The 72,089-nt window shown below is 38.3% G+C and overlaps 3 protein-coding genes across 3 annotated transcripts in view; 1 reads left to right on the top strand and 2 right to left on the bottom strand.

Moving 5' to 3' along the window:
• Nucleotides 1-15,752: 15,752 nt before the first annotated feature.
• UBE2W (ubiquitin conjugating enzyme E2 W) lies at nt 15,753-43,928 on the bottom strand (the record flags this gene model as incomplete). Its single annotated transcript, XM_081996416.1, has 5 exons — nt 15,753-16,936; nt 18,043-18,198; nt 20,709-20,811; nt 23,979-24,070; nt 43,737-43,928. The coding sequence occupies 5 exons, from the start codon at nt 43,926-43,928 to the stop codon at nt 16,802-16,804; spliced, it is 678 nt and encodes a 225-aa protein (XP_081852542.1). The 3' UTR covers nt 15,753-16,801.
• A 10,743-nt stretch (nt 43,929-54,671) lies between these two features.
• On the bottom strand, nt 54,672-58,043 carry ELOC (elongin C). The gene is made up of 2 exons (XM_082014883.1): nt 57,645-58,043; nt 54,672-55,070 (listed from the first exon to the last, which is right to left on the bottom strand). The coding sequence occupies exons 1-2, from the start codon at nt 57,922-57,924 to the stop codon at nt 54,880-54,882; spliced, it is 471 nt and encodes a 156-aa protein (XP_081871009.1). The 5' UTR covers nt 57,925-58,043; the 3' UTR covers nt 54,672-54,879.
• A 10,815-nt stretch (nt 58,044-68,858) lies between these two features.
• Nucleotides 68,859-72,089, top strand: part of TMEM70 (transmembrane protein 70) — a gene marked incomplete at both ends in the record, with an annotated part of 3,347 nt that continues 116 nt past the window's right edge. The window contains 3 exons of the mRNA XM_082015428.1: nt 68,859-69,005; nt 69,526-69,637; nt 71,757-72,089. The exon at nt 71,757-72,089 is cut by the window's right edge and continues 116 nt beyond it. Coding sequence (XP_081871554.1) covers nt 68,859-69,005; nt 69,526-69,637; nt 71,757-72,089 — 592 coding nt within the window. The remainder of the gene's footprint in view (nt 69,006-69,525; nt 69,638-71,756) is intronic.

Raw genomic sequence — 72,089 nt, 5'->3', positions numbered from 1 at the left:
TAGAAACACAAAAGACAGGAGTTTGGGATTATATTTGAGTAAAATCCAGCATCATTAATAAACCTAAGTCTAATCAGACTGCTGCTCTCCCCACTTACAGGTGCAGAACTGTGACTATGAAAGTAGATTTTTTGACTACAATCCATGTCATACAAGTGACTAAAACAATTTATCACCTTATGTAGTACACAGAACAAGAGACAGAAACAAACCAAGATACAACAAACTTACATGTAAATACTATACAGAGTTTTCTCAGGAAATGGAAACCATTTATTCTTCATGCTTCAGTGAAGACTCACATGCACTGAACTTTAACAACTCAACACATTATCTTTCATGATTCACATCTGAAATGTGAGTTCCCTAAATTAGTTGAATCACACAATCACTTCAAGAATCTAAATGAACTAGAACTTGCGCTTGTCAGCATATATTCAACTTTTTTTGTCACTTTGAATTACTTTTAGTATAAGAATATTTTACAACCTCTAGGTCCTCTTCTCTTTCAGCAAGTATCATTTTTTAGAACACACCAAAGTGAATCCAACCAAAATGGTGTGCTGATTTTGCAACTACCAGCTTACATTTAGGTCTCTTGTCATCAGGGTGTCAGAGACAGCTCTTCATTTGTTGACCCACTGACCCAAATTCAGATTGCTTTGCAGGTAAATTGTATTTCCCTGTAATTATTTGCTCCTATTGCTCTTATACATCAGTACTGGAAATAGTAGAGCCTTCTCTAAATAAAAGCTTTACTCTTTTAATAATGCTAGTGACATTTAAAAATTATACTGGTAAATTCTTTTATAGTACATAGTAGAAGTTGTACTACACATTCAGAAAAATTCACACTACTCGTTATCCTTGTTCATGTATTCAAAACTGCACGAAAGCTAGCCCTATGCCTCTAGTTTTAAATTTGCACATTTAATTTGGTTTGGGTTATAACATGACTGGTTTTGTGTCAGCTATTTCCACCATTCTCCATTTATTTTCAACAAAAGGAATTGTCAGAGCTTTCTGTACGGTCATCTGCCTCCTTACAACTACAGAAAATGTGTTTATGCATATTTATGCCTATCTAGTTAGTATGCATAGTAACTGTATAAACTTCTGTGTCTATATGCACAGTTAGCTAATACACGCAAGTTCATCATCTGTTGAATGCCAGGAACTTCTGATTTCCTATGTGTTTTCCAGATTTGGAAAAAAACTAGGTTTGGATTACTACTGTAAAACACAGATCACAGAATTTTAGAAGAAAACCCAACCTGAATTCAGGTCAGTCAGGGTTTCAAATCTCAAGACTACAGGCAATGAAGAAAAACTTAACTGCAGTTAATGAATTAACCAGAATAATACCAGTTATGGTATTTTCATTGACAGCGTTGTACAAGAGCGTCGTCTTGAAGTACTTTGGATTCTTATTAGTGCATCTCACTGCAGGCACAGATTACAGCAGCATACTTCAAACACAACCAAAGCTACACCGGTAACAGCACCCTCCTGTACATCAGTGTTGATACGAGGTGCATTTATTGGCACAGTTGTGCTAGTGAGAGATTGTAGCTAATCATACCTATTGAACACTTTGCAAGTAGCAGACTGTAATGGTCACAGAGGAAGCTGGAATCAGACCTTTTGAACCTTGAAGTTAAGTAAAAGCCAGTGTTGGATGTGAAAATTAAGTATTTCACTCATTGCCAAACACATTCTTGTACTGCCATTAGATTTACCTGATATAGTTAAATAAATGTAAAAGGACACAACTAGTCTGGGGAGAATTAAATCAGGAGAGAAGTGCTTCCCATTCTGCATAGTTCATTTGCTTTTCCACCCAGTTATAAGTTATACTGCTACAAAATGTGTTGCGTATTTCACTAACAATTTTATGTTCCATACCACACTGGGATAATTACAGCAAGCAAAGCCTAACCCTCCTAAAATACTCCTTTTATTTCAGGACAGTTGAAAAAGTCTGCAAACAAGTTGAAAAGGACTTGAATTTCTACCATTTTGTAGGAGTAAAAACATTACTTAAGACAACTGGGCAAGATTATAAAATCATACAGTAAGGTAAACATATATTAAAAAGGTAAGTTTTTAAATTATTATTCTCTTGGAACAAGGACTTAGTCATGCATGGAGTCAAACAGTAAGCAGAAAAGAGACAGAAATTCTCTGTACACAGCATTATGCAGACTCTTCATACAGGAAAAGGCTTCCTCCCCCGCCCCGAAAAAAAAACAAGCTTCAGAAGTTACTAGTATTGTAAACATGAATTGGTAATGACATAAAGGGTTTATCATAGTCAATGGGAACAACACTAAAGCATTGCCTACGTGTGCTCATAAGCATAGAATCTCATGAATGGAAACGCTAAAAGCAAGGACAACTGGCAGCATATTGTCACTCAAATAAGGTTTGTTTTTAGAGGATTCCCGATGCCTTCAATTTTCCATTAACGCCATTTCCTGCCAGCATACGCTGGCTTCAGTCTCCGTTTGCCCCATTTTTTAAGTGACAGGTCTCAGAACTAGACACGTACTACTTTTAGGGATGGCAGCAACATACAGCTTCAAAACATGTGAAGTGTTACTGAGTAAACAGTAGGTATTCTATCAGTTGAAAATATAGAATCTATGCATCTACACCTACATCAAGGGCAGTTTAACTACTCAGTTTCACCTATAAAGTAGCCATTTCCAGGTGAGCTTACAATGCAAGAAGTTTGCTGGATATTATGTGTGTTATAGCCACTAGCATTGTAACTTTTCCACAGGACAACAGTGAATTAATAGTGTAACAATGTATTTTGAAAGAGACATGAACCATATTTATGTTAGATTAAGTTGATTAGAGTTGTTTCGCTTTACAGTATTTGACAATCCATCAAAATTAAGTCTCCAACCCTTAGTAAAACTTTCTGAGAGACTGCTAATAAAATTATACATTACCGGCAGTAATGAAGCACAAATTGTTATGTACGGAATCTGACAAAAACAACTGGACTAAATTCTATTGCTATATAAAGGAATAATACAATTGACAGTAAAACAGTAAATTTTTGCGGCAGTTCAAACTTTATAATTCTTTTTTTAAATGAGCAGTCAGCGTAATATTCTCCTACTAATAATAATTAAAAAAAAAATCCTGTATTGTCACCAAATCACCAGTTTGCAATTATATGCTAGCTGTGCCAGGGCAATGGGAGTTTGGCGGTTATAGGACTTCTAGAATATTTTGAGTTGATACAAATGCATTAACTGTATATTTCTGTATAGCATTTAATTGAGCTGTATAGCATTTAATAAATTGCTGTATAGCATTTAATTGAGCCAGACCTTTCCCATCCATCCAGTATTTTACCAAAAGCATCAGTTCTATGATGATCGAACGTTGCTGAATTTGACAATTTAAGCAAGAGAAAACGCCCACATAATTTGAAAAGTTCAGTGTTCATTTAACAATAGTACCAGTCTACTACTTGAACAGCGACTAAAAATGCTTAAGTTTTGCACCAGTTCAAACTTTATATTTTTTTTTTAAATGAGAAGTCAGCAAAATATTCTCCCATTAATAATAATTTAAATAAAAGACATCCTGCATTGTCACCAAATCATCAGTTTGCAATTATGTGCTAGCTTTACCAGGGCAACGGGAGTTTGCGAATGTCTGGAAGTTCCTTCATTCCCTAAAAAGGGAATGTCTATGACAGATATTTTTCAATTTCTTTCAATTTCAATACATTTTTCAATTTCTCTGAAAGTCTAAAAAAGTGCAGTGCCCACATGCCTTCACAGAATTTAGCGAAACACCCCCATGTCTGTTTTGATCCTTCAAAGGATCAGCCTTCAATAGCAAGACAAAACATAAGCGGTCTACAAGGCACTGCATCTTTACAGAGAGATGAAAACCACCCCAAGATTTTCAAATTAGTTTCCTTACTACACCTACAGTTCACTATGGAACTCAGTACATTCTTGTTTTATATATACATTTGATAAGAAAAAACCCTCAGATAATAAAATAAAAATTTGGAGGGAGGTAGCGTGTTAGTTTCTATTTCAAGACACACGCTAGCAAATTCTCACTTCCTTTTCTCCAGATTATTTTTAATGCATTATCTTTACTTTTAAGAAAACAAAGAATGAAAATGTAGAAGTTGATGGAAACCTGCACTTTTAAATGAAAAGCTGTAAATAATAAGGTCCTTGATATTGTATCAAAGAAAGCAAAATAACATACATATCAAGATGGATGTACACTAAAATCAACCCAGGTTAACACATGGCCTAAGCAAGATTTATTAACAGTCTTTACTATGTACCTACCCGTAAGTACTGTGGAGACCAAAACCCAGAAATAAAACTCTGTGACAGAAAGAATCATAGACTCACAGAATAGTTTGGGTTGGAAGGGACCTTTAAAGATCATCTAGTCCAACTCCCCTGCAATGAGCAGGGACATCTTCAACTAGATCAGGTTGCTCAGAGCCCCGTCCAATGTGACCTTGAAAGTTTCCAGGGATGGGGCATCTACCACCTCTGAGGGCAATCTGTTTCCAGCATTCTGGTGCAGACCATGCAGCAGGATTCCTTTCCAGAGGCCAAATCCTCAATAATACTTGGCAAATATAAGAAAAAAGATTTAAAGTAAACGCTTTATCTTGTGGCAAACTCCTAACAGTGACAGGACCCTTTACTCAAAAATCAAACAAGGTGCATAATAGCTGCCTTGAAATTCATAGAAAGCCATCTTGCCACAAAACTGTATGGAATCAGCTTATGCAAAGTTTACCACAAATTTTACAATTAGATCTTTGGTTGACTCCAAAGAAAACTCCGAGACATTAAACGTTAGGTGCTGGGCTGGCTGGCACAAGACAACTCTCATCATACTTACCCAGATACATCCAATACCAGATTAAAAGTTTAGATGGATTTACATGTCAGAAATCATTTAGGAAGACCTAAGCTTTACTATATTGCATGCTACAGTCACTAACGTAAGGAAACTTGCCTTCCAGATGAAATGACAATCCATATCAACATCCAAATGGTAAACATTTCTAATGTTCACTTTCAAAATGTGTTGCACAGAAATTAGTTTGAAAAAAACCCCAACATTACAAAGTAGCTGATGGGGAAAGTATAGAAGTAGATGACATATTTAGATGAGCATAAGAACTATTCAGAGAAGTTTTTATGGGAAAGAATCACAACCTTTTCTCTATAGCATTCCCTCCCAAGTAGTACCTGAGATACCAGGAAGACATGAGTAATGTCCAGATATGATTTAGTCTATTCCTACAGACTAAAGGAAGGAAGCTGACACAAGGAACTTTCAGAAATGTAAGAATTCACATGGCAAAGTCACATGGCAGAGTGCCATACCAGGTCTATTTTTCACCTGCAAAACTTCAGCATCTCTTGTCAGGCACAGCATGAAGTCTACTCAGCTCAGAGTTTATTAGGATTTCTGGAAAAATTGTTGCAAAGGCAAAAAGAAACCTACTACCTCAGTTCATGGAGGGGGCTATTCATCCTCCAAGTTGTAAAGTTTGATTGGACCAGTGTTTTTAGTATAGCATATCCCAACAAACTCTAGTACTGGTTTTCACACAGGACCTTGATCCTTCAGTTGCATCATGACCATAGTTGAATTGCATTTGCCCTCCTCCACTTTTGAAGAGCTTCATAACATAAGAATTACAGCTTGGTGCAATTACTGATGTCCTCTTTAAAGACAAAACAAAACACTGCACCACCAGCCACTGATTCTCTGAGAATCTTCAGAAACCTATCAAACTTAACCTTCAAAAACTGGTTGTTCCACCTCTCATTTCTCCCTCCACATAGCATCCTCATTGTGTTAGTCAGAAGAATTTGCAGGAGCATTTTGGAAGATCATTCTCAACACAAGACTGTCTGGACTATTGCTTGTTTAAGGAAGCTGAAGTCACCTGTTACTCCAGCGTGATGTTGGAGACAGAAATTACTGCTTGGGGCACAGATACATAAGAGATTAAAAAAGAGTTATAGTCCAAAACTCAGTGAGATACAAAACACTGGTGCAATGTGACGCTCCCAATTTTTTTTTCCCTGTAAACTCAAATCCTTATGCAAAGCAAGACTTCAGGCTCAATATACTCTAAATCATCTTGAGATTGTGTGTTTTATCAGTCTTTGTGACTTCTTTACTCAGTGATGCATACTTCCTATACTGCTACTTTCAGAGTACTAATCTTCAATAAATTGTCTACACCCAGTAAATGAAGGCGTACTTTATTTTGTGCATGTGAAAGACAGCCACCCATGTTTTCTGTGGACATATGGACAGTTTAGAGAATAAGAGAGAGATAGCCAAGAGCTATTCACCTTTTGTCACCAGTCAGAATGACAGCTGTCACACACTCTTTATTAACCCAGTACAAGTAATAAATTGAGATCAAAAGCATCAGGATTTCAACTGTCTTTTGAACAAGACCTTCAGAGGAAGGGATGAGATGAGGAACAGTGTGGTTTTGTCTTGAAAACATCTAACTACAGTGCAAAAGTCCTGTTCTTTAAGCATACAATGGGCAAATGAGATCTGTATCAGGCTGCTGTCTCAAGTGTTTTCTGTATTAGAAGATGACTGTACATTTGTCTTTCTATCTAAGTTCAAGAATATTTGATTTGTAACATAATGATTGCCTTCCTTTTGGAAAAATGACTGGGCATTTTCTGAGCAGCTTCACTGAATCTGTAACTCTGTATTTGATTAAGGTTTGACAATGCTGGTCTAATAAAAACTTAACCAAAAACATCCACACAGAGCAACGCTAGCAGTCTTGCTCTAGCTGCTCGAAAAAACAAAACCCAAAACAACCACCAAAAAAATCCTGGGCACAGAAACTCAAGGCATCTACATTGAGAGGGTAATAGATCACTTGAAGGTTTTGGAACAACTTCAGAATTGTAGTTAGAGTTGTAACAGAGTTACAATAGATATGAGAATCCCCTGCCATAGACTGTCATAGGCAGTCCAGATCTCCAGCTCTCAGGCTTCTCATAGCATCTAACTCAGCTTCTGCATAAAACAAGGTTTCTAGTTCTTTACGTTATGCAGGCAAGTCTGAAGAGATGAATCAGGTTTCAGTCATCACATCCCAAACCCCAGCTGCATAATCCTTTCCATTTCTTGCAGTAGCTCTGAAACTCTTGATTATGCAGCAAGCTGATTCAATGTGCTGAGAAGAAAGATTTTAACTTTTTCTTCTCAAGTCAGTTTCCTACCAGTTTAACATGCTAAATCATCTCATTGCAGACAACAAAGCTACATGCAAGGTAGGAATGTGAATCATGAGGCTGGAAAGGAAGGAGGAGGAGTACAAATTCCTCCTTTCCAGTGGCAGTAAACTAAGACAACACTGAATAGCAGGGACACTGCTTGATTTTATCTCTTAGGATAAAATGCCCTGGAGAACTGCATTAGCACCATCCAGATAATATTGTACTCCTGGAAAGAGAAAGGGCCCAGAATGTTCATCTGAACAGATTTAATCCTGACCTACTTGGCAGAAAACACTCTAAAGGGCTCCAAGAGAATAGGTTCCCACCTGCTGAAGACAAGACAGAATTTTTAAGGTCTTATCATGGAGATTTTAAATATCAGAAGACAGACCAGCATGAGGGAAGCAACCGTGGTCAGTGTTACAGGATTTCAGATTGTAACATCTTTCTTTGAGGCTATCGTTATGGTTTTGAGTTAATTCAAAAAGGATTCAAAAAGGAATTCTTCACTGAATTCCTATTCCAGAAAAGTAGAGTGTCTTGTAAGCAGTTGTTTCACCAGCAGAAGTCGAGAGAAAAATGACACTTCAAAAGACAAAGCTACACTTGCAGATAGCATGTAAACTGATGGGGGTTAAATACAAGCTAACCTACTATTGTTGACACACATTTTAAGAGCTCCCATGGAGTATTACGCTAATAAGACTGTGGACAGAGGCTTATAACACTGATTTCTACACTGATATCATACACTGCATGATCAATTGATTTTGCATTTAAGTTTTGTTTTTTAAATACAAAATAATTATCTGAATGAAACCCACACATGTTTCAAAGGAAGCCACTTCACAACAGCAATTACTCTGGAACTACAAAGTTACTGAAAATGCTCTTGCTTTTCAATTTAAAACACCCTCACTTTGAGTAGCTCCGGAGAGAATTTCTTAAGTTGAATCAACTGCTCAAAACCCCTCAAACACTACTTTAAAAAAATACTTAAAATCTGGAGGGAAAAAAAATATAGCAAGGAAACAGAACATCCTACACTGCTATTATCAGTAAAATTATGTTAAAGTATTTCAGGATTATATTTTAATATAGTAAAAGAAGTCTCATGATGTTTCTACTCTTCCAAATTTACTACAGTATTTTAAAGTCCGATGGTTTGGAAAGTTATTATTAAGTCCTGGAAACAACAGGCCAACAAGTACCTGCACACAAACCAATCCCAAGTCTCTCTTCCCACCTTGCTGTGTAGCTGCAGCTGAAGGTAGAATATCACTAATGCAGCTTAAGTCCCCTGAGTTTCCCCTTATCCAGTTCAACACTCAACTGTTCATATTTGCTCTCATAAGCATACCTGGATTGAGTGATTTGGATTAAAAGAAACTGGGTTTAAAAGCAAGTTCGTTCAAACCTGGTTTTTAGAATGATCGGGACTCGTGCAAGCACATCAAAATGCCAAAGTGCTTTACCAGAGGAAGCAAAAACTATACTGGCGTCCCCCCAGCAAAGCTAGAAATTATATAGTTGCATTATCGCAAAGCTTTAAATATCAACAGGACATCTTTTAAGAAACATGAGTGTCACAGGTATTTTTTCCCCTCTGTTTTTAAAATATCATTTTAATAAATATTTACATATACAAAAAAAATCACTGAGAACAAGACTGGAAAGGCTTATGACCTTAAAATGTCCCTTCCAACTCAAAGACTCTATGATTATCAATTATATTTAAAACTTTCCTGACAGACATTTGTTTAATCTGTTCTTTAAAATTTAATTACTGACATGGGAATTTTATGGTCTCCTTAGTTTTTCCAATACAGAAGCCATCATCGCTTGAATAAAAAAATTGTACAAAACAAAGCAGTTATTGATATGAGACAGCAGAATTTTCATTTAACAGTCCTGACATTTGCTAACAAAGTAATAGAAACTCTCATCCCACAAATGTAAGCAAAGAAAAATCCTGGATCTGAAACTCCTCATTCAATATTTGAAGTGTTTGTCAAACGGCAAAGAACCATGATAAGAAATTATTTGATCATCTATGAGAAATGAAAGTACTACATCTTAGTGATTATTTTTTTAAAAGAAACTATTTCCTTCAGCTGTTACGACAGATACCCTCTGCAGAAAAGAGGAAACACCTCACTATTATCCAAATTCCTCCCTTGATATCCATCACAGCATTTTGGAATTACCAACAGCTTTGTCTCAAGAGTAGCTGAATGTAAGGAACAGTGCTTCTGCACTCCACCATGAAAGGGTCCACACGTATTTCCATTCAAGGGTAGTAATCTATTTTAAAACAAGAATTTATTGTGTTATAGTATAAAGACACTAAACACAAAACAAAAAGTGTTTAACAACATGAACATTGACACAAAGTAAAAGCAAGATCATTTCAAGCCAATTCTGTAACCATTTCATGTGAGAAATTCCAAGTGAAAGAAAGTTACATACACAGGGTCACCCTACGAAAAGGATGGCACCACCTTCATCTAATTCAAGCCCTATTTCAGGACATCATAGCATTGTCAGAATAGTTGCATTATTTTGAGGGCTTGAGTGGTATATAGGCTTTTGCCCTGGCCCTCTGTATAGAGGCAAACTTACCCACAGATCTACAAGAGAACCAATGGAGGCATTTCTACTGTAAACTAAAAGACCTGAGGTACATTCTCTTCTAATCTACCTTGCATTTTTTTTTAATCTAAATATGTTGGGGCGGATATTAAAGAGCAGCATAAATTTGGTTATTTAACTTCATTGTAGTCCATGTGATAGCATAGGTCAGTAATACATATAATGCTTTGTACTACAATGCACAACTTCAACAAAATACATACAGTATGTCATAAAGCTTCTCTGAAACCAGGTATTGCAGTATGGCGAGCCACCATATGAAAAGATACATGTATCTGAGAAGATGTACTTGAACCACTTCTTCAGAGACATTACCTTCTGTCACAGTAAAGTCTCTTTTCTGCGGACTATTTGATAGGTTCCATTATGTGAACCATTCATACATGAATTTCTCAAAGATGCATCAATCCTTTCAATCAACAGAGCAGTTAACATGGATATACAGAATAAGTATCAGATTACTGCTCTTTCATATGAACCATTTCCAAAAATAACCACTTTGATTAACTCACAATAAAATTTTGCTAAACAAGAAGTTATGAGCAGAACTATTTAATTTTCTTAAGATTATTATTTTTGGCTCTTAAAAGAAATTGAATTCTATGTTTTAAAGGCTCGCTGTGAAAGTATATATACACATCAAATTTATATCCAAAGCTAGATTTTACCATTGAGTTTTAAAGGCCAAGAGATATTTTTAATACAGTAGAAAAAATAGCAGTTCCTGAAGTATATTGTAGCCTCAGTTCACTGGCAATATCCATAATTCAGTTGCTGCACAAGATACTTCTCTGAAGCAAATCCATCTGAACTCTATCCACCCTGAGTTAAGCATCTATACTTTTAAAAAATGTTTTAAACCTTAGGTAACAGAGAAGTATGTACAAGGCTATAAAACTTGTCAGTTATTATACAGCAGTAAGAAAAAAAATAATCGGTATTTTCAGCCAATTTTCTGTTTGTTACTGTAGTTATTCATTCTGGGTTGGGGCTTTCTTTTTGGCTTTTGTTTGTTTTTAAATCAAGTAGTTACTTGATTTAGACATTCATGCATTAATCACTTGAATTTTTTGAGTGCAACAATAAGGCAACAGTAAAAAAAGTTATAGAAATTTTGCATATGTGTAAAGGTATTAAGTTTATAAAAGTGCTTCCTAAAAAGACAACCTAATTGCGGTATCAAAATATTACAGAGTGGTGAGAACAACTATCTATTATTTTAATAAATGTTGCTCCATAGAAAAATGTCAATCTGATTTTAGGCTTTCCCCCTTTTTTTGTGAAGTAAAAGCCTGGAAAAAAATTGGTATGTTTGCATGGGACAAGCAAGTTAAGAAAATATACTTTAGTCTAAACTTAAATAAGAAGGTCCACACTTTTTTGTCAAAACATTAAGCCTCTGTCAAAAATGTATTTTTTTTTTCTTTTTATAGTACAGGATTAAAAGACAAGATGATGCTTACAAGATAAAGAAATAATTTACATGAAAATATCTTCTGACAAAGCTTTTCAATCAAAATATTGTTTTGTAACATTCAAACATGACATACAACAACAAAAGAAACAGTGAATGCAAACAAAAAAATGCTATATGGATTGCTTTTCAAACACATAAATAAATGAAATATTGGTGTAGGCAGTAGGGCTCATGCTGATGGCTAGCAGGAAATAACTGTGCAATTTATTTGGAAAAAGCTATAAGGTACAAATTACAAGCCCAATTACGGACTGCAGCAAGTTCAGTTATATCACTGCCATCCTCTCCTATCTCCAAAATAAATTCTTGATTAAATCACTCATACCCTAAATTACTCATACCTTTGCTTCAGAGATATGAATAACTATATACAAAAAGTAGTTTTATTTCACCATAGGGATAACATTGTACCTCTCTGCCAATGTCACTTGAAAAACCTTCCATGTCAAAACAATTTGACAGCAGATAAACAATTTAATAAATATGTAATGATCTTATTACAGTCCTTCAGCTAAGCATGTTAATTCATGCTGCTAGTTTTGTGATCACAGTGCATAGAATCCAAATATAAAAGAATGGGGTGGCTTTTAAGGTAATGGTAGATCCCTTGCTTATAATCCAAGTATATCTGCAACTTTCATAAGCTCTGTCATGCATCAATCTTTTTTGTGGCAGGAGCAAAACCTGTCCCTGGTACAATGTCCATTGCCGGCAATGGATGCACCAAAACCGTCAAGGAGCTCAGTGTTATTGCACAATATATGAAGACCTGGAATTCTTCCAAAAAGCTTAAAATAAAAATAATGGAATTATTCTGACATTTCTGGACACCTGCATTAATACTGTATGACTAATAAAAGCATGTCAGTTGCATGGACTGAACCAGCGATCAACATGCGCCCAGAATGCACACTAGTAAAAATGCAGTCAAAGGAAGTAGTCTTCATTGCCTATAGGTCACTTCCAGTCAAAGGTTAAAGTTCAAAGACTGAATGATCAAAGTGCTCATTTTCTCAGTAGGACTATCTTCTGCTACGAGGATCACAAAATGGTGGCATCAACATGTGTCATCTTTAAAATAAAAGAAGAGCATTTATGGAAAACATATAAACATTCTAAATCCAGATCAGCAAGGTGCTGTACGTAGAAACTATTCCTAGCACAGACAGTAACATGCAGTGGAAATACACCGATTGAATAATTCCACGGTTTTGTTCAGTAACAACTCAGGAAAAAAGAAGAGACTACCAAACATAAAACTTCCAAAACACACATACTCCCCCAGGCATATTAGTATTAGCATATATTCCACTAAAAGGACACTATTTTCCACATATTTATATATTCTAGAAAGCCAGTCATCATGAAAATGAAAGACCAAATATGCTTAACATTTTGCCCACTTGAAGTACAGCAGGTCCATATCAGTTATCAAATTAAGAAGTCATTTTATAAGGAGTACATAGCAATAAGAGCTGGCAGAGTGTGCTACTTGATGCACTCTCAACCCTTTATGCATATACACACTTATATATATATATGCATGTGTATTCATTTATTTCTCATGAATCAACACCAACTATAGCTGACAAAATCGAGCAAAAATAACAGGTTACTACTAAAATCCCAAAATCATAAACCTGGAAGTAACTTACATTCACTAAATTTTACATACTGTGATTGGACAAAACATATGACAAAAAAGGCGTATTCTATGCCAATCTTTTCTGCATTATGCTCAGTATTAAAGTAAATATTTGTCTGTGAAATCTCTCCCTTTTAAACTTCCTCTTCCACACATCAACCTGCAGTATATTTTCATCTGGTAACAGTAAATATTAAGCTTGTTTACAGAAAGCAAACTTATTGTCTGGTTATTTTTAGTGCACTTGTAACCTTGCACACCTAGGAAATGTAGCCTCAAACAGTATTTTTACTGTTTACAGATTTAGTGTGTATAAAGTAGCAGCAAACAATTCTACATTCTCACTGGAAAACATTATGTCATCAATACTATTACACATAAAAAACCTCTTCATTTTAATAGTAGGGTACTGTACACATTAAAAAGATTGGACACGGATGCAAGAGAGGTAGGAGGGGTATTTAAACTGTGTACTAAAAGCTTAGGTCAAATACTGGAAAACACACTTCCTACTTAAAAAACACCACCACAAAAAACCAAACCCAAAAACAATAAGGATGTCCTAGATGAAAACAAACACCATTGCTCCCTTTTTTCATAAAAATCTACCTCCTGACAACACCAAAGCCAAGCAACAGCTTTATGAAACCAATTTCAGCCTGGATACCCAAGAAAACTGTATCTGGAAGATCTTCCTCTGTCTTTATCACAACATGATAACTCTCAGACTGAAATTCAACATGAAATTCAATGTACAGTTGAAGCAGACATTGGGTAGGGCAGACAACCTAGAAATAAGTTTAATTATCAAAGATCAGGGGTTTTGAAACAGGGCTTGCAAGGACATCAGTTTGTAGCAAACAAGGCTCCATAACTCTGCTTATGGAATAATTTGCTTGGTTGGCGCAAGGATGAAATGAGAGATTAAAAACTAATAAGGCACAGAGACACATGTTTACATTTTAGAATATATCTCAAAGTGCCACTTTTATCCCTCCTGTGTTCATATTTGTTTGCTTTACATCAGCTCCCAACCATGCACTATTTTCTCCCAGCTAAATAATTTCCAGGCACTTTACTGGAAACAAAAAATTCCTTCAAATTCATATATTAAAAATGATGACAGTCTTCCTCCTTTCTCTTCAAAACACAGGAATTTAATTTCATGTGAAAGCTAAGCCAGTCCAATGACTAGCTGACAACAGAAGGGGCAGAACCACTCTGCATCTCCCTCCACATGTTCTTGTGTTAGCACTGGCATTTGTTTTACCCAGTGGTTATGCTTGGACAACTGGTTTTCTTTCTTAGTTGGGATTGGTTTTTCTCCCATAATTTACCCAGCCCAAAGTGCTTCAACCACAAGATTAAATATGGGACACTAGGTGATGCAGGAGCAGAAAATGAAGATGACAGAATCACCTTTTCCAAGGGCTTGGAAATTTTTTTGGGTGTACATAACATTGAAGACAGCTCTTTTCCAGAGACAGGTGGTTAAAATTAGCAGGCAAACTATACCTCCCATTTTAGTGCAACTCACCATTTCTTCAAACCCTCTAAGAAAACACTGAAAATTTAAGTATCATGCCTTGGTAGTCTTGTTTTATGTCCACAGAAAACAAACAAAATTACTTATAACTGAGAGAAGTAGCAATTGACATGTAAAACTTGAAGGAAAAACCCCCTAGCATTTCAGAATTTTTTCATCCCATTGACATTGGGCATGTTTTATTTTTTAATGTAAAGATTTAAGGGGAGGAGCTCAATGAACTTGACTTCCTCTGTAATTAGTACTTAAAAAGGAAGTTAAAAACCAAATGAAAATATTACAAAGCAAAACATTATGAGGTTTTTAAATGAACTGACTTGCTTTCTCTTGCCTCAGGTTGCTTTTTAGGTTGATCTGAATTTGGAGAGGGGTAGGGTTTTCTGATTTTCAGAAAACAGCCATTGCGAGTTACTTCAAAGTAATTAAATAACTTGTTCAGTGGACTATAAGCAGCTTGAGGTCTTTGAGCCACAATTATATAGCAACTCTCAGAGTCAGATAACCCATCATACTCATTTGGTGTTTTGCTTAACTCAAATTGAATTTCATGAATAGGAAATCAAAGCAGTATCTGCAAACTGTTCACCTTGACAGACTTCAATCCTGAATCAAAATGAGACTTGTAAAAATTCAAAGTAAACAGAACATATTTCAATCACAAGGTAAAGCCAGTAAATGAAACTTCACTTGTTTCTCTTTAACAACAACTAGCAAGCGAAAAGAAATAATAGCTAATAAAAACTCTCCCAAAATTGCCAATAAAGAGAAAGCAAAAGTAGAAATGGAGAAGCACCAAACACATTACAAAAGTGTGAAAACAGAAAGAGAAGAGAGAGTGACTACTGAATAATCTGGTGAAGATTAAAAACCCAGCCTGGCAGACAGTAGGATTATTATTCTTGGAGTCAATTTTATGAACAACTTAATGAACCACCACACGATAAACACTCCTGAGTTTCTTAAATACCTCTTAATTCTATGACATACAACACTACTCCTATTGTAATTGAAGCCACCTTTTTTTAGAGATACTATTAGAGTATTATGAGAAAGAGAGTTTCATTCTGTTACATCAACACATAGCAAAACCCCATGGGTCTCAGCAAGCGGTATGAAACTCTCAAGTTTTTCTTGTTAAGGCACCCACAGGCTTTTAAGAATCTAAGCGTACAGGCTGTGGCATATGCCTCTCCAGACATTAAGACCCACTGTCTCAAAATACCTGGTCTCATTTCATACAGGGGACAGAACACATCCTTGGGTAGTGAGGCAGTGAAAAACAGAGGATGTCTTATGATGGAGCCCTCAGTAAAAGGTAGTGATGGTATCAACTCCTCCTGCACCACGCCAGTACACAGTATTACCTGCTCTAACACATCCCTTCCCGAAATGCATGGGCTCCCAATAACTACCATATGTACAGTATTTTCCAAGGGAAAGCAAAGTACTGGCCAACAAGACAGGAGAGAAGAAAAGCATAGCCCCTCTCTGCCTTCCCCTTTTTTCTTTCCTCACCAATGGCATGGATAAGACAAAAACATACAGCTAACCCCAGCTCTGGGAGAAGGATGACAAATGTTGAGGTAGAAGAAAGAAACCACAAAGTATAAAGCCAGAGAACACATGGAAAGGAAAAACAAAAACAAAAAAAACCCCAAACCAACAAAATACTAGCTCTGAAGACACTGTAGTACTACACATAGCAATTTCAGTATGGTATTTTTTTTTTTTTTATCATGTACTTGTAGAATCTTATTATTATATTATGGACTATTAGTTCTTAAGAGCCTTTAAGTCAGCCAACTGTCCCACATTGGAAATGCTGATTAACAGTGGAAATCTATTAAAACACATTGCTGATTACAAACATATAGGCAACTTTTAATCACTGTAAAAGCTCTTAAAGCTTAACAAGAAAAAAACCTGTGTTTAGAGATAAACCTAGTTTCATTATGGACCTTCCCCAACCCCAAACTTAAGACTTGTTATGGGCTAATATAGTTTTACAAGAACTTGCATTCAAATTCAATCCTACAATTTAAAACATATAAATCTGTGCTGTTTACATTTCCATCAGGAATTATTAAAATGTGATATTAAAACAAAATCACAACAGTATCTCAGAAATAGGATTCAAATAACTTTTTGAAATTTAAAGAGCATTTAAGGCTTTAAATGCATTTATCCTACTTTCCTATATTTTAATTGCTTTCGTCCTGAAAAAAAACTTCAAAATTTCTGGTCCTAGCTAGATACTTACCATGATACCACCATTTTGTTTTCTTTGGATTCTTGTTACATGTTCTTACATAAAAAGAGTTATCTGGAGGTCGCCTCTGCAACAGAAGAAAAGACCTACAAATAATCAAACAATCCTCATATTGTAACACAGGAGCTATTTAATAAGCTTATGAAAGGCTACTATGTGAATGTAGTGAAAACTAGGCAACAGGCGGTCCTAGACCTTTGTCAAAAAAAGTCTTAAGGATCCAGGTAACAGTTCTTACTGCAAAAAAAAAAATCATGAAAGATACCAAATGGTTTGGCGATAGATAGGGGGAGAAATAGAAAAAAAAGAAAACCACCCACAAGGATCAGCTGTTTTTCAAAAAACCAAATTAAATTCCTTCACAATTTGGAATCTAATTCTGATGTATTAGATCCAATTTCCATCCCTAAGTCTCAGCTTGGAGTGGGTGAAAAAATGAACTTAAACATCTATATCTGATCACTACTTCATATTCTTCATCTTTCTTCGTAAGTGTCATCGTTACGCAAAACCAAAGTCATAGAATACTATACAAAGCCATTTTGGGGGTGTTTTTCTACCACGTACGCATGACTAGGACTGATGGGGATGTAGCATAAATAGGCATGTTTGCATAGCACAAGTGTACAAGCTCTGACCACATCTAACTTCCACAGATATTCCACTGCGAACGAAATGGTCAAGAGTAAAAGGGTAGTCTCTTTACAAAAGAAGTTTAAGGTACCAGTGCCACTCATCTATGACCAAAAAAGCAGTTTAGCACCATTTACTTACCTGAAATGAAAATTATCAAGATCACTGAAATAGTACAGCTGCAAAGCCTTACAAACATCTGCACTAAAGACATTTCAACAGTCATTTTGCACTGCCTTTAGAGACAAAATCAATTTATTTAGAATTGTCCTGAAACATGACTGAAATTCACAATTAATATCTTCTTACTTGGTTCCATTCACTCCTCTTTTCCAATGATATATGAGCATGTTACCATGAAAAGTGACAAACTACTTACTGCACTGTTTATTTTGCAGTTCTAGCTTAGTATTTTTTCAGCAGTAGAAACGCAGATATAGTGGTTTTGCCTATTTTAGAATTTGAGAAATGAAAATCTCACTTTGCAAAATAGAGAACTATTAACTTATTCTACTCCAACAGTGCTAAAAAAGCCCATACCTTTTCTTTGCAGCTGGAAAGCATGCTAATAATGCTAAGACAAACAGATTGCACTGAGAGAGCTGGAGACCAGTCTTCTGTTAGAATGGATAAACAGATATGACCATTGCTATAAACATGAGGATGAACAGGAATATTGTCTCCAGTAAACATGACCTAAAAAAAAGAACAAACATAGTTGTAATTTATTGTCCACATTTTAAATAGGACTGTATTGCTTTTGGGAAAACAGTAATGTCTTATTTAAGAAGTGGATCTGCCATTGTCACTTACACTAAATAATACACTTTACCATGTTATGTTCATTCATTTTGGGTGCTATTAATTGAAATGTAAAATAAAACAATGGAAGCCTAAATAGCTAGTGGATATGAAGTTAAGGTTAAATGCAGGTTTTTTTCTATGAATATTTATGCAGCATAGAAAAATGCAAAGGTAACAATGCAAAAACATCAAACTAAACTTTTTGTATCTCACAGCCTCAGTCTTCCATGTCCTAAGGAATACAGTTGCCCAGCCAAAACGCTGGATTTTAATGGTTTTATAAAACACAACATTATATACCAGCAAACACAATGAGGTTCACAAATGAGTATTTCTATAACCCAGGACACAATAGATACCAAGTTCTGGACAACTCCTCAGGTTCCAGCACAAAGTGTAAAATGCATCAATCCTATTAACCATAAAATAAAGGACTTGTATAACCAAAGTATGTTACCACATAAGAAATATTTTTAGATCATTATTTCAAATGGAGTATGCTTTTGTCTGACATGGACAGCATTAACTCCTAGCTATTAAAAGATAATATCACAGTCAAAAAATGCTTAGAAAAGCAATTCTGACAACTACTGCTCTTGTTTGATAGCTGGCTCAGGACCAATGGAAATGGAGTAAAAGTGAAACCTCCACAGCAGCATTATCCTCTGAGCTCCTCATCCAACATAACCACTGTCATCTTTTATGCAATGACATAATAAATCTCTACCACTCATAGCCATAATACCCAGAAGCCTCTTAAGTGTTTCCCAAGTTATATAGATATAATGTATGTGTACAAATATGTATACATGTATACAACATGCCCACCTCATCACTGACTACAAGAAAGAAACAACATCTTCATCATAAAGGACCCTGAAATTAAGACAGCTTAACCTATTTGCCAAATAGAAGATAGATTTCTAAGGCAGCAGAAAAACTGGATGCAGAATGATCTTTCATAGGTCTTTAAACTGATATTTCTTAAGCATTGACGAGCTTACCAGTAATGTATTTCCCTTCTAACTAATGTCTTCCTTTTGTAGGAAAACCAGAATTATGCATACTAGGCAAGTAAAAGCATTCACACTATGATAGACAACATACATTTAAAGGCAGAAAACAACCAAGTGATCAAGTAGCAGAAGCATAAACTGTCAATTCACAGTAAGTAGATTTGCATGAGAAAAAAATTATGATCTGAAGGTTTGTAATACAGAATGAACCTACTGCACAGCAGCATTTTTATAATGGAAATTCTAGCCATCTACAACAATCAAATATCCAGTACTTAAATTCTTAATTGTTTTCTATGCTAAAAATCAGTGTACGTGTACGGATCTAATTTGCTGTTTTACAATAAATTGCACAGAGCCACACATACAGGTTGGGTAATAAGTACAAACAGTACCTACTTGGAACCAAATGAAAGTGGCTACTCTCCTGTGGGTCACCTGTGAGTAGTTCACTGCAAACCTGATGGGGTGCAGAAGTACAGGTGGCCAGTTTGCTCCTTAAAACCTAAGACTGAAAAGTCAGCGTTCTAGTTTTTATCATGGTACCGAAAAATACATAATTTTTATGGTTAAGTGTCTCTTACAGCTCCATGCTTCAGTTTCAACACCACTGAGAAAAGTGTCAGAGATTGGTCTTGGAATTTTGAGCTGAAACAGAGGACAAGAGCTAAGGCACTCTTGCTTTTCTTCTTCCTTCTTCAGAAGAGCAAGGGTGATAGCCCAAATACTGCTCTTACCAGCCACATTGTGTAACATTCCCCTCAGGTGGTGGAGGGATGGATGTACAGAGCTTATTCTGCAGCCTGGTAGTACTGCCACCCCTTCAGTTTTTTATGTTGCCATGAAAGCACCACAGTATCTCACACCTGAATTATAACCACTAGATTCGCAAGCCTCTTATAAAGACATCATGTATCCATGAGAATCCCTATCACAAGGCACAGTATTCACCAGCTGTATTAACACTGGTAGCAGACAAGATGCAAGAGGTTTAAAAACAAACTAGAAAAAAAGGAAACTGGAAACAAAAAGAGAGGGAACGAAGAAGCCATTTGCTGTTTACTCCACTCCTACACTGCAGCGAAGGGGACCTTCCTACTTTACCCTGTGTTGCTCTTTCATATGGTATGAATATCGACCTCAAAGAAGACTTCAGTTTACACTGCTCTTTAATCTCCTATGAAACCAAGTAGACTGTCACAGCATTATACCTCACTGCAGTCTTTTTTAAAAGAAAAGGCATCTGCACAATATGTTTAATACAACTTAAAGTAACTAAACCTCACAATAGGATATGTGGATGGGATGATATTAATATTCAGCATGTGTCATGCAGCTATAACCTAAAGGTAGCATTAAGCAAGAAGCAAGCAAGCAAGCAGTTACCTGAGGCGAATCAAAAGGATACCGACTACTGAACTTAAATAGAAGCTGAAATTTCTCCCCTTCATATAGTGTTCCTGGAGCACCTTCCATGTCTACTATCCACCTAAAGAATGGGGAAAAAATTGTTAGTATTGTGGACTGACAGTTTATAATTTTACTCCTGGAGTGCACAGGACTAATCAAATCAATTACCAATCACAGCCAAATGTTCTAAACTCTCCATTAGTACCATAACTATCACAAAAGTAACACAAGTAACAACATCAAGCCTACATTTGAAAGAAACAATCTTGATATTTTACATATAGGCACTGATATAGTGCTGTAAGTTACACAAGTAATTATGACTTGAACTCAACACAGACCCATCAGTTCCCAATAAAACGACTGTTAATGTGAGACAAAAAAGCTCAAAAGACCTGTTCCAAAATTTATTCCTACACAAAAACAGGCTTGGAAGGAAACAAACTAATATGCATTCTCCTTCATATTGTTTTACTTTTCCAAGAAGGAAATCATCTGTACAGTTTATTAAAATAAAATCTGCAACCAAGGGAGAAGGGCAATGCTCCTCTTGCACTTATACCTGTGAAAAACTCAGAAATTAAATGGTATGTAACCTGGCAGGTAATGGAACCAAAACCAGAAAAGTTAATAGTATAAGAAGGAAAAGGTCAGAGAAAATTAAACACAACACAAAAAAAGTATGCTTTGCAACTGGAATAAAGATAACATGCCAACATATCACAGTATTTTTTTTCCTCTGCTTCTGCTCCTTGCATTACAACAACATGGAAGTAACTGACAGGTAGAGTTGGGAGGGGGTTGGATGTAGGTTTTTTTTGGGCTGTATTTTTTTAATCCAGTCAAAAATAGATGCTTTGCATATTTTTCAAGATATGCAGCAACAATCTTCTATCTACTTCTGTCACTATGGACTTCTGTTGTTGATCACTTAATACTATGCTCTGTGGCATCACTTCCCCGTTTTTGTCTTTCACCCTTCGTTAGTTTTACACATTTGAGCAATACGGTAAGGTAAAGATTCAGCAAGAAACTACAAAAATGCTCAGATAAGATTTACATTAGACTCAATGAGGCAGCCAAGATTTTTCAGAACAACGTGTACAGAAAAGTTAACATCCCCTCCAGTTGGCAGTCTGATTATCCTATTCCCAGCCGCTCCATCCTCCTGTCATATACACTCTCCCGATGTATTTAAGCCATGCACATTTTTTATATTCCCCTCTATTACTTTTGGTTGTGTTTTGAGAAAAATTGCTTCTCTATTCAACTGCTGTCATGCTCTTCAGGAGGAACGCATCTTCAACAGTAGCATGATGATGCCTGTGCTAGTGTTCTATATTTTAATCTTCTGAAGACTCCTTCAATTTGATCTATTTGCACTCCAGACCACTCATCTCTCTTATGCCTTCTGCTTTTACATTTATACATATGCTGCACCAGTACTCTTAAGCTTTATTGGTCCTTGTAATCCAGAACCTTCCCTTTCAAGTTTTAAAAATAGTTTCATTTACTGAGTAGAAGATAACTCTGCCTGTACATTGCTCCTTTTATGGTCAAGGAATCACCAGAACCTATCTTTCCTGTGTACTTTATGGTTTAGCCATCTCAAATTTCTAATCCTTGTGTATTTAAAATAGATGATTGCTTAACATTTAAAATGACCCAGTTATACCATGGGATCCAATTATTTTATTCAACACCTTTCAAAACCAAGCCAGTATTGCTACACAAATCTTTACTGCACCAGTTCAAACTGCAATTTGATTAATGAACTCAGAACATGTTACTTAGCATCAAAAGCCCTCAAAGAGGAAAAAAAAAAAAAAGATGTTACATGTGACAAAGCTATTTAAACAGTAACAATTCCAAAATCTAGCATAACAGTAAACAGGAAGTTTCTATTTGTAAGGTATTGAAAGATATAAAAATTGTACATAGCAGAAAAAAATAGTGAGGTAGTACTCTGGGAACAGAGACACCCTAAAAAAATGGGAAATCCACAAACAAGAAAAAACCCAACAGATTTTTTTCTTCCCCTTTTCCATCTCTTCATCTGCTGTAAACTTTCACTTGATAGCTGTTTTTTATTTAAATGAGTGAAAAACACTTGCGATATTAGTTTGAGTCCTTTTTTCAGAAAATTTAAGTATTTTGCTTCCCAAAGAAAACCCAATATAATGCAACAAACACAATCTGTAATTCAGCAGTTGTACAGCAGTTTATTATTTGTACCAAATTCTGGAAAGTGCTATTTCAATTTCGTTTAGTCATATTCGTTTTCATATTTAGTTATAGTCATTTTTCATGTTTCATCATATTCATCTGCATGAACTATCACAAAAACCAGCATAATTTAAAAAGCAATAACAGTGTTTAACTCCATATATACAAAGCTCAGAAAAGCCTCATGTAACACGGTCTGAGTACCACCACCAAAAACGTAATGTGAAGCAACATCAGAAGTCAGCTCTATGCTGTGTTTTAAAATTGATCTGTCAACAATACAGTCCAGAACATATAACCTGAGATTCATACTTTTACAAATGTTTACATCTGCTAAGAATTTTTTAACATTTCTCTAAAATTAAACCAAGAAAATTATCTAAAAAAATGTCACCACAGTCTAAATCTTTTGAATTTCAGTCACTTAAAAAAGTACTTTAAATACCAGGAACAACACCTGTCCATTTCAATGGACAGAACACAGATTATTTAACCATGTTTCTCCTTTCATTTTGCTGATCACAGAAGAAACTACAGTAGGGAGAAAAGTGCAAAGAAATGTACTTAGATACCTTTGCTCTTTAACAAGCTTCCTCCACTTGCTTTAGTGAAAGAAGGTAAGGGCAATTAACAGCTACAAAGGATACTCAAAGCAAAGAATGGAGGAACTCTAAACTATCTGCTCCATTATTTTAATAAATTTAGAGGGGTTTAGGAGGCTAGTAGCTATGAGTGACTGTTAAGATTATTTTATTCTAAAACATGCAGAAGCTTTTACCAATTGACATTGTTAGACAGTAAAATGCCTAATAAAAAATTAATTCACTATCCAGTTCCTGAGTGTCCAGCATGTTACTGCAATATGCTCATTAAGCAGAACAATGTTTCACTCCCTAGACTAAAAAAAAACAAAAATTCAGAAAGTTACTTGGAATAAGTGGTGAAAGTGGCATGCAGAGGTCTTTTTATTACTTACATTTTTCAGCCTGATAGCAAAAATAAAATAGTATATATACTTACTGTGTAATTGAATTTTGTACGCTTTTTTCATTTAGAGTCATTCCTGGAGGTGGATCATTTTGCAATGCCAATAGTTCTTTTTGTAATCGTTTCTATAAAGAAATTGTATAGAATATTTGAGATATTAAATAAAGGTCAACAATAAACACGCACACTAGAGTACATTTAACCAATTATTGAAAAGTAAAAGGAGCTTTATTTGAAAATTTAAATACAAAGTGAAATTGGAAGGTGAGAAAGAGGGGGGATTTCTCTCCTAGAAATTACACTGAAACGTCACAGGCAAAAAAAGCATCAGGCCTTAAATTTACTTTTTTTTTTGGTAAAAATGCATCGACACTTATATTTGCAACACTACTAAGTGAAAAACTGTTTTATTTCAAAATACACAGAGGTATCCAGGATTTTGTCAAATTACAAAGATGCCAATCACAGCTCTACACCTAGCAGTGATCACTTCATACTCCCCAGATAGCATCAGTTTTACAATTAATTCTCCAAGATTTTAACAGGACACCTCTTCCCCCTCTAAGTAATTTAAGACACTTCTGGCATCCGCGCAAGCCCTTGCTTTGTTCCATATCATTCCAGAGGACAGAACACAAAACTAAAGCAAGTCTATGTGACTTACAGAACACAATCTATTTTGTAACTTCGTAGGTTCTATGATGCGGTTACTACAGAGTTGTAGTATTTAGAAAAGTGTTGCACCAGTAGCTCAGGTAATTCTTGCCTATTTTGATGGGGGGGTAAATCTGTAACTGTAACCAGCCACTTCCGTAACAATTATCAGAACTGTTTCTTACAACCTATGGAGCAACAGAAGTGCAACTTCTGTTTAATGCTACGATTGGCACTGCTTTCAGAGTGTATTTCCTCCATATAAACAGTTATGCAATATGTTTTGTCATTTCCAAGACATTTAGATAACGGAAAGTTCAAGGCTTTCTCATTTCTTACTCTCCTTTTTCCTTACAACATTTTTCATGTTTACTGTCTACTAGTCCACTTCCATCATTCTGCTAGTCAAAATGACCTTACATAAGATTTAAGCCTGACCTAGCACTCAAGATGATTAAAAATATATGATTTGGGTGTTTAGTACATAATTTTGATTCAGCATACAATTTTTTTAAAGTGTAGGTTGATCACACATTTGTAGCTGTTTCTTACTAATTTTCCAAAGAACTTTTCTGATGCTTACTAGAACTTAAAAAAAAATCCAGAGGGGAAAATAGAAAGTGTTCATTTGTCAGTATCTTATTAATACCTTTGGAATAGGACTACAATAAATTCAGACACACAACTCCTAAAGAAAAGGCCCTCATATATTCACAACTTAAATTCTGAAATAACTTTCTGCCTCCATCAAGAAGCCCTGAAAACTTGCTATACACTTCTGCTTTGAAAGTTCCTACCTTGAACCCAGATACACACTTCAAAAGTCTTCTATTTGCAAGCGATATGTTTTGAAGTGAAAAGGATCTTAAAGGCTGTTATAATTGGTATACAGATATAAACAAACTGAAAAAAAACAATGCCAGGATTTTTATAAGAAAGCTATATACATTGCTAACACACTGAGAAACGGATTAGATTCCTAGTGTTCATTTTTTGGGTTTTCCACAGTTTAGGAAAATATCAGATTATAAACACCAACAGTGTTTAACACCACTATTATGAATTAAACCGCAAAAGAACGAAGTTCCAAAACCATTCTACAAATCCTTAATTTGAGTGGCGGAGATGTTTTGAAGTCAATTCTCTGACACTCCAAGACCACCATAAAATAAACCTCAGTGGTAGTCTACCTCTGTATGCCTTGTCATATAGATCATAATATAGGGAAATGTTTTAAAAGTTCAGAGTTAAGAACCTTATATGATAAAAGAAACTAAAACTCTTTCCCTTAAAGAGGAGATTTGAAAATATTAAGTAAAAAATAGCAAAGAACAAATGTATGCAAGAACAGCAAATAATTCAGTAGAACCATTTACTTATACATGCAGACCAATGCGAGGGAGCCTAAAATCCATTTTAAAATTAAATTAAGAACAGCCGCATCAAGATATCAGTATCTGATCAAACACAGTAATTTGAAAAGAGGAATTTTTGTTTGTTCTGTATCCTACCAAAAATCCCAAATTATCAACACTTAAAATATTCTCTCATTTGAAGTTTGGACCTTTGGCTCTTTTCTCTAGCAACTGTCTTTTCAATCTAATAGTCTCAGTCGCTCTCTTATCCATCTCACCAGTGCAAAAAATATTCTGATTGCTTCACAGCTTTTCAGCTCTCACATATGATATTTATGTTTTTTTTCTAAAGGAAAAAAGTAACCCGGGGAGGAATTAAAATGTGCACTTGATAAGAAAAGTACCACTGAAGTGCTCTTTTCCTCTGATCTCATGACACTGTCATGGGGGCCTGTCCATTAAATGCAAATAATACATACAGACAACACATATGCTTATGCTTCTCATCCACTGCAATACAAAATATATTAAGATCCAAACATGCATCCCAGAGAAATAACAGGAGACACTATTTATATTTTGGGTCAGAAGTATCACAGTAAACAAAAGCATTATTTAAAAAAAGGAGAAAAGAAATTATCTTTTCCAAGTTAACCTGTTCGAACAAGTTCAGCCTGACCTGTACTTGCAGTTCTCAGTGAGAATATCAATAAAAAAAAATACATCCATGTCATTCCCATACAAAACTGAAAAGAGCACATTCAGTAGAAAACTGATATGTTACCTCCTGACTATTAAGCCAAAGAAACTCAATAAATTAAGTCCCCCCAGAAAAGCAAGCCTGCAACATTGCTAGTGTTGTAATGAAATGAACACAAGCTTTAGCAAGGAAGTTTACCACTTTGAAATAAGGGAATCCACAAAGAAAACCCAACTATGAGTACCTATCATGCATAGAAAAACTCCAGTGCAACTCTGATTAACAGTAAGTTCCTAGGCACACCTCCACACTGGAAAGGTAGGGAGCGGGCGCAGAGGTCAAGAAACGCACAGCTCTTCTGGGCTTGTTCTCCAATTCAGAGCTATGTCCCAAACAGGACCACGTATCAGCAAAAGGCACTATTCCCTTCAGCCTTACCGTAACCACCCTAACCCTATGACTACCTGAAGTATCAGCTGTGCTCTCCATTGTACTATGCCCTGATGAATTTCATGTATCACAACATTGCTCCCCTTCAGGGTAAGTCCAGGAAAAAATAAAAGGAAAAAAACCCAACAACAAAAACCACAGCCCCAACAAAACATCAGACACCACCCCCCACCACCCCCACCAACGAAGATCTCACCCCACAATTGCAGGCAAGCAGGACAGAAAACCAACAACTGCTATTAGAGATGGCACAGAACCTTTTCATTTCTATTCTCTCTATAATAAATTCCTACATTTCTCCAGTCCCTATGACAGGAAAGTGTTAGACAGCTCAAGGGAAAAAAAAAAAACCTTCTAAAGATTTTGTAAGTATTACTCTAGCCACTACAGTCTAAAGATAGAAGCAAGGCAAAGTTGTTACACAAAGAGAATTACTTTTATTGGACCAACTGATACACATTTAAGATGTAGTACTTTTAGGAATTATTTGGGTTTTTTCCAACTGGCATAATATAATATACTATCTATTTTACAACTCTCTAGTATTCCATTAACCGTGCCATACAAGTTAATCATAACTTATCTGACAAACATCGCTGTGTATCTTTAATGGGCTTTCACCAGACGTTTTCAAAATTTGGTTTGCACTATAAAGCGTCAATTCAATTATTTCTGTACAGATTAATAGCTGCCTATAGACCTTTTCCAGGAGACGTTCGAGAGTACTCTGGAGCAACTGGAACAAAACTGTAGAGGGCATCAGGGCCTACTAACCAGAATTCATTCAAGTACTTCAAAATTGTTTTGAGAGGGGATAACTAATATTTACAAAATTTTCTTTTGATCAACCTCTCTAGTCAATGCATTCCAGTGTTTGACTACCCTCGTGGCATAAAACATTTCTTTTTTATCTTATTGGAATATCTCACATTCCAGTTTGTGTCTGTTGCCCCTTGTCTCCCACTGTGGCCCCGTTTTCCCTATCACCCTCCCATTAGGCTGTTGTAGACATCAGCAAGATCTTCCCTTTGCCTTCTCTGCTTAAGGCTGAAGAAATCCAGTCAGCTTCTCTTTATACGTCATGTCCTTCAGCCCCTAACCGTCTTGGTGGCCATCTGTTGGACTCACTCCAGAACATCAACATCTGTCTTGTACTGTGGCTCCCTAAAGACAGTACTCCAGATGTGGTCTCAAGTGCCAGAGTAAGGGGAAGAATCACTTTCCTCAAGCTGCTGGCTGGCTACATGCTTGCACACACAGCCCAATATGTAGCTAAAGATGTTCAGAAAATTTGGAAGATGCTGTCCAAAGATATTATGAAGGACTATTTTTTTTCCTTCCTCTCTCCCTTACCACCACTTCAAATAATTTGTCTCATGTTGTGTCTCATTAATGCACAAAACTGGATTACCAGGAGCCAGACCTAGTTTCAAAAAAAAAAAAAAAAAAAAATCTTAAATGAAGCCCTTGAAGGCCAGATTCATACAGTTTAATTAGGGAATTGAGTTCCTGGTTACCATAGGAATTCAGAAAACATCTAAAGTTTAAATGCAACAACTTGAAATTAATTCCTCTTCCTTGTTTAATAATATTTGTACTAGCTGACTAAAGAGGTTACAAAGAACATTAATTTTCTCAGAGTAACACTAAGTCTAAAGACAACTGTAACATCATGCACAAATCCAGAAACACACACTCTTAGCTTCAAAATAATTCAGTTATGTACTTTTAAAAAAACATGACTGATACAGCAAGCCAACACGTTAAGTACAAGAGGCAAATTGCAACTGTACATTTCTGAAATTAAGCACTTGAAAAGGAAAAGTTTCAGAGGGAGAAAAGCCTTCCTTGTATTTGACAAACTTTAATACAGGAAACTGTTTTTCTGGCACAAAATTCTTGAGAATTAGCAGCAACATACATAACGGGACAAAGTCTAATGGATTAACACTCTTCAGACAATTTTAACTTTCATTTGTAGAACTTATAAACTTAGGACTTGAAGATAACTCAGGGAAGTCACCTCTCCATCTACCTAACATAAGGATGGATCAAATATTCTTAAAATATCCTTGTAGTTAAAAGATGTTAACATTTTCCACAGAACCCTCTCTCTTGTTTTTACAGTTGGAAAAATTTTCTTCACAGTAAGAGTTCTACGTGAATTGAGTTATATCAAATTATTTTTCTTGCTCTTCATGGATACAGAAGGGAATTCATAGAATCACAGAATCATTAAGGTAGGAAAGGACCTTTAAGATGATCAAGTCCAGCCATCAACCCAACACCACCATACCCACTAAACCATGTCCTGAGGTGCCACATCCACATGTTTTTTCGAACACTTCCAGTGATGGTGACTCTACCACTTCCCTGGGCAGCCTGTTCCAATGCCTGACCACCCTCTCGGTGAAGAAATTTTTCCTAATATCTAGTCCAAACCTCCCCTGGCGCAACTTGAGGCCATTTTCTCTCATCCTATCACTAGTTACTTGGGAGGAGAGACCAACACCCACCTCACCACAACCCCCTTTCAGGTAGTTGTAGAGAGCGATGAGGTCTCCCCTCAGCCTCCTCTTCTCCAGACTAAACAACCCCAGTTCCCTCAGCCGCTCCTCATAAGACTTGTGCTCCAGACCCCTCACCAGCTTCCTTGCCCTTCTCTGGACACGCTCCAGCACCTCAACATCCTTCTTGTAGTGAGGGGCCCAAAACTGAACACAGGATTCAAGGTGCAGCCTCACCAGTGCTGAGTACAGGGGCACGATCACTTCCCTACTCCTGCTGGTCACACTATTGCTGATGCAGGCAAGGACACTGTTGGCCTTCTTGGCCACCTGGGCACACTGCTAGCTCATGTTCAGCTGGCTGTCAACCAGCACCCCCTGGTACCTTTCCGCCGGGCAGCTCTCCAGCCACTCCTCCCCAAGCCTGTAGCGTTGCATGGGGTTGTTGTGACTGAAGTGCAGGACCCTGCACTTGGTCTTCTTAAACCTCATACAATTGTCCTCAGCCCATTGATCCAGCCTGTCCCGATCCCTCTGCAGAGTCCTCCTACCCTCCAGTAGCTCAACACTCCCACCCAACTTGGTGTCATCTGCAAACTTACCGAGGGAGCACTCAGTCCCCTCATCCAGATCATCAATAAAGATATTAAAGACGATCAGCCCCAAAACCGAGTCCTGGGGAACACCACTCGTGATCAGCCACCAACTGGATTTAACTCCATTCACCACAACTTTCTTGGCTTGGCCATCCAGCCAGTTCTTTACTGGCTTCTTTACAGAGAAGAGTATAAGCCATGAGCCCCCAGTTTCTCCAGTAAGTCTTTTTTCTTTTTTTTTTTTTTTAACTCAGTAATTTCTCAGTAATTCTTTTACTTATTTCAACTCACTTCTCTCCTTCCCCAATTTTTGCTAAACACATAATTCTTTCAAGCCGATACAGACTGCCCTCAAAATATCCTTGGGTAGGATCACTCAGCTTGACAGAACCCAATGTCCTCTCTCACACATCTAGTCAAAACAAGAGTGATTTTGCCATAACCAAAATACAACTGTGATACTAGCTGCAAAAAACAGTTTTTAGGGTAAGGGGGGGGGGGGGGAAAAGTCCCCTGATTTATACCACATTTTCTTGTGTGCTTATTTAAATGTCACACTAACACAGGTCAATAATATTTGCACAGTCAGGATACAGGTACTGTTCCTCTTTCACAACAGTTACCACAGAGTAAGAGGAGGAAATCACATTAGTTCAATGTGATGATTCTTCTGAAATCCATTTTGGCTACTTTTTATCTAAGTACCCACAAGTTAATTGTCTATTATATCCTATAGGTATCAGAGACTACTCAGTCCAGTGACTTCCAACAGCCACCCTTTCACATGATAGTCAAAAAATAAAAGCAGTATTTATGATCTGGAAACTCACTCGAAAGAATTCTCAAAAAACTCAGATTCAGTTGCTGAAACACTTAAAAAAACCCAAAACCAACCCACACAGTTGAATCCCTAGTGACTGACATAATATCCAATCCCTAAAAGGTATTGAATCTGTCCTTTTTGTTTGGCATGACTTGTTAATTTAAGTATGTGTCATCTATTCTTTGCTTTCCTTCTCTAGTCACAGACTCAATCCTTTCTTCATCTTTCTGGTGATTTATAAAAACCTTTCTTAATGCTTCTCAAATCTGTTAATTTAAAACAATGAACCATGGGTAGATTTCACTCTTACATGCTTGTCTCTTTCTTTCATATTGAGCTTTAGCAGTAGTTACTTCACTTTTCTTTCAATCTTCCAGTCACTAAATAGCTCCTCATGTAGCATACTGACTTTTGCTATTACTCCTCTATTTTTTTCCGTATTGGAACAGCTTGCCACTGTACATTAGTATTTTCTTCTAGAAACTTGTGGACCTTTAACACTTTTAATTATCAGAAGTTCTTCTTTATTTACAGATCTCCAGCTATGTCGAGACATGCATATCTAAAGTCAATAGCATTATTGCTTTGGCTTTTTTTCTTACCATGAATCAGGAATACCACTTTTTTAATCACATACTCAAGTTGCTTTCAGCCTCTCGGCCAGCTCCTTTAAGTCAAAATACAAGCTAGTGCAGCTACTCACTCCCACAATAACCTCTGAACAGATGTTTTCTATGCATTGATATGCTCTTGGGAGCTGTGCTTGCTGTACTGTTCATATCACAAGACCATCTTTCCAATGTTTCTGCTAATCCGTCATAAGATTTCATATAGAAGCTCCCTTCCTGCTTGTCCACTTTCTATTTAAAGAGACTGAAAGAGAAAACATGGACTGTAATCATGGAGTTGTTTACATAAAGGGGGAATAAGTGAAGGATGCATAGGCAATCTTCATTTGATCTTTTCCTTATTTTTGAGAGGATTTTATGCTCAAACACACTTTTAATACAACTTCTAAGTAAACCAAAACTAAAAAGTATCAAATTGGTAAAAACATTCAATATTTCTCTAGTTAGAAACTGATAGAAACAGAACAGTACAGTAAGAAGACCAGAAACCCAAGGCTGGATAACATCACAGTCCTTCAACTAAAGGAATAACCAGCTACAAAAGGAAAAGAGTACTGACATAACCAGTAGTTTACACACATTTTGAAAAAGGTGTAAGTCTTTGAAACCAAGATTACTTAATTCACCTAACCTCTACAGGAATGGCTGATTCAAGGATGAAATCAAAGAACACAGCTTACCACTGATCCAAACATCAGTTCCAACAGAAAGTTTATTCAAGTAGTTGAGACATGACTGACATAACAGTGGCTTGTATTCTGTTGCTAATTCTGTCAAATAGGATTTGTGCAACCCCTTCAGTTATCCTCCACAGATTTTCTAACGCGCCAAGCTCATAAGACTTCTCAAAGCATGTGGAGCAAAGGACACAAAATTAACCAGGTGTTAGTGGAGTAAAATTCCTGCCAGCTCCCCAGACAGCTCACAACCACCTCTATCACTTCAATCCTGATAGATGGCATTCACAATTTCTCACGGTTCAAGTTAAATATAACTCTGTAGCCAAAAGCTTCTAGCACCTTTGCTAAGGAAAAATACACACTTTTCTTTCTTCAAACTGGCACACATCTTATTTGGCCACCTCTGGAACTGGTGTGGTAACATCTTCAAATGCCACAGCTGAATTCTCACTTGTGTTGAATCCTGGTGATTCATATAAAGAAGCAGAAGGCAGAGCAGAAGCATATAAAAAGATGCAATATGTGAAAAGGGAGAGAGGATAGCAATTTAGGACAGGAGGAGATTTGGAGGTTGGCAACATGAGTATTTCAGAATGTATCTACTAAAATCAGACAGTTTGGTTACTGTACACCATTAAGCTTGATGGTATGTATCATATAAATGCTTATTAACAGATACAAAAATTATTTCAGTGGCCTCTGTGTCCCTGTCAGCTACCTCAAAAGGCAATAACCTATATCCCTAAAGCATGTATGACAATATCACCACCACATTCCCCAAACCCAGGGATCTTTTTTCTGATTCTACCACAAACAAGGATCATACCCACAGACAGGTCAACAGGCTTTAACCACAATCCTCCACAATGCAACAGTGCAGTCAAAGGTATTTTCCTCCCCCTCCATGAAAACTTATCTGGCTCTTGGTATGTGAAAATTACGTTTCTCAATGCCTTCCTTTAAAAAGGTATATCACAATAACAGGTGCCTACTTACAGTTCGAGGCCCATTGTCAGAACTCTTACAACAGAGCTTTGCCCCTCCCTTGGAAAACTGGAGCTTAGAGAGTTAAAGTTTAACAAAGCTATATGCAAACAAAAACATGTGTACAGTGAAAAAGCAAGGCACCCTTAGTTATCGGGGTCACTACCAAGTACGAATTATGTACATATAGCTGAGAGCAACTAAGACAGCCAGTAAATACTGTTTCAGTTAACGTATTATACTTCATAATTGGAGTGGTCAAAGCATACAAACACTGTTACATTGGCTCTGTTGATAAGCAGTAAAATATTAACACCATAATCCAATCAAGTTTGACTGTGTGCCCATACTCATGGCTTATTATCTCCTCAGAGCTGAAAATACAAACTTTAGAAAGGTAAATGACGCAATGAAAATAAAATTGAAGAAAGATCAATGCATACATTCAACTGTCTTCTCTTTGCAATTCTTGAATATCACACTTTTTGGTGTTTCAAGAAATGCTGCATGAGATGTGCAGTGTCTTAAATGGGTAAACTAAATGATGAGCTACCTTAGTTACATACTTTACCTATGAACAACCCTTAATATAGACGTGAAAGTATTTTAGAGACTTTCCTTTTTTTTTTTTTAAACAAAAAGAAAGTAAGAGAGAGAAAAGCTGAGGTGATTACACCAAAAGGAGACTCAGTACAAGACAGGATATATTAAGGGCAGTGGTAAGAGTTTAGTAGAAAGCAGCTGAGAGAAAAGCCTGTTTTCTCTGCCAGTAGAGCAAAAAGTGGAAAATGGGCAAACAGCTTCCATTCATTTCTGCTGGAGGAAAGGTTCCATCACCACACCTTCTTTTACCACTACAACAACCTGGGCTTGTAGTAGCCATCACAAGAAGAGATGGGCTATTAAGGTGGAATGTGGCGGCCTTTTCACCTGCGGTGGTAGGGACTCTACTAGCCATGCTCAGTTAGGCAGTATCATGAGGATATGAAGAAAGTGAAAGATGGAACAGCAGTTTCACAGACTAGGAAACATGGTGTCCAAAACGTTTGCACTTAAACTTTGTTAGAAACCTGCTATTTCCATGCACTCAAATTCTGTTCTCTTTGTTGCAATGATGTAAGAAAGGAGTAGCCTTCCAAGGCCATACCTTCCTAGACACTGTAACCTCAAATCTTAATCTGCCTTGGAGATCAAAGAGGAAGAAAAACTACCTCATAAATAGTTAAAAGTTAAAAATTAATCCCACAGGGGCTCCACTCTTCTATTTTATGCTGGTAAAGCCGCTGCACCCTAGGGAGTCCTAACAATATTTCTTCAGTAACTACCAATGATTCTCTTCCACACCCAACGATTTAAATGTACCCAGCAAACTCTGTTACCACAAAAGCACTGTGAGTACTATGATGAAGTCCTGGCAAAGAATTCACATTTGAGCTACAGGCTGTCACCTCCTCCCCCATTCAAGTTACAAAATGTTTCACAAAAAACATCCTTTCTGTTTTGAAGAAGTTTTTGCAAGCTGGAGACAGATTTTTTTCAAGCGCTCCCTTACTGAATGGAGGCAACCAGTAACCTTGTACCAGAACAGGAGGGGCTGTTAACAGGCTGCAACAACAGTGTTGTTACACCACCACCATGTTGATTCACAAGCAAAGCTGTTGCTAACCTGCTGGTATAACCTACTAGCCTGACAGAGTAAGGCCAGTAACAACTCTATTTTCAGTATTTTGGTTCTTCCATTCATACATTCCTTACTGAAAAGTATCTCAAATCAAGAATATGAAGTTCTGAACAATGGGTAGACAGTCCCGCTTTCCAATCAAAACTCCTCTACAGGAAAAAAAACCCCAACATTTTTAACAGTGTAAGTATTGCTGGAACTGACTGCATGTTACTCTCAATTAGAAACCTACCTTTAAATACCAAAAAGCTCTCAAACAGAAGAGAAACAAGGTAAAGACTGCAAAATCGTGACAATTAAGAAAAAATTACCTGCTATAGTCCATCTTGCTACTTAAGAAATCTAAAGAAAAAATGACAGTTCCTACAAATTAAGAAATCCTTTGTTTCCTAATCAATCCAGTCATTCAAGAAAGCCCCTGCAGGGTATATCCCATAATTCAGGTGAAATCATTTGGCCCAGACTACCAAACTCACAAGCCATGCAGATAATTGATTATCACAATCCTGCATGAATTTTTCCTAATCAAAGTTCTTCTGGTAAGTTTTAATGAAGGCCCAGAGGAGGAAAGAAAGATAATTGTCTGGATGTGCCCAATTAAAGCTTCAGCAGGACACATAACAAAACAGCTTCACAAAATACTCTGTCCATAAAAAATAATACCAGGATTTGAATTTGAAAAACTGTTTTTCAGTTTTATCTATTTTTGGCTTAATATCAGGTTTTCAATCTGTACTGAGAATGCAGAAGCAGATTAGTCTCCTCCTTCTCATTTCTAATAAAACGCGTTAACATCTGGCAACCCAGTTCCAATGTAATTTTCCCAGACCAATCCATACTTCAGGTTCAGAATATCAGGCATTCTGTACATTTTTCTCTTTTTAAAGGAATCAAAAGGCAATGCACAAATCTTTTAACAAGCTATTTACAAATAAGTTTCCACCACTCAAATGCTCTTCTGAGCATTTGAAATTTTCATTAGGTTATGGATTGGGGGTGGGGTGGAAGGAAGGATTGTTGATTTCTCAGTCCGATAACAGAATATTATTTTTGCATGCTCCAAGATATTCTAAAATATTTGACTGGAAGGTCAAAGCAACAGTGTCCTCTTCTAAAGGGAATAATATGCTTAACTTAAACTCACTAAGAGACAAGTTCAACCTGAAATCAGAACTACGATATAATTAAAAATAAAATAACTACACACAAAACACTCTGTACTCCACAGTCTGAAAAGCTTTTTGCCAGGTTTTTGGGTTTTTTTACAATGAACCAGTCATTTTAAAGCAAATTACTTGAAATCCACTAATGAAGAATAAAATGAAACTGACAGCTAGTCACCTGCTTTATAAATGGAATCTTCAAGTGTACCAATGCCCAGCACAAGCCTCAAGCACTACTAAAAAGTCAAACACAAATAATTTTCTCTTTTAAGGACAAGAGTCTGGCATTACTTGAACCGCTTCAATTAAAGAAATTAATTTAAGACAATAGCAAGGGCTGGCACAATGAGGGCAACCATATGTCTACCAGGGAATTTCTCATCCTTATAAAAAACATTCCAAAGGTTGATAACCAAGATAAAATACTGTATTCTGAGAAAAAGCCTTCTGGAAAGAAAAGGGGCAAAATGTTGGAAGCTGTAAACTATAACAAGAGTTAAATACTCATGAAATCCATATCGCTAAATAAGATGGGGAGAGAATTTCTAACGTCAGAAACCTCAATCCATCCAGTTTCCTCAACCCTTCTCATTATTGGCCACCAATTTCTAATCAAATGTATGAGAACATGTAGCATCAAATTCTATGAAGCATTTCATTCCAGCAGACTTGTAGAGACAATATTTTATATACTCTAGTAAACTATTACCAATGTTTGCTGACATACATACAGGATTTTCTTCTTGAGTCTCGTCAAGCAGTATTTTTAATTAAGTTGAATAAAAAAATTACAAAAAACTTTGCATTTGTAATCACTCAAGGAAAAACAATTCTTTTTTAATACTGTGTATGAAAGGATGAATATTCTCAATCAGATCATTAATTATCAAAAATAAGGTGTGTCGCAATTTCTGCTCTACCACCCTTGACTTCTGTCCTTTCTTTTCTAACACATTAATACTGCTCCCAGAAAGGTAAATGATGGGGTTCCCCCTCTTCTTGCCCTGCCACCCCAGACTGACACCTGTTTTTCATTCCAGTGATTAAGGTCACCCCAGAGGAAAACCAAACAAAAACAGAAGACAGGTTACCTGACCTTCATTCCATCACAAAAGGCCACTTACTGGCTCTTTTTATTTTAAAACATTTAACTCATTTACTTTAATTTGTTTTTAATAAATGAAGTTATAACAAGTTTCAATGAATGGGTAATACTGTCTCTTCCTCCCTTCAAAAGGCAAAAACCCAACCCCCAGCTGACAGTTCTGTCACAGTCCTTCACTACTTCAAAACCATGCAAGGCGCACAAAATTTTTGGCTCCAAGTACTGAGCAAAAGACCTGTGTTGTCCTCTTCCCCTCTGCCCCAGTGGAAACTTTAGCCTGTTAACTGCTTGAAAGCTCATCCCTCAGTTGTAAACCAAGGCTATGGTAAGAGACGTGATCATTATACTGAACACATCTGTATTTGTTGAACGCAGCCATAACTATGGGTAAGTTCAATGGAAGTTGTACCTTCTCTCTTTCATGTTAATAGGGGTAATTTAATCACATAATCTCTGGGAATATTCACCAGCATAGCCTATACCTGTATATTACAGGTATATAGTGAAGAACCTTTAGTCTGAAAGTCTTAGCTCAATAGAATTTGAGCAAACAATTAAAGAAAGTGCTTGATCACTGAGTTTCGCACATTGTTTGATCTAAGCTGCTTTAGCTTATTAATTACAGATTCACAGAGCTTTCCAAGGGAGCAGCTTAACAAGACAACATTCCCTGGCTTTTTCAAACCTACTGTTTTCCTCTTCCCCTTCTCAGAGCTTGAATAGCTAGGCCTAAAAGCAAGTACAAGACATTATTAAACTCTGAGCAAAAAATATTTACAATCAACTGGAACAATTATTCTTTACCATAAATATCTGCCTGCTCTTATTTTCCTGATTTAAATCATACACATATTCATGAGATATCAATGTGCAATGTGACAGGTTAAAAGCACTCATGGTTTTCTCTATCTTAGCTACATAGTTGGTCTGTTTGTAAGAAAGATCCGCTGGTAACACTCAGATACCCTGGTTTCAGTGAACTTGTCTACTACTCTTTTCTTTTTTGGAAGTGAATTCTTCCATTCTAGCTCAAATGTGCAGTTACTGCACAGCTAAGCATTTCCCAAAACTCTACTTATGCAAGCAGATACAAAAACAAGCCAGTGAGACTCCTTAGGGTCTAAAGCCATAACTTTAACTTTATTTACCTTTACTGACTTAAAGACTATGAATTTTAAACTTCACCTGACATCCAACTCACTTAAACAGTTTATTAAAAAAACCCCAAGATTAAACTAACTCATCTTGGTAAAAAAAACTGTAAATTTTGCATTTATCTTATTTTACTGTAGCACGGCTATATGCCAAAACTAATATACCACATATCAGTACAGACTGATAACTGAAGGTTAAATAAAGGACTGTTGCAGTTTAACCCCAGCAGGCAACTAAGCACCATGCAGCCACTCGCTCATTCCCTCTCGGTGGGATGAGAGAGAGAATCAGAAGAGTAAAAGTGGGTTGAGATAAAGACAATTTAACAGGGAAAGCAAAAGCCGCACACACAAGCAATGCAAAACAAGGAATTCATTCACCACTTCCCCATGGGCAGGCAGGTGGTCAGCCATCTCCAGGAAAGCAGGGCTCCATCACACGTACTGGTTACTTGGGAAGACAGACACCATCACACCAAATGTCCTCCCCTTCCTTCTTTTTCCCCCAGCTTTGTACGCTGAGCATGACATCATCTGGTATGGAATATCCCTGTGGTCAGCTGGGGTCAGCTGTCCTGGCTGTATTCCCTCCCAACTACTTGTGCACTCCCAGCCTACACGCTGTGTGGGAAGCAGAAAAGGCCTTGACTCAGTGTAATCACTGCTCAGCAATAACTAAAACACCCATGTGTTATCAGCATTGCTTCCAGCACAAATCCAAAACATAGCTCCATGCTAGCTACTATGAAGAAAATTAACCCTACCTCAGACAAAACCAGCAGAAGGACTAACAAACTCTTAGTGGAAAGGAGAAATGCTTTTTACTCTTCACTCATTCTGGCCTCAATTATTGTATTTTTCAGTTTCAAAAATGATTGAAATGGTTATCTTCAAGAGTATTTTGCCAATGGCACCACTAAATACTTTAAGTTGTTACTAACTACCCATAATTTCATTGGTTTTATATCCCAAATTGGTTATATAATTACAGTAAACACTAATTTTCTTTTTATTTTGTAAATATTTTCTTTAAAATAATGTAATATGGCATTTAACAGTACAGAACACATGTGTATCATCATTGAAGTTCCAGTTCACTGAAAGCTTTCCTCACTTAAGACTGGGTTTGTTGGGGGGGGGTTGGAAGATAGATTTTAAAAATAGCTTAGAACTTTTTCCTGGACAAAGCTGTCAAATAAGTAAAGAGAAAATTATTTCCAAATTATTAAATACAAAATGCTGCCAGTATTGAAGAAAGATTGAGCAATAAGCAATTGTTCTGAGAATAGCTGGAAACACCCAACAGGTTAAGAATAGAACAAAGGAAGTTTAACCAAAAGTGGGCATATCCAGACAATAATATTTTCTTATGATGTAATTACAATGCAATTTTTCTTGATATTTCAGTGCCTTCTATACATTTGCCCAATCCCCTACTCCACTGGCTGAAAACACTGGAGTCAAACTTGTGGGAAGCTTTTGTTTTGCTACTGGCTTGTGTTTTGTGATAAAAGTTCCTGGTGATATCAAGCTAATATGAATTCTGCATTGTCATCTAGCACAATTATTTTATTATATGCCAATTTAGACATACCTTTTGAAACAAAAATCTATTGCTGTAACAAGCCTTTTCAAGCAGCACTTTTTATTTTGATGTGTGCATGTATTTTGATGGCAGCCCACCAACAGGCAGTTTTCAAGGGCAAAAAAAAAAAATTAATCCGATAACACAAATGCATGGTGAAGGCTAACATTCTACACTCTTTACTAAAGCTGTTTGTGTCATTAATTACATTAGCTCTGTATTTAATCAGATTTAAATATCTACATGTACAAATCTCATGTGTCTAACTTTAAAGGAAAGAACAGAGGTTATTCTGGTGATAAAATGCAAACCTAAAACTGTTCCCATAGATGTGTTTGTGAAAGCTGTTTAAGCATGTTCAGTCATAATTCAGGGTTTGAAGTAACCTGGTATTAAAAATGAAAGGAGGGCAAAGGTAAAATGTCAGCATTATGGATAAAGCCAATCTTTCGACTTTAAGATGCAAATAGTTGATATCTGTGGGCTGAGGGAAAGGCCTTAATTATCTAACACTTTGTACAGCAATGATACATTTTTCCGTACATTTTCAACTGAACTTCCGTGGTTCTGTTTCTTACTTGCTCTTCTATTCTTAATGCAAGTTCTGTGTTTCCAGCTCCTCTGCTAACAACTGTTTACTGCATATTATTTCTTCAGTATTTACCACATTTTATGCTACCTGTAGCTTTAAGACTTCAAATTACTAAAGATGCTATATCAAATTTTCTAAAGCAAATCCATTCTATTCACTTATTCTACACTACTTACAACTTTTCAGAATATCTCTGGGGTTTTTTTCAGGAAAAGTTGCACAAGCTTAGTTTTTTCTGGGAAAAATCTGAAGGAAGAGAATTTTTTTCCCAAAAGTTTGTTTGGGAGTTTTGTTTGTTTTTTTAAGAAAAAAAAATTTTCATTTGCTTAAAGTTACACAAACCAGGTTTAAACCAATCTAGCAGTGTCGAAGTGTCACTACTTCAGACAACACAGTGGTTAGAAAACAAAACACAGGATCTTGTCAACATTGGCTTCTATTTTTCTAGAAGAAAAGCATTACAGAAAACTACCATTAAACAACGTCCACACAGACACAGATCACAATAAATTTAGATTATCCACGTAAAGGCTCAAACTCCCAAGTTTTACAAGATACTATGTATCAACTGAACCAGTGGCTCTTCAGGTTGATGGTTCATTGCCATTGGCAAAAAGAGGTGATTTGTTACTGTTTCAACACAGTCCTTGTAGGCTTAGAACAGGCTGATCAGATAACTCTAGCTTTAAGTTAATGAGAGAAATTTCAGTGGATCTGTAAAAATAAGATGTAATTAACCTAGGCCATCATACATTGCTGTATAAAATTATGGCAGTTTAAGTGACTAAAACTTACTTAATGTACCAATATTTGTATTCCTGATAAGAATGATAAAATACTGTCATAATGGTATGGTGACTGCTGGTATAGTTAGAGACTGCAATGAGCCGCACAAACATTTCAGTTAAGCACTAGGTATTTAAAAACACTGTACATAATTAGAAAAAGAACATCTCCTTTTTATGTTAGGCAATATATGTATTAAATGTTAGCACTAATAATAATAAATTAAATTATCCTGAACCAAAAAACACTTAAAATTATATGCAACAGCTTCCTTTGTAAAATGTTTTTCGCATTGATGATTTAAGTGTTAATTAATATAAGAATTCAGAGCCTTGAAATCTTGCTCACCTGGGAAGGTGCCTACTACTGAGAAACTTACTAATTTTACAGTTCACTTACTAATTTTTTGTTTATGCTTCCTGTTTATTTAAAAAAAAAAATCCAAACAATTCCTTTTCCAATTTGCTAAACTACATTACTAAATTAGTAATTTACTAAACTCAGGAAAAAGTCATCAGAACATTATACAACTAGCAACACATAGGCAAATAAACTCCATAAATTTCCTTGAATATCTCAAAAAACAACAGAACATCATTTAAAAGAAAAAGTAAAAAAGTATAATCTTACAGCTGATATTTCTAAAACAAAAGCAATTACAACATTAGACTTACCATAGCTGTATTTTCAGGAAGCGAGTACTTACCTCCACACATAACTTATCTTACTTTTAAGCAAGATTTGTCATTCATATATCCTATACAACCTCACTTAATTTGTAATCATTATTTCCCCTTTACAGAGGGAGCAACAAGAATGAGGGTGAGGGAAGCTGTAAAAGGTCATTTACTAGGCCAGAAAGAGCAACACAGCACAGGTTTACAAAGTCCCAGAAAGGGCCTCCAAGTTTCACAACTGTCATTTCCTTATAGTTTTCACGCAGTTTTATAGAAGACACTAGCTAACAAATTATTGCCTCCGTTTTGCAGCTATGCTTGTGGAAGTCTGAACGTTAAAAGAAAAGCATTACAAAAACGCATTTGCCAGATAGAGCTGATAAAACGAAGATAGATCAGACTATCTGTCTAAACGACTGCTAAATGAAGAACATTCTGTACAGTACGTTCAAGTGCTTGATCCCATTTCATTTCAATAACTCAGAAAGACACACCATTTTTTTCAATGCTTCTAAACTTCATGAGCAGAATTTTTTACCCCATAAAGCTCAATCCTTTGACATTTTAACTCTTTTTAGCTATGTTAATTCCAGGCTATCAGGACAATTAAGCTAATTTAATTCAGTTTGTACACTTTTTCTCAGCTGTTCCATTACTAGTGAAAAAAATGTAAGTTGCATTTGGACCAAAATGAAAGCAAGAAAAGAGAAAGCAGTAGCCTGGGAAAGAAAAGAGAAGTGGTAGATAATCCACATCTAAAAACAAAATGGAAAATTGTAAAAATTCAAGGAAAAGCAGAGCAGTTACAGGTAAAATAAGGAAAGACAAGGGCTGCTGCCACAAGCCCCAGCGATCTTTTCTCCTGCCCCAGTCACAATAAATCACCACCCACTCGAAGCTGCACACAGTGAAAGTGATCTATCCATTCTTCCAGAGCAATTTCTGCGGCTACTATTTAAGAACTCCTTCGGAGAAGGTATGAATAAATAATTCAGCTGGAAATACCTGTCAAGCAGCAGGATGTTTCATGCTACTATACCTACAGCAACCCCATCCAACCAAGTAAAACCAGACGTTATCTATCCACAGGACTAACACCACACCGCAATCTCGTTTTACGGAGAGAAACAGGACCCCACGGGCAACACGGGCACACGGCTTAGGATAAAACTCGTCCGTCCCAGCCCCCGCCCCGTGTCCAAGAATTACAGCGCCGTAACCCCAGAGACGCTCGGGAAGACAGGAGTTGTGGTCACATCCTTCAACACCGTCCTCAGGGTGTCACCGGGGGGTCTCCCTGGCCGCCCCCCGCGCCGCGGCCACACTGCCACCACCCAGGGCGGCCAGAGAGGCCGTTAGCCCCCTCAAACACTGCCGAGGGGAGAGGGATCCCTTCACCCTCTCCTCGCCTCCCCGAGGAAAGGAGACATCGCTGCTAAACCTCTCCCCGAGGCAACTCGCCCCCACGTCGCTACCGTTCGCCTCCTCCGCCGCCCGCAATCCTGCCCCACCCGCCCTCACTTGCGGCTCCCTCCTCCCCCGCCGCCGCAGCCGGGGCCCGGCCTCACCCCTCACAGCCTGTCCCTGCGGGTCTCAGCTCCATCCCGGCGCCGGGCCAGCACTACCCTGCCTCGCCCTGCCCTCCCCGGCCCCGCCGAGCGGCCACTAACCCCCCTATCCCCGCGGCCGCGCCGGAGCCGCCGCGCAACCGACCCCCTCAGCCGCTGCCCCAGCGGTTGCTCCGTCGGCACCGCACTCCGGAGCACACCACCGCGCACGCACCCGAGTGAACCGCTCCTCCCGACTCCGGGCCGCCGCTCGGCCCCGGCGCTGCCCAGGCTCCTCACCTGCATAGACGCCATGATGGATCCTCCCCCTCCCCTCTGCGCCGCCGGCCCGGGCCCACAGAGACGCAGCGCCGCGAGCCCGTCCCCTCCCCGGTCACGTGTCCGCGCCGCCGGCCGGGCGGCCGCGCATGCGCCGGGAAAGGGCGGAGCGGGCGGGCGCCGGGGCCGTCGGGGAGCGGCGTCCTTGGGCCCGCTTGTCGCGGGAGGGGGAGGCTCCCCCGATGCTGCTCTACAGCCAGGGAGCGGGCCTCAGGGCCGGCCGTCACCGCAGCCGGGGGGCGGGAGGGGGCTGACACACCCCCCCTCCCGTCCGGCTCGTCTCCCTATTTGTAAAGGTTTTAAATCTCCATGTCCAGAGTCTTTAAGAGATTTAGTTAATGCCGGCTGTGCCCTTTTATGGGTTTCTGCGGGCTCCTCTCACGTCTGGTGTGTCCTGGCGGATTAGAGACCGGCAGCAGGCCCGGGCCCGCCCTGCTCCGCTCCTCGGGCTGAGGGCCGCGGGGTCGCTCCCCGGTTTGCTGCAGGGGCGGGCGGGCCTGCGGCGTGTGGCGAGGAGCCGTCCCCCGGCCAGGGCAGGCGGTTCTCTGCCTCCCGTGCGATCTGCTGCACGTCTCCAGCCTTCAGATAGCCTGATTCTCCTGCAGGGGTGGTCTGGTGGCGTGCGTGCCCAAATTAGCGTGGGTGTATTTAGAGCAGGAGCATTTTTGGATTCTACATTTTCCTCTCTGTGGCTGGAACGTCCCTTGTCCTTTGCACCGGATGATTTTCTGGTAACTGTGCAGGTGAACACAAAGAAGCACCACTCAGTGGAAGCTACCTGCATGCAATCAATAAAGCAAGCACCTTGTGGAAACATTTTTCATAAAGCAGTTATTCCAGCTATAGTATTTCGGACCTAATGGACCCTCAAGATAAACCTACAAAATGTTTTTTCCAAAGGCAAACCTATAAAACTCATAATACTAGGGGATATGTAAAACCAAGGATTTAATAGAGATACTGATTTTATAGAATCATAGAGTAGTTTGTGTTGGAAGGGACCTTTAAAGGTCATCTCGTCCAACCCCCCTGCAATGAGCAGGGACATCTTCAACTCAATCAAGTTGCTCAGAGCCCTGTCCAACCTGACCTTGAATGTTTCCAGGGATGGGGCATCTGCCACCCCTCTGGGCAACCTGTACCAGCGTTTCACCACCCTCATTGTGAAAAATGTCGTCGTTATGTCCAGCTGAAATCTGCCCTCTTTTAGTTTAAAACAATAACCCCTTGTCCTATTGCTACAGGCCCTGCTAAATGAGCCCTATAGCTCGTTACAATGTCCCATCTCCCCACTGATCTCGCTGTACATTCCAAAAATATTGGAGTACCTATCTTTCACTGTCCCTTCACACCTATGCTTTCTGATGATGCTAAAGAATCCCCTTGGGTCTTCTCTGCTCCATCGGTAGCACCTCATTTTTTTCTTCAGAGATGGCCTGATACAGATCCAATTAGATTATTGAACAATTGTTCTCGGTTTCTACTTACATTTGAAATCTCCTCCTTTAATTTTAGACCTCAAGAAGGGTTGTGCATCTGAAAGCTTGTGTACTTTCTTTAACCATATTATTTAGCATGGTACAAGATATTACTTCTACCTACAAGCTTTACCTTCCAGTATGTTTTTACGTATCCTTAATTTTGAAAGCGACTAACTGGAGGAAAACAAAATCCCAGCACAACGTGGCATCACCTTCCCACTTGTATCCTGCGACAGCAGTGTTGCCAATATTAAAGCAAGCATACCAACTTCTGGGGTTTGCTTACAGGGAAGAACAGAAGGTGGCAGGGGTATCCTTGCCCCGTGACGTAGCTGCAGAAAAGCCTATTGGCTTTGCGAGAATTTGCTGATGACAGAATTATTGTGTCGATTTTTGAGTAGGAAAGAAGACTAGCCTACCAAAAGTAAGGATGGAAGAAGGATTGACATGTAAGCTGAATCCTCTATTTTTTGTGCTCTAAGTTCAACCCCAGTTCTCAGTCACAAACTATGGGCTCCTGACACCGTACAAGCTGGCGTTGCTCTGCTGACTTCATTTAGACAACACTTAAGACAGAAGAGTCTTGCCGTGTGTGGTTTCCCTGGAAGTCAGTATTTATGTACTATATGATTTCGCAACACCGTTCAGATTGCAGAGGATTTATTACATTAAGTAGAAGTTAAGACCTAGTAGAGGTTTCTTTTTCCTGCAGCTCTTCAGAACTAACTTAGGCCGTTACAGCATTAAGTGGAACGTCGCTATTTCTGTTTTACTAGATGTTGCTGTTTTGCATGCTCCAAACATATGTTTATCCTAAAATACATTTCTTAATGCCATATGCCACCAAGATATTAAGAACATCAAGTTTATGCAATGGACATGTGTTCGGCTATAAACATGGACATATTGACTATCTGTGTTGATGTAATCACAGTGAGACAAAACTGATTTCAATCCACTATATTAAGTTTCTTAACCCTGTTCCAGAAAACCCTGTTCAAGGTCAGAAGATACAAAACAGCATAAGCTTATGAATGCCAGCACACTTCATAGACTGCAAGCTGGTTTTGCATGGAAAGATTGGCTTTGTAGTCTTAAGCTAACTGTAATCAGTACAAATATGACTTCTATTGTGTAATAAAGAAAAATTATCTCTGGACAAAAAGCCACCTTAGCAAAAATCATAGCTTTAAACTGCCCTTATGTTCAAGAGGTCCTTCCTCCTATCACATGGACTTTTTCAATGTTAAAAACAAGGCACCTACCACATTTTAGACTAAAATACGGTTTAGTTACTGACATAACTTCATCTATGCTGCAAATCCCATTCCTGAGGATAGCAGGCATGAAAAGCAAGGAGCACTTTGCCCTTCACATAGACAATAAAGCACAAATGAATTATGACCCACCCTAACTTAACTGGGTATGTAAGAAACTAAAGCATTACTCTGCAGCTGAAACTCATGACCAGAATCCCCCCATCCCTAAATTGACTTTGAGTAGAGTTTATTCTTACAGGACTACCAAAGGTATCTTTTATCACTGTTTTCACATCTTTGTTTTTCAAAGTGTCATGCAATTGTCTGGTATATATGTGCAACATTTTTAGCTCCTTGACATCATGGGAGTAGGGACAGCAGGAGAATTACTCCTGTGTTTTATTGGGGGTTTTTTGCCCCTTTCCACATGCCTCAGTAACCTGACTTGCAGAGAGTGCTTTTTAATAAGTGTTTTTGTACAGTGCATAATGACCTAGGGATTCAATCCCTTACGCACAATAAAAAAAACAAACCCTATTAGAAATTATTTCTATGAGTATCAGTATTTTCTTCCTTAAATACAGTTCCATTTTTGATTTTGTAATGGCTGATAGTATTCTTTGTTCTAAGTTACTCAGTAATCTCAGCAATGAAAGACCCAGAATCACAGAGTGGGTAGATTTCACAAGGACTTGGTTATATTGTAATTTGTTATTCATTTCAGTGTTGACCTTTACCTATGCAAAATGTAGAAGAAAACACTTTTGCAGTTAACCCTTCCTGATCTGTTGCAGGGGTAGAGATAGGCAATGCAATAGTTGTTTCATTTTTAAAAAAGAAAGCTTTAATATTTGGCTAATGCAGCCTGATCCTGTACCAACCAACCTAAGTTTTGCCAGAGACTTCAAAAATCGGAGTCCTAGGTCCCCAATATTCAAAAATTTAGGGGTAAGAGGAATTTCATCTGTTATGTTCATTATTTCAGAAGCTATAAAATAAATGATTATGACACATATCAAAACCACATAGAACAAATAATGAAAATTGTACCTCCTACTAAAATTGTTTCTGTAAATATTCATGAATTTGATATAAAAATCCACTTTTCTTCAGAGTTTGCATTACCTTACATTTACAGGAAAAATGCAACTAATGTTCAAACTGCATTTATTAGATAATTTTCTGATGTATCTAGCCAGTTTCACAAAGGTCAAATATATTTCTTGATTAGGATCCCTATAATTTTATATTCGATTTGCTCCATTCCTATCCATAATGCTTTCAAACATTACCAAACACTTTTTTTCCTCTGCTCTCCTCTTTTTTTTTCTGTATCATTCTTCTATATACTGAACAATCACTGCCTGCCTTTTTACAATTTCTGCCACTATAGTAACATGGGAGCTTGATTTCTTTTGCCTATAACCACTGTACATTTTTAGCTTTCCTTCTTATCTCCTTGTCACACAGAAGTCAACTGTACATCATGTTAACCTCCCCTTGTACTCCAGTGGCATAGCAACTATAATCTGCAGTGCCAGGAGACCACATCGCACGAGCGTGGGGGACAACATACCTCTCAGAGGAATCGTGCCAACTTCTCCTTCCACTCCTGCCTGCCCGTTTCAGGAAGGGCACCGAGTTTAAAAACTCTGTGGAACAGAGATCTGATAAACACAAGCTTGATGCACCTGCAGGAAATACTGTCTGCCTCATGCAAGCAGAAGATGTAGAATCAAACCAAGACAGGATTAGATCAGGAATACGAAAGAAATAAATTGCATACGCAGCTAAAAATGAATGAAATATACCCTAAAAAAATGAATGAAAAGTGAAAAATACCCTAAATTTGCAAGACATCTTTGACCTGAGATTTTATTGTTGTTTTATTCCTTAGTGATAGTGTAGTTTTTTCATCAATGGCTTATTCCTTTTTTATCTCACTTAGTTCTCAATAGTAACAGACACATTACCACTTCCATGCCAGGACTTTCAAAGGGACAAATGGAAGCTATGGGAAAGGTTTCACTTTATTCCTGATCCACTGCAAGTGCAGTGTCTGCAGAAGAGGGTGGTCCTGTTATCAGATGTCATATACTTCTATTCCTTCTCTTCTGTAGGATTGACAGCTTTGCAGCCACTGGGTGATCTGTAGCATTCAGCTTACCCACAGCAAGACTAAACTACCATAATAATTTTCCATCAGATCAGAAAGAGAATCTGTCTTACTGTGCAGACACACAGTTGTTATAATTACTGTAGGGGAAGAAGAAGGACATGTGGCCAGGGAAAGGAGTGGAGTTGCCATTTTTAGTAATACGCCATAACTACCAATTTGTAGCAGTTGTCAAGCCATGTTTTTCAGCACCAGTAATCCTCTAACTCTTATAAAAGCTGTAAAGATAAATACCTATAAAAAGAAAAGTTAATAAAAAAATTAACTAATGAGGATTGTGTAGGTACTATACTCAATTAAACAGATAAATACAATAAAAAGTGCAAGATTATGTAATCATTAAGAGTTCTTCCACATAAAAAGCATCCTCTTCCAGATCCCATGTAAGCAGGCTGATTACTGCATTTATCAAGTACAAGGGTTCAGACTCTGCTTAGCGATAATTTCTGTAAGATTCAACTATAAGTGTCATTTAGTAGTTTTCTTTTACCTCTGAAGACTGTGAACCGAAGGTGTCCCAGGTAAGCCCAAGAGGTATATGAATACCTCCTTGATTTTGCTATGAGGAATACACAGAAGTGACTCTGATTTCATAACCAATAGAGAAGATACTGATAAGGAATTTCTGAAGTGAAGTAGCTGTTCGGCTTTGCTAGTCTAGAAGGAAGATAAAATTGCTGGAAAAGAGGCTTCTCGGGTAACTTACACAGTTGTGCAATAAGCTACCGCAGCTCCTGAGAGGTGAGAAGGAAATCCTCCAAATGCACCCATCGCAGCCGATCCTGCCATCACAGGACCTTGCACAGAGCTTACAGAATTTCATTTTGCAGGCCTGTACACCATGATGACACTGGTCCAGCCTGTTGGTCTGTGTTTATTTAATATCCCTCGCGAAAGACAAGACTTCATATGGGCTATGACTACCGTGAAACGGAGCTATGTTGTGAAAACACAATGGATGAGCAGTTGATTATTTCAGCTAAATATTTTCAGACAATTCTCTTGTTAAGTCACAGTTGTTCATTACAAGTCAGATTATTTTTCATTATTTAAGTGCTCTATGACAAATCTGAAAGGAGCTTAAATGTTAATGCAATATTGGCATATGTTTTACGTTTCAGGTAGCTTGCTACAAACAATTCTGACTCAAACAGAATGTCACTTCTGGAAAACATTATATCTCAGTTTACCACGGTAATGTGGGAAGATTTTCCCTGCATAAAAAAAGAAATTAAATCCTTTGTGCCAAATGTATTTAGATTCTAGATATTTTTCATGCTTGTTGATACCAACCAAAGCTAAAAACTATTTACGTAAGAGTGAATTAACCTGCATAACAAGTATCCTTTTGTCTTACTAGACAGAGTAACAAGAATTTATAGCAACCCAAGACATGAATCACGTATCACTTAATTTCGCGTAGTGGCGATTTTGGAGATAAAAGTTTTCTATTATTAAGTGCAAATAAGGTACCAGTAGTATTTTTTGCATGGGAAGAAAAGCCTTAGCTATGAATTCTCACCTGAAACAGCAGTTTTAAATTTGAATTAACATTAAAGGAATTAACAGTATTTGCTTTTAACTTCAAAGTAACTTCTGGTTAAGGAAAGAAACTGGCAACAAATAAATAAGGAGTAGCATTAATCCATGCCTGTATTCCCCAAAAACTCAGCTCACAAAACTATCCTGAAAACCAGTAATTTTAGCACTGTACAGTTAAGATTTTGTCTAAAAACTCTCAAGTTGTTACTTTCACCAATCTAAAAAGCAGTACATCTTTCAGAGGCAATTTTAACTTAATTTTCGAAATCTACCCTCAACAAGTGAGGCTACAAAACATTACATGATTAATATCTTGAAAACTGCCTGAGTTCAATAGGATAAAACACTGAAGTACTCCATTTGTCAAAGAACAATCACGATCTTCCATCTCCGATTCTCCTCCCACATAGCGTGGGAGGAAAATCCTGTAAACATAACACCATAACATGGCAATGACAGAAATATCTTTTTTTTTTTAATGTCTGTGACCTTTGTCCTGTAGAATAGAGACTGCACCACAGCCTACATTTTATATGTAATACACTCAAAGCTTTATTTCATGACAAGTAACACTTGTTAAAACTTGAGTTGATAAAAACTCACCGTTTTCTCTATGCTGCCCTAGTGAAGACACTCAAACAAGCTTCGTGACTGATATAATCACAAAATCTACTACGTGCTCTTTTCTAGCTCTTGCAATCGTTGTGCAACACATTGAGTTCAAAGCATTGGCATTTTCCCATAAAGTTGCCACCTAATAAGCTACATTTAAAAAGAAATCCAACTCCAATCCAGATTATTATTTGTGAAAAAAATCCTTTAAAGCTGAACTTTTTCCATGGAAAAAAAAAATCTAATGCTTTTTTTGCTAATTGCAAAGCTTTGGTCTGTCTTTAAAACACAGTGCAATAGTTCAATTTCCAAATCCACTCAATCTTAAAATAATGAATTCCTGATATTTTTCTCTTATTCAGTTCTTGACATTAAGTTTACACCACAGCCTCCATGCTTAGTTTTCAGCTAGGAAAACTGATATTTCTCATTAGTACCTACACGCTAACATTGTGCTTTTGTTGACTTTGCAGTAGCTGTTACTCTTATTATACTGCAACATATGAGAATTAAAAAAATAAATAAAACCGGGGACACAAAACATGTCTCATTCATTTCCTTGTCTACTTTATCTATCACATAAACCACGAAATTTAGGCAGGTGTTGGGAAACGCTTTTCAATGGGAAAAGTAAAACCAAGAAAGAGTGAAAAAAACAAATAGCCACTGCTGCAACTTACACCTATGAATGCGATATATGGCAATAAAACACAGACAGAAGTAACCAATTTTCCACTTACTACCATTAATTAAGAAATGCCTTTTAGGCAGCGCATTCAGCACAGCTGTTGAATACAATGGTGTGGTGAATCGTGATGGTGAATCCTCCTTTCTTCAGCCTCAAAGCCAAAAAGGATTCTCATGTCTCGTGGAGCGGAGTTCTGATCGTTCTGGATGCGCAGACCATTTCACGTTGGAGACCATCAGAGACTCCTCCAGCAGCTTATACTCAAACCATGAAAAACCATAACGCAGCAGGACTTTTCTCATTGCTTACAGTTAGTAAATAATTTGCAAATTTTTATGGCTAAATCAGTGGTTCAGTTTGAAATTAAAACCATCAGATACAGGACTAGCTTACTAAGGAAAAAGGAGTAGTAGGCGACACACTAAGTCTTCAAAATATCCTCTTCAAGGCTGTGAAATACCATCCTTTTTTATTACTTGGTTACTTCATTTATAAGAAAGGGAATACTTGCCATTTGGAGGAGCATAGATACCTAAACACTTAAAATCTATGAAACTCTTCAATTATGATAAAAACCCTTTAATTTTATACATGCTGGTTTACCACCTATTACCTAAATACTAATTATATTAGCAATTTGCTCACCACATAGCCATGAAAACTGTGATTTTACATATGAATACTTGCTCTGAGAAGTCATAAATCAACAGAAACACAGGTTTACAAATTTTCAATTTTGAAATTTATTTAGAACTCAGGGGTTAAGTGTGATAAGTTTCCAATTGTCTGATAATAGCATACCCATGTCACTATCATGGAAATTGCACTAATTCCCTCTGCCCCCCTCCCTCCTAGAAATCTGCAGGTTAGTTTTCTTAACAGCCGGTGGTTTTGCAAATAGTGCGCTCTAGGACACTACTGCCTTTCCTGAGTGTTCAAAGCTACTGTATGATACATTAAGCTGAAGGAAAAACAACAAAATTATCATTCAGAACTAAACCAGCTATTTTACCTTACTGCTGAAGTACAGAATCATGAAATGCAATGTATTCTAACAGGAGATTGCTTTGGAATGCTTAAAAAGGGGCGGGGGGGGGGGAACCACCTTTTAAAAAAAATTACATCCTTTTTACTGTTTTAAACTAAATTATTTTTAACTTCAAGTCATTAACCTCAAGACCATTAAAAATGGCCGAAGAACTTAAGACTTGCTCAGACTGAAATGTAGTTGGGACTAAAATACCCATGTCGGTATTCCTTGACCTTTTAGGGTATTCCTAGTGGCTCTAACAAAAGCAGCATAACAGGGTATCTCTGGTTTGTGTTTATCTTTTTAATGCTCTTGAAAGAGTTACTAACAGCACTGACCAGAGTGCTTAGACACAGGATTTCAGACAATTGCCTTGCAATGCACTTCAGCTTTATCGTGCAAAACCAATCTAGTCATAAACATCCCCACATTAAACACAATAAATTGTGCCAAAGTATGTGATAGGAATAAATGTCAGCTAATCTATCAACACGTTGACAAATGTCAGCTTGTCTGTCAGGCATTGTTCAAGCCCAGAGTAAAACTTCATTTGGCAGAACTGAATTCCTCCATGGGCAGACTGCATAGTCTATGTAAGTTACCAGCTTTTGTCCAGAAAAATCTCTTCAAAGATGTACTTACACTGGCAAATAGGTTTAGATCAGAGTTTCAGCCCCCTAAATTCACCCTTAGTTAACACATCAATAAAGAGGTCCCACCATCTGTCAGTGGGATTTTTCCATGAAAGACCACAACCATTTCTTGAACCAAACAAAGCTGAAGCAGTGGCAGCTGATGGAAGTGCTAGCTACATTGTTCTTGCATCATTTTTCGTGATGCACTAGATTTATTCTCAGTTATAGATGATTTTGTCAGAAGGGTTCTTCAAGCTGCGGCTGAACAAAAAGCAACTTCTTGTCTCAAGTTTAATTTTTTTTTTTTTTCCTTTATGGAAACTTGTTTTGAACAAAGAACTGGTAGTATAGGCAATTACCATCAGGAACTACCAAGAAGATGATGCGTTCCACTCTAGTATTATGTCAGTGGCTTGCCAATCCTTTTTCCCTAAAATATTTGTAAAAACACTGGAAATATCTATGAAATTTATAAAAAAGCTCCTTCAACATCTGCTTAATGCCCTTTCCCTCAAATATAAAAGACCTCCACATTTCAGGGTCTTTTTCTGTGGATGCAAGGAAGAGCTTGAGGAAGAGGTAAAAGATAGGATAACTGCTATCTTTTCAGTTCCTATGTTACAAAATTTAAATGATTACTACTCTAAAGATTAAATACAGACTTTACATAACCAATCACAACAATGGAAATAAACCATAACTGAAACCATATAAAAATCCATATCAGGTCAAGTGACAGTACATTAAGAATACCCTTATATGTTATACAGAAGATAATATACACAGACTGTAACAGTTATTTTTCCCGTTAAAAGCCACTGTCTGTAGGATCACAATCTTACTGTACAGACAAGTGACTGAATATTTGTAATTATTATAAGGGAAAATTTAGGTTCTAAAAGAAAATGTATCAAGTACACCTTTACACATGTCTATGTTATGATTTAAATTAAAAGCCTTAAGCATTCTCCTACATACTCCATTTTCAACCAAAATGGAGTATCACTGTCAGTATACAAACCTCAGAGAGGGCACTTCTAGTTAGTAGGACTACGCTAAAGGACAGCTGCCTTACAAAGGAGATTAAGTTCAGATGTTTAGAAAACTTTAACAATAAGAGAAAGTTAGAAACCCTAAACTGCTACTCATATTTAACTATAATAACCTTTTAGAGAGCATTAGACTAAACTCCAATATTTTCTGTGGTCACTGTATTAAAAGAAGGTTCTACCACACCTAAAGGATAAGGCATAGCCATCTACTAATTGGCATATCTGTTTATTTGTCTCAGTTTCTGAAAAGGTCCTTATTTGTGTAAGCAGCAAAACAAACTTCAACTGAATGATTGCTATATGCAAAAGGACTGAAGGCAATTGCCTCTGCAGTGAACTTTACAGTTCTCAACAGCACACACGCAACATGCTATCTGAAAAAAGTTACTAACTGAACTACATGTATTAAATACTGAAAAAAGTTTTACATTTTTTATTATAATTTATTTTATTTAACAATCTAAGAAGTTTGCAGCCATCAGAAGTTCCAGTGCAATTTCAGGTGCAATTGGGAATTCAGGAATCTCCGTAGAGCTGTTAGTATAGCGGACCTTGTAGGTGAAATACATGCATACTTTGGATAGGACATGGGATGGGATCTCTCTAAAATTCACCTCATTTGTTTCATTTTCTGCAAACTGTCCTGTAGAAAAAAAAAACAACAAAACAAACACCAAACCAAAAATCAGAATCTCAATTCACTGCAAAATGGAATGTTTTACCACACTAATACAACACATTCTAAATAGATTCGCAGAAGTTCCATATTGCTGGGTATTAGATTCTTCAATGTAAAGCTGGACGGGCCACATTCACAGACCTCAATATTAGGGTCACTTGCATGACAACATGTTTATTTTGACTACAGCCTACTAACAATATTCTGAACAACTACATCAGAAATTTAGGTTTAATTCTGATGCTTTCTCGATAGGTGCTCTAAAATTGTAGTGTGCTCAGCTCTAAAGGTCACAGTAACAACGTTTACAAAAAAATCCAACAACCAACAAACCACCAACAGAAGCATCAATCCAAATTTCTAGCTCTCTTACCCAAGCAAAAAAAATGGTTTATAGATGTTCTATATCTGCACATGCACACTTATTAGTAGTCCCTCTGTAATCCCACTAGCTTTGAATTTCTCAGAGAGTTTCAGGCAAATTTGATAGAGGGTTGAAACCTCAAAGATGCATTAACTTGGTAAGCTGTGAAACAGGCAGACAGGAGGGATGGGGAAGCCCTAGTTGTACTGGAAGAAAGGTTACATAAAGGATAAAGTACAAGTTTATCCTTATTAGACATTGAGGAATTTATCCAAAGCTCAAATCTCAAAACACAAGTGTATTTGAAATTAGCTTTCTTTAGTGCCTGTGAGGATGGAACTTGGATGATATGAAGTCATTCTGTAGTTAGTCCCACAGTCTTCCTACTGTTATCTTTCTCCCTCTCTTCCTCATCTCTCTAGACTTTCAACTCATTAAGCTGAAAGACAATATAAAACACACTAACATGTACTCCATATTTATGGGAGACCTAGCAATGTTTGATTCCCACTATTTCTATAGAAATCCCCTTCTAACTACAAAGCAGAGCTATTTACCAATGTCTACACACATTTGTGTAGAAATATCTGCATGCACTGAAGCTAATCTGGCTTGAATTCTAGCACAGGAACAGTAGGAAGCAACAGGAGAAACGCTAGCATATTGGCAATGTCACAGTACTGAAATAGAGAACACTTACACATCAGTAAAATTATGACCTACTGAAGTAGACAGCAAGAGTACTTTTCTTTTTGAACCCATTTATCTTGCTAGTTTTTATACAAAATGTTACTGAATGCTGACTCCTTTAGAGAGTCAGTTTTCTAGCCCTCTAAGCAGGCTACTTCACCTTTTACGTCTTCACATTGTGGAACAAATGCAGAGCAGGTCTTGTAACTACTCTTACATGTCTGGGAGAGTGACATGGAGTGGATCAGACACCACAGATCTGCTACATTTTTCAAATGCAGCCATTACAATGGTATTTAGCAGAATATTAAGCTATTTTAATTGCTCAGCTTGCCCAACTGTTACTAAGTAATTTAAAAATATATTAAGCAAATGGATCTCTCCACTAATCCTGCTCACCAGAATTGAAAAGAATATAAGAATAACCATATTCAGACCAGAGTTCCATGTAGCCTTCTGCCCATCACTCGACCAAAGGTTGAGGGTAAAGAAGAGGGAAAGCACACGTTAACTTCTCCTTGTTTGCTCCTCCACCCTTTCAGTCTTCAAGGATTAGTTCAGACACTTCTTAGCACAAAGGTAGTCTCATATATTCAGTAACACATAAGGTCCTTTCCTTCTCTAAGTTTATCAACCCTCCTCTCAAACTTAAGATAACTTTTGTCATTAAGCTCAGGAACTCCTAGCCATAGGATCTTGTAAATATGTTGTAGCCTAAACCACAGTAGGCAGCTAGAGCACCACACAGACGCTTGCTCACTTCCCCCACAGTGGGATAATGGAAGAGGAAAGGAAGAGTAAAACCAAGAAAACTCATGGGTTGAGATAAAAAATTGTTTAATAAGTGAAAGACAAGTGGAAGAAGAGAAAGAAAACCAAATAAAACTGATGCGAAGGTAATCACTCACCACCTCCCATGGGTAACCTGATGCCCAGCCAGTTCCCAACCAAAAGATGGCTAACCTCCCTAAGACCCCCTCTCCTTTTTTACTTCTCAGCATGACATTACATGGCATGGAATAGCTCTTTGGTTAGTTCGGGTCACCTGCCTAGTTGCGTTTCCTTCCACCCTCTTGTATGCACCCCTGTCTATTCACCAGGTGAGGGGCAAGAGTGAGAAACAGAGAAGACCTTGACACTGTACTGCGCAAAAAACTGTTCAGCAACAGCTAAAACACTGGTGTATTACCAGCCATTACCATTGTTTTGGTCACAAATCTAAAACACAGAACCGTATGACCTGCTATGAAGAAAGTGAACTCCATCCCAGCCAGCCCCAGCAAAGAATACTAAAAGTTCCACCATGGAGATGGCAATGAAGAACTACCAACTCTTTCTTTGTTTTGAACTTGACTACTACATGTTTCATGTAATATCCTCAAGTTCTCTTAACACAGGAAACTAGTAGTACTAATACTGTAAGATCGCTAACCATCCAAAAATTAAAACAAAGGACATGACAGTACTAAATCTTTTGTACCTACCTGGTCCACTCAACATAGCTTTTATTGTTCCTGATGTTAATGCATGCTCTCTTTTTACAATGAACTCATGGCCATCAGAGGATATTAACTTCACATACATAGCATCTGGGCCCTCACACCCACCGTATGTTTTCTCTTCTCCATCTATAATGGAAAACAGATTAATAGTTTCAGAACACAATGACTGATTCACATCACTAAGAATGCAAGCTGCAGTCTCTTCTATGACTAGGTTTGCAGACAGAAGAACCCAATACAACCAGAAATGAGACAGAAGCATTTTGCATATTTGAAGACAACTTCTCTGAAGCGCTCAGCAATCTGTTTTAAAGTAAGAATTTGAAAAAGTAAGAATTTTTTAATTAACACGTGTCCTCTCTCATTTGTCCATCACCAAATTCTGACACTATTTCTAAAATCTATGTAGGGATGAAATTTTCCTTTAGACATTCTCAGGTGAATTGAACATGCTATTGCTTTCTTCCATAAGGCTACTGTCATGTTTATCATACTAGTACTTACTATGAGTTAGCTAAATACATATCTAATATTTAAAAATACAGACAGCAAGGAAAAAAGAGCTTTCTGAAGCACAGGTAAGAATGAAAGCGGTCAGTATTCCTGTACTGAAGAAATGACATGAAATAGGATTCCTCCCCCACTGCCCAGGCAAACCCAGAACCATACAGTGTTAGTGCACACCCCTGTTATGACCTTTGGTGGAAGACAGGGAAAGTGCAAAAGCACAAAACCGAAGGAAATTTGGAAAATTCTCCCCACAGCAATTTTCACTGTGCTTTTTCAATTTCCCTTCTCCCTTCTGTCTCACTATATACTCGCTCTCTACTTTGTTTCTCCATAACCCTTATCCTCCTTCCCTTTGCTCATTCATTTATTATCCCCTAACATCACTATATTTGAAAAAAAAAAAAACAAAAACATTACTGTTGCCACCACTGCACTGTTCGTGCTGTGTAGTCTTAATGCTTTCCCCATCTTGTCTATTTAGGCAGCACACATGCTCTCTGGGGTAGGAATCACTGACTCCTTTGTGCCTCTATAGTGCTCAGCACTATAGGACACCATCACACCAAGGAGACTGCCTCTGCAGTTGGTCTTTGTAACGTGTAAACTCTTAAGTAATAAAGACTGCAGTAATATTAAAATATTGGGGAGGGGGAAGAGTATAAAACCCCCTGACCCCACTAAATACACAATCCTATCAAATTACAACTGGAAAGTTAATGCCTTCTTTCAAATACTGTATTTTCTGAGAGACTAATACAGCAAGTATTACTAGAATTCCATTAAAATATACTTGAATTTGACACTGCACATAAAATTTGATTTTCAGGACAGTATTAATCTTGACAGAAAGTTAAAAATTAAAGTTTTGGAAGTTCTTCCAGATTGGAAAAGTACAACACAAGAGATCTGTACACTTGTAGAAAAGTAATATACTACCAGTATTTCATGATGGTATGCAGAACTACAGAAAACAAAACAGATATAGACTACAAACTTGACATTAGATTGTTAGTGTTGTTTCTCCTTCTGATAAAACAAAGAATAGAAATTATATTAATTATATTGAAAAAGTACCTTGCATTGTATCTAGCGTTATAGCAAACACAACGTTCCCCCAATCAAGTAAATTGCTTTGTGAATTTGAAGTTAAAATTGAATTACCATGTAGTTACTGCCAACTTTAATAAAGTACTGCCAGTGCCAAACATGCTAGAAATACATTCACAAAAAGTATAGATAAACCCAGAATCTGTACAATCATGTTTCATTAACTGGTCATATGTAGCGGCACATACAACAGTTTCAGGCATTTAGTCAGATCACATACACACACAATGTAATTGATCAGAAATCAGTCCTTATTATGATCTCTTAACTAGAATTCAACAGGCTGAGCTTCATTAACAAACAAACAAAAACATTTAAAACAGTACATAGTGAAATTTTATTGTACACTATCTAAAAGTTTAGTGCTATAAAAGCCTAAAGGCATCCTATTTTAGCATGTGCATTTTCAGCACTATGCATATTAAGCAAGTGAAATTTATTATTAAATAGATGCACTCTGAACAAGTCTTTCAACAAATGAACAGTCACTTGAAAAAATCCTCCTGAAAAACATTTGTAGGAAGTTCCATTAACTTTTGAGGCTACAAGAAGAGTGACAAGATCAACATTTAAAGTCTTACAATCTACCTCCTCTACCGATGTGAGAGAGAAAATGCTTCACATTATAGGAAACAGAAAAAACCCTCTAAGATGAACTTACCCATTCTCTTCTTATAAAAAAAAATTGTTTCTTTTCAACAGCAGCTTTTGCAATAGGAGCGTCTGAAAAAACACAAGTGGCAATATTTTCAGTCAGTAGCACAATTTCTTAAGCCAGCTTTAGTTATTAGACTTTATATTATCATAAACACTCTTCAGAAATGAGTAGGATGATACACAGCATGCAACGTTGATAAGCATTACGTTCTGAAAACATTAAGTTTTGAAACTTATCTTTGCTGTCCAGAGATCCCTACCATATTAAAGAATCTCTAAATTTTAGCTTAATTTGTGAAGAAGTTGTTCCCCTAAGCTTTTTGAAGACCCTTGACTATAAAATCAGACTTATTTCAACAGCCTCATGACTTTTATCACTACGGACACCATGCATGCAATGGTATTGGGGGGCTAAAGGCACTCAAGAGACTGAATGGCTTGTTTACAGAAAAAAAGTCAAAGAACAGTTCACTATGCTGTGAATAGAGGAGTGGTGGTCTTGCCATTGAGAGGGACTTTGACAAGCTGGAGATAGGGGCCAACAGGAAACCTAGGAAGTTCATCAAAGGGAAATGTGAACCCCTGCACCTTAGGAAGAATTACCCCAGCTATCAGTACCAGCTGGAGGCCAACCAGCTGGAAAGCAGCTTTTCAGGAGACCTGGGGGTGCTGGTGGACACCACACTGAACATGAGCCAGCGACGTGCCCTTGCAGCAAAGGCGGCCAACAGCACCCCAATCTGTATTAGGAGTGTTGCCAGCAGGGGATCCTGCACCCCCACTCAGCACTAGTGGGACACCTCTGGAGTGCTGGGTCCAGCTCTGGGCTCCCCAGTACATGCCAGACTAAATCCAGTCCTGCAAAGGGCCACAAACATGACCGAGGGATTGCAGCACCTGTCATATGAAGAGAGGCTGAGAAGTGGGGTTGTTTAGGCTGGAGAAGAGAAGGCTCAGGGATCAGTCTAATCAGTGTGCACTAAATACCTGGCCTCCAACCTGTCCTTCCCAGAAGATTGACAGTTCCTGACAGCCACCAATGTCACCCAGATTGCCCACTTCAGACATTTAATGTAGGTATTCACAGGGTAAGTTAACCAGGAGCTTTTGTAACTTATAAATTGACATCCAACTTGCTGCATATGTATTTCGCCATGTAAATGAATCCAAAGAGTTAGGGAAATGGAAGTACTTGTTTGCAAAACAAATCTGGTATGTTCCGATACAACATATATTTCTTCACACTGAACTGCATCTCTGCTGTGGAAAAGAAAACTTTGGGAGAGAAATTCCACCCACCCACCTGCTGTCTTAAAATTCCTTTCACATCAACAGCTACTCTCCAAACATTAACCCAGTACAAATCAATGAACTACTGTTGTGGGCCCACAGCTTCAGGAAAGCAACACCAGTGATTCTGAGTGGTTTTCCAGCCGATATCCAGGGTCAAGGGCAGCAAAGAGACTGTTAAGAATTCTGACAATTCGTGTTGTTGCTTCAAAAAGCCATGAGCAACAGCAGAGGCACGAACTACGATTACTCATTAGAGAAGGACCGCAGAGCAGGAGGTGTGAAAAAGCAGAAGAGAGACCAGTCCCCCCACCCGCTCCTATGTTTCTGGTAAAAGCTTAGCAAACAATTTAAGTAAGTTGAGAGCGCTGCAAGATTCGGAGGAAGTTTTACAGAGATCTCTGCATCTCTTCAGAAGACGCAGCTCTTTGCTATTGCCGATAGCTTCGCTTCTCAACAGCACTTTGGTACTGATTTGTTCCACCTCCCTTTTTACATAACTACAAATATGAAATAGTTTGAATTTTTCCTCAAGCTTTCACAAGAAGGCATTTTGCTATGTACACCTAATCAAACTACACATGCATAACCAATAGTTTTTAGTTGTCTGAGGAGAACTGAGCAAAAGGTATCCTCCACTTAAATTGTCGTCTTTGAAAATTACCCCGACTTTACAGAAATATCTTATAAAATATTTTGCTTCCCCACTGGTAAAAGGAACACCTTCACTTTTGCAGGTGAAAAGTTTCTGAATATAAGGCACAATCAAGAATGCCCTTTGAGAGTTAATTTGTGTATGCTGTCATAGAGATACATTATTATCGAGTGTTAAATGCCTTTGCCATTTTCAATAATTCCAGGAACTCATCCAAGAAAATTACATTTGGGTGCTGGAACAGTTGTGGCACAAAACTCATGGGATCTTTCACCCTATTTCAACAATTTTGCTTGAAATCTAGCCACAAAACCCTTCCCTACAGTCCAAAAGAGTAGTGAAACCTCTTAAGACTTATAAATAATAATAATTAAAAAACACAGAAGAAGTGATACTATTTTGTGGAGGTACTAGTGACAATAAAATGTGCCTTGGTTTCTAATACAAATAATGCCACTAAATACAGGAATAAATACAGGCTAGTTAGTGGGAGTGCAAATATATTAACACCTTGCAAGGTAAAAGCATAACTTGACGAGGCTAATACACTGAAGCTGGGGAAATGAAAATATGTCTACACTAAAACATTAGAGCTGTCCCAAAAAATTGCAATGAGCAATTTAATAAAATCCAATGAAATGTGTTATCATATGCTAACCCAACACAGTAGTTAACACTTAAAGAAGAAAAAAATTATCAGGGTCATGGTCTGAATTCAATTGTATTAAAACGGAAAACAGGATAAAAATGCAGTAAGCGTTAGCAGATTTAGGACATGCTGGACTAATCCAATACCGAAAAAATGAATCAGTCATTTCCTTGAAAAAAGGAAACTCACACAAGATGCAACCTGGACTCTGTAAATTACCTGAGATTAAATAAATGGGATAAGAGGGTAATCTGAAAGTGAGAAAGAAATTTTCTACAAGAATACAGTATGATGTTGCAAATGTGGAAAAACTGTACTAGAAAACAACTACTAGTTTCTCAAAAAATTATATCCAACTTTTTTTTTTTTTAAACAATGCTGCCAGAAAAGAATAGGCAGATTTTGATGAGACAGAAGTGGAAAGCACTGCAACAAAAGGGGAATAGAGTATCACACACACAAGTGACTGTTCTTGAAAAAAATGGCATACTAGAAGCCAGAGGAAATAAAATCATATGAAATGCAAAACTCCTGCACATAGGGACAGATTCAAGCTTCTTTTGTGTAGTCAGGGCTTGTTATTTGGGAGTATAGTAATCCTGTGGTCAACTATAAACTGATGCAGTCCTGTAGGGTCAAAAAAAAGGGGGGAGGGGCCTTCTATGAATTCCTTTGCCATAGGCATAGGGAAATATGAACTCTGTTGCACATGAGCAACAACTTGTCTGGAATCCCACACATAATTCTGAATTCCTGTTTTCAAGAAAAAGGAGTTCTAATTACAAGAACTATAGAAAGGAGCTACTATTGTGACCAAAGAGTCTGTTGTATAGAAGAAAAATTAGTCTTGCTTACCCAGCTTAGCAAAATAAAAATGGAATGAAGATAAATATAACAATTCATTAAAATGATAAATATCAAAAGGGGAGAAGTATGTCAACATTATTCCTCAGTTCAAGTCCAACAAATGAATATAAACTAAAAAAAAGAATGAAATTTGTACTGCTATTTCAGAATCCAGGTTTGGTTCTGAAGATAGAAAAAAACTAACATTCTATTCCCAAAAGTAAAAGATGCAGAAAGCCTACCTGCTTTAAAGAAAAAGACATCATACATTCCATTACACGATGAGAGTTGGGTTTCACTCAGTTTCTATTCTGATGTAACAATGTGTCATTTCAAAAAAACCCCCAAAAACTAAGAAGATAATCGTGAATACTATTAGGAGTATCGATTTACTCTTTACAAAATATTGACAGCAGAGAGCACAGAAAGATCAGAGTCAATGCAACAAAAGAGAGAAGAAAAGAAAAACAAGAAACCTGAAAAAACTAAAAAAGCAATAAAAACATGTCATCATCTATTGGTTCCTCTTCTGGATCAAGAAGTGTTTAGTGTTTCACGACACTTTATGAAGATACCATAAGAACATACCATAGTTCAAAATTACTATTTTGTGAAAAGTACCTTCTTCCCAAGAACCACACTCAAGTTATCCGAGACAGTATTAACATGATCTTGCGCAAGCCACATCTTATTTCTTCAGTCAACTAACTATCTTATTGGTTCATATGTTTACAGACAAATAAGTGGGAAGAGCAGAAGAAATATACTGAAAAACTGTCACAGAAAACATGCAGTATTTTATTTATTTTATTTATCAAGAAAAATTGATTTGTTATTTAACATCCCCCAAAACAAGAAAAAAATGCACACAGAAATTAGACAGATGAAGGATGTCAAAATCCCTGCCACACGCAAGTTATCGCTTTTGCATATAGTAAAAGGAGTGTGGGGGGAAATTTTCTGCACAAAAATAGGGTTTTTAAATTGATAATTGCATGCCCTTGAGTATCAAATAATAGGTTAAAAACAGGAAAGTCAAGTGACCTGGTATGTTCTCTTACCAGAAATTCTTTTCTTACAGTGTATTTTCCAATACACTATTTATTGCAAAACATGTCACTATATTTTCCTTCTCTATAATGAAAACAATATAAATGACAACATTTGCCAAGACAACATGAAGAAAGATGTGGTGAGATTTCTGAAGATGCCTGCTAACTCCCTATATTTTAATTACTTTTCTACATTTTATAGCTGCCCTGTCTGACTTCACCAAGACAACACCAATGCAGCAGCAGAGAACAATCCAAATTTTCTGAACACTCAAACATTTGCCTTTCTTATTATGTATTTCTGACCTGACTATTTCAGACTCCCACAAAGAATCATTAATTTTTGTTGAAGTACATTCACGATTCCATTTCCCCTTCAAGAAGCTTATGTGGCATTACCAATTCGGTAAGCTCAGCTCCCTGCCTTTAATCTCAAAAAAGCACATATATTAGGTATCATTGTTCTCCTGCCTTGCCTCCTTAAAAAGAAAAAAAAAAAAAAAAGAGATAAGCAAAACCTGCATTTGTTAAGAGAAAGATTACTTAAAAAGTGGCATATCCTTTTTATTCAATGAGAGAGAATACAATACCACTAAAACCAGCGTATTTGGCACAGAAACATTCCAACTACTTTAAAGAGGAAGTTCTTGCTAAAGAAAAAATAAGATTCTCATTAGATATTAAATAATTGAAAATTTTCACAAGTTGCTAGAATATTTACACCTACGAGTAGCAAAGTATCATAAAACATGGTAATTAACCCACACAAGGCAAGTGTTCTTGTTAGCATACTTAACATTTTATTCTTCTCCTTACAACTCTAAGAAATACTATAGTATAGCATGTTTAGTCTGATCTCTTTCCTGCTTCCTTTGAGAATCAAGTGCAAGAAAAAAACTGAAGTATGTCCCTGACGCTCCCACCTCACTCCCAAAGCCGTGTGCTCATCTCCCAAGCTTCCCAGAATTTCCTTGTATATCTTGTATGTCGATGAGACCGGAATAGACTTGAAGGACATACGCTAATTTAACTGAACACATGCAGCCACTGTACGAATTCCAGAACCCCATTGCTTTATTCTGGTTAGCACAAGAAAATTATATCTATGCAAACATTTCAAGTAGTCAGGTTCTGTGATCCCACAGAAAACTCTTTAGAAACTCAGATTCCGGTCTAAGGAAACTCAGATAGCTTCCAACTCATTAGCTGTACAACAAACACATGGCTTTTGTATGCTTCAGTTGGTGACATTTCTGTATTCTGCGCTATCAATTATTTGGAAAATGTGGGGCAAATAGCACAAATGTTTTCACAAGTCCTAGGTTAGTTTAGGAGCCAAATGTGACATTTTCTGGGCGTCACCTGTATATTAGTAAGAGTTCATCAGTAAACAAAGGCTGTTGTATGTTAAAACAGCAATTTCCTATTGTTCAGTCCTAAATTCTAGTCCTATTCATGATCCTATAACTTGTTTAAAAACACCGCTCTTCAGTTTATTAGTCATTGTTCAGTACAGATAAAAAAAAAACGAATGCAAGTAAGTATTGAAGCACATTTAGAAAAGACATGAAGGAAAACTTGTATGGCGTGATTTCCAAGTCAACTGATTCACTATTCCATACTCATGGGCACTAAAATTCGAACATTTGGGGGCACACTGTAGTGTGACAGGAAGGTATACCACAGGTGAATGCTAGTTAAGATAAACAGGAGATGAGGTAGGATACTGTGTGTGGAGTATCAAAGATCTCACAGAAGATGTTCTTTTTCTATCTAAGGAAACCTTCCTTTTCAGTAATTCCCAAGAAAGTTTTAAAGGGGAAAAAAAAAAAAGAAAAAAGGTAGCGGGGTGTTACTGTTTTCTTCCTAACATACAATGAAAGGCCTGTATTGTACACCTCTTGCCATTAAGGGAAAAAAAAGCTGCTAGCATATTGCAAAATTTTATAGGGCATGGATTTCTGCCCTCTCGTTATAAGCATGCATCAAAAACAACTGTTATGTAATTCTGAACCTTCCTAGGTACAAGAGAACTTGTCAACATACATAAAAAATTTTTTATTTTAATCTGATAAAACCCATCCTGTTATGACAAAGCTTACAGGTTTCTTGTAATATACACTGAGAATAGCAAAAACACAGCAAAACATCTGAAGCTATGTCTGCTTTTGAAAGATACTAATTTATGCCCACAAAAAGCGTAAGGGACAGAAGCATGAACACAAATGTATCAGAAAAAGAAATATGAGGTTGGGAGATAGAAGAAGGTACCTCAGAAAATCAACTGGATCTCCTCACTGTACCAACATTAAGTCTTCACATTAAGACTACATGAAACTATGGAAATCTGTTCATCACCCATTCTAGTATAAAAAAAACAAATCTCAAATGACCTTCTCTGATACAACAAGAAAAAAATTAATGTTGAAGTGCTAAAAGTTTCTAAAGATTATCTTAAAGCTCCCAAGGTTAGTGGGAAATGTTAGCAAAAATTTTATTGACATAACTTAAGCACGTTCAAAGGCTGACCTCAAGGTATAAGGTGAGCGTTATATGTGCAAAGATAGTAGCCAATGTATTATACAAGAACTAATTAACGTTTATTCCCCTCTAAATAACTCTTCGGTTAATAAACTTTATTTCTCTCCCAACAATATTTTTTTTTGTTTTTAGTATAGCAAAAGGAGTAAACTGGAGCATGTAAGGGATTATTCAGAAATAAATGCACAAAGTTGTTCTCATTCTACACAAAGTGGTTCTCATTCTAAAGGTCTCCCACCTGTCTATTTATCTGTGTTCTTCTGGCTTGCTTCCAAATGGAGCTTTTGCAAGTGGTCTTCAGCAAACCCAAGTAAACAAACAGCCCATGACTATCTAAGTCTCCCTACAGTGCAAGGTTTAACTCACAATCTACAGTATTAAACATCTTTAATAAAGTTCCTGCACATAGCATTATATGGTGTAAGACTAAACTGGCTGTCAAAGTTAACTGCTAGCATCACCACCACCTTTTCATCTGTGTATCTGAAGCCATCAGTAACTTACCAATGCTCAGGTTCCCTTGTATTAAAGCAGAATCTCTCTCTGAGAAACACATGGTACTCAAAAGCTTATTTTTCTTACTACATGTAAGCGTATCACCTTTTTCCGTCAACGTCGCTTTGCTTATATTCGTCGACCATTACAGCTAAAGCACTTTAACCAGCACTTCTCACCTTGGCATAACAACCCCTGGGGGCGCATCCTAAATTCTTTCGGCCTTAGTTTTTCCCCTCTCTCTAGGGCCTGGCGTGGGAAGAGGGTGGACGTCATTTGTGGCAGAAAAAGTTTAAGAGCGATATTTAATTAAAGCACCGTTCCGGAAAGCCCCTTTCCCGGAGGCGCCCTGGGTTTCAAGGAGACCGCTTCACTCCCGCACGCAGAGGAGAGAAACGCGCCCTTCTCCACCGTCCCGGCGGGGGAACCCCGACCTGGCACCGCACCCCTCCACGCACCGCCCAACGGCTCCCCGCACTCCCCCGGCCGCTCCAAGCCTCTTCGCTCCCCGGCCCGGCTCCCGTCCAGCCCTCACCGCCCGCTTCAGGCAGCGGGGCGAGCGCAGCGCGGAGGGCGAGGCCCGTTCCCCTCCGAGGGGCAGGCCCCAGGGGCCCCCCCTTCCCCATTTTCTGCCCGCCTTCGCCCCCCCCGAACGACGACGACGGCGGCGGTGGCGGAGGGGCCTCCCCGCCCCCAGAGGAGCCAGCCCCCGCCGCCCCCGCGGCCACTCACTCGTCAACGCCGCTCCCTCCGCCCTGCTCGCAGGGCCCCCGCGGTGTCGGGCCAGCTGCCTCCCAAGAACTTCCGCCAAGGTCACAGGTCACTTCCTGCCCAGAGCGAGCGCCCCCCCGCGCCCTGCCCTTGGAAGGCATGCGGCTCCCGGCTCCCGGCATGCTGTGCGGCGGGGAGCGGTGCATGCTGGGGCTCGTAGTTCCCGAGGGGGAGGTGCCGGTCCGCCATGTTAGGAGCGGCGCAGGGAAGGTGTTGAGACGGGGATGCCGGAGCGGCGGTTCGTGTCTCGGAGCTGGCGGAAGACGAGGTGTCCGAGGGCCTGCCTTCTCAGGCGGCGCCCGGGGAAGGCAAAGTCCGAAACTCACTGGACGCGAGTCCTAAGTATGTGGGCGTACGCTCTCGGTCTCGCCCGCCCTCGGCTGTTCCCCACGAAGGCAATGCCAGTGGCATCCTTGGGGATCCGTCTAAGAAACCCACATCACCCACGGGGCCGGGGTGCTGCATCGCCGGGCGGAAGCCACCGGCGGCTGCCTGGTGGGGGCGCGGTGGAAGCGGGCGGATCCTTCCTACTGGCGGAACCAAAGCGCGGGGCTGCGGGGGCTGTCGGCTGGTGCACCGCCTCGCGCTCTCCCTTTGCTGGTTGCCACGGGCCGCGGCCCGTCATGCTGCCGCTGCTGCTGCGGGCTGCCGGTTGCCGGCGTGCCGCCGCCTCGGCCTCCGCCGCCTGGCTGCGGGGCGCCGCTCACCGCGGGCTCCCGGCCGCCTGCCGCCGCCGGGCGGCCCTGCCCGCCGCCGTGGGGGCCCGGCAGGTTGTGTGGGGGGTGGCGATGAGGGGACGCGGCCCCGCTCCCCCGGAGGAGCTGGCCGCGGGGGGGGGGGGGGGCGGCAGTCCTCGGTTCGCGGCTTTTTCCATGAGAAAAATGCGAATCTGAGGAGGGAACCGAGGTTCCTCTCGCGGCACACCTGAGATCAAACGGAGACCTGGCAAGCGCAGGGACTGTGGATGTTTCCCTGAAAAGCCGCATGTTAAACGATTGCAAGCTTCATATTTGTCAGTGGGGTTGGAAATATTTAATGCTAATTTGGCATAGCTAAATGGAAGATTATTAAAATAGTCAAGCAATATATTGGTGTTTGGTTGGTGTTTGTTTATGGCATGCTTTGTAGTATAACCTAACTTTAATCCCTAATTCAAAATGCTGGGAATAGGTTCAGGGGCAAGAAGAAATGACGTGTGTTGTGTGTATATATATATATATGCATGTAGGTATATGTATAGTGTAGATTGGTACTGATGTTGCTTGGCCATGTACTGCTTTCATCTTTCAGGTTACATCTTTTCAAGGAGTGGCTATTCGCAGCCTCTGCACATCCTCCCCTCATGACCACCCAGAACATGGAAGATTAGTTTATAAAGGAAATTTGGCAAAGGCAGTGTTAGGTATGTGACTTTAACTGATTTGTATTGCTGTTTTTTATTTAACAGTGTTTAATAACTTTAAAATGCAACATTATAAAAGAGAATGTTCTCCTTTCCAACTCTGCTAAAACTTGGATCCTCTGTACAGACAAAAAATGTGGTGCTGCTTGGTTGCTGCTTCTATGCTTAGGTCTGCAGGGAGTTCTGTAGGTACTGTCCATCTCTGTAACGCCTCAGCCTGTTTCTGTTTCTCTTGCAGCCTTTGGTAACTGCTATTTACATTCTGTATGCTTTTAAATCTTACTGAAATGTTTCTGAAGTAGACAGATACTATGATGAAATGATGAAATGGACTATCTGTAATGAGACTTTGTTGATCTTTCTTTGAATAGTTAATGTTACAAAGTCCTATTGAAAAGTAATCGATTGGATGTTTTCTGATACACATTTTTGAAATGTGTCTTAAAGAAGGAGGAAGTATGCCTTAACAAACTTATTTATCACAGCATCTTGGTTCTCATGGTGGCTTAAAGGACTGTGGGTGGTCCACAACACTGGCGACTGCCTTTCAAGCTGCACACAGGGTGGCTATGGAGTACTTGTTAATATTGTATTACCTAGGTTTTTCAAGTTATGTACGGTGGGGGGCAAAGCAAGCTTCTTTGTAATGCACACTGAACATCGACATCAGGTGTTGATGAAGAGAGAGATTCCCAGTCATATCTGTGGTGATTACCATTACGTGTGTCCATGACTGGAGTCAAGTTTCTTTTGAACTCAGCTTCCTATCTGTGAAGTGGTAACTTCATAGGTGTGCGTAATAGCTAGTAGCTGACCTTGTAATAGAAGTAGAGGGAGCTACTGGCTTTAATAAAAGCAGCATGAATCACAGAATCATTAAGGTTGAAAGACTTTTAAGATCATCAAGTCCAACCATCAACCCAACACCACCATGCCCACTAAACCATGTCCTGAAGTGCCATGTTTACATGTTTTTTTGAACGCATCCAGTGGTGGTGACTCCACCACCTCCCTGGGCAGCCTGTTCCAATGCTTACTTCTCTCAGTAACGAAATTTTTCCTAATATACAACCTAAACCTCCCCTGGCACAACTTGAGGCCTTTTCCTCTCATTCTATCGCTAGTTACTTGGGAGAAGAGACCAACACCCACCCTGCCACAGCCCCCTTTCAGGTAGTTGTAGGGAGCGGTAAGGTCTCCCCTCAGCCTCCTCTTCTCCAGACTGAACAACCCCAGTTCCCTCAGCCACTCCTCATAAGACTTGTTCTCCAGACCCCTCACCAGCTTTGTTGCCCTTTTCTGGACACGCTCCAGCACCTCAACATCCTTCTTGCAGTGAGGGGCCCAAAACTGAACACAGGATTCGAGGTGCGGCCTCACCAGTCCGGAGTACAGGGGCACAATCCCCTGCTCCTGCTGGCCGCACTATTTCTGATACAGGCCAGGACGCTGTTGGCCTTCTTGGCCACCTGGGCTCACTGCTGGCTCATATTCAGCCAACTGCCAACCAGCACCCCCAGGTCCTTTTCTGCTGGGCAGCTCTCCAGCCACTCCTCCCCAAGCCTGTAGCGTTGCATGGGGTTGTTGTGGCCGAAGTGCAGGACCCTGCACTTGGCCTTATTAAACCTCATACAGTTGGCCTCGGCCCATCAATCCAGCCTGTCCAGATCCCTCTGCAGACCCCTCCGCAGACCCCTCCTACCCTCCAGCAGATCAACACTCCCACCCAACTTGGTGTCATCTGCAAGGTTACTGAGGGAGCACTTGATCCCCTCATCCAGATCATCGACAAAGATATTAAACAAGACCAGCCCCAAAACTGACCCCTGGGGAACACCGCTTGTGACCGGCCGCCAACTGGATTTAACTCCATTCACCACAACTCTGAGCTCAGCCGTCCAGCTGAACATGAACATGTAAGCAAACCAGAACAGTGGCAAGAAGGCAGGGTTGAACTTTCAATGGTTTGTTTGTGAGCTTAAAAAAAAAGTGGATTTTCAGTAACTTCAGCTGTTCCAGTAACACCATCAATATATAGTAGCAGAACATATGTAATTATAGAGATAATCTTGCTCATAAGTATTAACCTTCCTTTTCTTTTTTTGTTTGTTTTTTGTAGGTGTGAGGTTTTTTTCTTACTCCACCAGCATATTCAACCTGTTCATGATGCCCTACATCATGCTCAAAACTGGTATTGGATTTGAAAGTCTGTTTATACAAGCTGCCTTTTATGGGTTGATAGGGTTTTTTACGTTTGTAACACCGGTTACTTTGCATGTCCTTACAAAAGGCTATGTGATTCGACTCTACTATAAAGATGAAATGGACACATATACAGCCATTACATACAATGCGATCTTGGCAGAAAAAGTGACTGTTTTCCATCAGAAGGATGTAAAGATTCCGGACATCACCAAGATGTTTACAACATTTTACGCTAAAACGAAATCGA

Source organism: Phaethon aethereus, assembly GCF_964289735.1.
Source record: "Phaethon aethereus genome assembly, chromosome: 2".
Classification (NCBI taxonomy): domain Eukaryota; kingdom Metazoa; phylum Chordata; class Aves; order Phaethontiformes; family Phaethontidae; genus Phaethon; species Phaethon aethereus.
The sequence above is the reverse complement of the archived record's forward strand: the minus strand, read 5'-3'. Positions and strand labels throughout refer to the sequence as shown.

Coding starts and splice junctions, on each gene's coding strand:
- ELOC (XM_082014883.1), bottom strand. CDS start 57,924: ATGCTTCTGTCTCATTTCTGGTTGTATTGGGTTCTTCTGTCTGCAAAC. Junction 55,071..57,644: donor AGCTATGTTGAGTGGACCAG/GTAGGTACAAAA, acceptor TTTTTTCTACAG/GACAGTTTGCAGAAAATGAA.